Below are 72,089 nucleotides of genomic sequence, written 5' to 3' on the forward strand. Positions count from 1 at the left end.
AAGGGGTAGCAGCTGATTCCAGGGAAGGATTGGAATTTCCAAATCACGGCAGTGTCACAAGGATGGCTAGTGAAATCACTCTTCGCAGCTGTTCCTCAAAAAGGGGTAAACAATCATATGGAGGTGAATGATCGGCCAATGGAAAAGTGGAGGTGGTGGGCAAACACGACCAAGGCTTTAACGGCTGATGTCGCTACATTCACGGTGGTTATTTACCGGAATAGTTCATTTTTTAACGAGCTTAAACGCGGGTGGAAACATTTGCTCGATCTTATGTTTATTTTTTAACGAGCATGAACTATGCGCTAAAACTGCTCGGACCTTGCGTTTATTTTTTAACGAGCATGAACTGTGTGCTAAAACTGCTCGATTATCCAGTCATAAGATAAGAATGTCTCATTAAGATTCTATTTTTTACTGGAGCTTCATCTTACAAAGCTTTGCTCCTCATCCTTTCTTTATGCAAGTTCGGAAACGACTAATCCTACGAGTTTAAAGGGTTAGACCTACAGGTTTAAAGGGAGGACCTAAAAATTTAAAAAAATAAATAGCCGCCCTTGCTTGCACTCCAAAAGGTTTGCATGCCCCCAGGTATAAAACAGAGTTTCAAGGTTACCTCTACTTCTCCTCCGCCAAAACAAATGTTTTACCGAGAGAGGCCTACCTCTTTCAGGCTATCCAAAGAAAGTTCTATTTGCACCCCAAACAAAACACTTCCTCGACGATGTCTACCGAGATAGACACAGGTGAGTGACAGCGATCGCCAAACACATAACTTTGACAAGAGAATCTTATTCTAGAATAACCCCTCTTCCTAGACGGACGGGGTACAGACTAGTCATATTCTCCCGCGGAAACCTAGCCTATACCCAAAGTTTTCCTGCCGAAGCAGACTAGGACGCATGCCCCCTGGGTTCCAGTCATATCCTCCCGGATTACTCGCGCTCATCAGGAGGACGGACCGTGGGTTGAGACATTTCTTGCGTGAATAGACCATTTAGGGATGGTACATGACTATTTGCGATGCGTGATCCGGGGAATGAAAGTTGGTCCACGAGCTTGACCATTCTTCCTCCGTGCGGAAAACACATTACTCTGAAGAGTGATGAGACGATGGCTCTCATGCAATATATATAGTCTCGTCCAAGGAGTAGGTTATAATCCAAGGGTCCTTGAACGACCATCACGTTCATTTGAACGGTCTTCCCTTTCAATGTTATGGGCACATTGGGGAGGATCCCTAAAGGTCGACTGGTTCCTTTATCGAAGCCTGTCAGATTTCTCATTTCAGGCAAAAGCGCTGGCGAACCAAGCGCTTTCCAAGCAATAGAGGAAAGGATACTCACAGATGCCCCTTCATCAATGATAGTGCCAGCCATTACCATTCTGTATATTTGAACAATAATTCTGAATGGTATGCTTGCTGGCAACCGGGGTCTGCCTAGCTGGTTCCAGTCGAAGGACACAACTAGGTTGCTTGGTGGTGGGACCGAGTAGATGGCCGGGTATGGCTCTGACGAAGTTCCTTCCTGCGATAAAGGAATGTGCAAATTGCCCCCATGTTCGTCAGAGTCTGTGTTGATGAAGAGAATTTGGACGGTGTCGTCTTTATTCTCTTCTGTGACGATATCATTCGGAGATGGAACCTCTAAAGGCAAGATCGGGTCAACTGCCGCCTCGACCTTTTGACTTTCGTCAGGTATGGATTCAGACGGTTCATCCTCAATGATAGGTGCCAACCGGATTCTCAACTGGTGAAGGACTTGGCAGGAGTTTTTGATATCCAGGAGGAAGTTGCGCTCGTAAAATCGGGTGATCTTCCAAAACTCTCTTAGCCTCATCTAAGAAGGGACAACGGTGGATGGCATGGTCGCCTTCACACAGTTTGCAGGGAAATCTAGCTTTCCCTCTCTGTCCTGTGGCTTCACTTTCACTAGTTGACGGTGAGCTATCAACATGGCTATCAGAGGTCGACGCCACCGAATTGTGCACGCGGGGAGACCAGTCCCTTAGTATCCGAGGGATGCAAGGACAATCTCTGTGAAAGTGGTCTCCCTTGCATATGACACATGGCGATTTAGGCCTGGTCAGTGCGGTGTGTGGATTTTCGTTAGATGTCGTTTGCTTGCCCCCAGTCGCTTTTGGCTCCTTCTTCTTCTTCTCCTTCTTCTCCTTAGGAGCTTGGCTTTTGGCTTTGCCAGCTCCATCATGGGAAGAGGAAGGAGGAGAGGAAGAGTTAGAGGAAGTGGAAGGCTGGTGGGCAGCTCTTGACTGGTCTAACTGCTGATTTGATTGTTCAGGAATGGTGGTGTTTTGAACAACATTAGTTGAGAAGAGCCAGACAGGCAAGCCAATTGTCAGTCCTGGAAGCGACAATGTGGCCATATGGGGCGCTCCAACATCTCCCCAAGAGGAGAAGGGACTAGGACCTCCACCAAGGGGAATTCCTTGGTTGGAGGGCTCCATTTTCTCAACTGAAGGATCGACGCGGGAATAAGGCTGATTTATTATTCCGTTAAAATAAATTTTAATGACGCTTTTAGACACAACTTGCTTTTTCAGTTTTAAAGAGTCGAGAAAAAGCAAAAGATGACTCTAGTCTCCTTCGATGTTTTAACGAGCCCGAAGTGACAAATGCTCGGATGGACTTTTTCTGTTATAGAGTCTGAAAAAGGCCAAAAGGAACTGCTCTGGAGATCTAGGCAGAGGGTGTGCCAAACCAATCACAAAACTACAGAATACGTTTTACGGTACGGCAGTCGATCTTCCCGAATGCCGTGTTCGGTGCATTGCTATCAGTAGGGCGGTCGACACGGCTTCCTAAGGATAAAGGTTTTGAGCCTATAGGGGTCTCCCAATATATACGCGACGGTACGTGGGAGCACAATCCGTACTGGCACTTTTGGTCCCTCAGGAGGAATCACCCACCATCAGCGAGGCCAACAGATACCAAGTTTTACGACGCCCGAACACGTCTCTAGCCTAGACCACTATGTTGTGCATTATGTTACAAAGCGTTATTAAGTTCATTTAGTTTATTTTATGTTGATCTTTCTTAGAAGTTTGCCTTTTGAGGTTCACCACGTGATGTAGATACAACTTCCTAAATGCAATCTAAAAGATGATAAGCAGCTTTTATCTCTTTTAATCAATGAAAATCCTAGCTACAAAGGGAAAAGAAAGACACCATCTTTTCTCAGAGAGCAATCAGCACACTCTAAATGCACTTTTCCTAAATCAAGCATGCAAACTATCAAGATGCAAATGCACAATGCAAGTGTTTGTTTTCCGCTTTCTTAATATTGATGCCTAAAAAGAAAGCTTTTTGCACAACTTTGAATTTGCTTTTAAATGACTAATATAAACAAGTTTACTTTTTCGAAATCAGAAAGGGTAGAAGAGATTACAACACTTTACAACTTTCGAAATGAACACTTGTTTTGACACTTAAAAGAGACAAACTCAAACCAAAAGCAAAAATGAATGTATAATCAATCTGTAAACAGCCAATGAACTCTCTCCTAAGATCACACTCAACAGATCTGAATCAAGGGCTACAGGTCGACTATTTCACTCTTGCAGAGGGAGACTGTAAATGACGCCACAAACACATAAAAACACTCACAGTCTTTTGTACAAAAGGAGGCGGAATTTAAGCAGAGAAAAGGGGTTATCAGACAGGTACCTATGCTGGTTGCAGGCTGCAAAAACAGAGATCAAAACAAGGAAAAACAGAGCAGAGAACCCCAGCTACACAAGGCAAAACTGGATCAGCGCACCTGTATAGAAGGGAATCTGAATTTCAGCGTAGGTAGCCTTCACGGGAATTGCGTTGAAATGCAGAGTCTCTTCACAGAGCCTGCGCTGAAGAAACGAGAGTTGTTTCGCTGGGTTCTGGGTCACGTTTTGATGATTAATCTACGGTTTCAGGCCAAATCAAAGCAACAAACAAGGTAAAATCAAAGGGATGCTTTGAGCAAGGGCTAAGATCTATCACAAAGGATCATCAAATCATTTGTGAGTCCATCATTCAGATCATAGAAAAATCCAGTGATTAGATCAAAGCAGCAGTTGTCTACTTTGCATCTGAGAATAGCAGATGCAGTTCGATTGCTGCTGTTGAGTCTATGAAATAAACAATGATAGAAGCACAAATAAAATGACTAAGCAGATCTCCCCAGCGGAGTCGCCAATTTGTTGTGGGGAAAAATGCCTATGCAGGACGATCCTATCCACCTAAGGTGTGACAGTGCCTTAGCAACAAAAAGAAACAGCTATTCTAGTACCTTTCCTTTATGAAATGAGAATAGAGAGAGATGGATGGACTAACCGGTGTCTTCCATTTGTCCCTCGATCCAGATCCTCTCCTCTTTGAGAGCTCCCAGCTACTTGCCTTCTCGCTCGCCCAGCTTCAACAGGTTCCTGCAAGATCACAAGAAGGGAACACTACAAAGACATAGATTCATATTCATAACTAGTTCAGGATTAGAAGTAAACTAAATACACCAATGCAATCATACATCAAGAACACATCAGCATATAGGAGAAACCAAGATAGCTTTATTGATGAATAACAAGGTTCAGGAGGAGATACAACCAATAGAGTTCCAATCCAGCATCTCACTCCCAGCAAATGAAATTCCTATCTTCACCTTCCCTCAAAGCATTAAGCACCCAATGATCTCAGTCTCAAACCAGCAGCAATTCTTTGCAATAACCAAATTCCAGCCTCTAGATCTCATGGAGAAGAGATCTATATATAGATGTTTAGAGTGAAGATGAGTCAGCTTGTGATCTGACTAGTGTCCTCTTTCTCTGTCAGTTCTTACTTCCACTTGGGGGCTAAGAGCCTCTTACTCATCACTTAGTCGAACTCATCAAGGCAAGTGTCATGGAGGAATCTTCTGGAAGCTTCCACAGTCTTGACACCTCTCACAAGATACCCTGACATTTGTCATTTCCCCCTCAGTGCACCCTGGTAGTGCTTCTACCTGCGTTGCAATGCAAGTAGTCAGTGTAACCTCTGCATTTCAGCGCAGGCAGCTAGTAGAGCTTCTGAATTGATCCTGAATTGACTTGTTTTTGAGCAGTTTCTGGGGGAGAACTTCTGTGAATTGCTGTGGTTTGCTGGCCTTGTTCCTCTATGAGTAGGAACAACATGTTTAGGGACTTTGGATCCCTTAGATTATGGACATTTCATGCTTATAGCTGCAAGGCACAAAAATGTCTATAACAGTATTGGACAACAGCAAATGGTCCAACAACCATGGCTGGTTCAATCTCAACAACCCCCATTCCAGCAATCATATCAAGGACCTGAGCAACAAGTGTTTGTAAGTAATGGGCAATCGCATTTCCAAAACGGTTATCAACAACCATATTATAATGGTTATGCCCATCAACCTTGTCAAAGTTTCTAGCATCAAATACATTATGCTGGTATGCAAAGACCCACTGCTCAGGCGATTCCATCTTATCCTGGGTATGCTTCGCCTAACCTGAATCAACAGTTGCCCTTTGTAGCAACTCTAGAATTACCAGACCTAAACCGGCTAACGAATGATCCAATTGCTTATGCCCCTTGGTGGCCGGCGATTCTGCATAAACTTCCGTCAGATATTCCTAAATTTAATGGAAATTCGGGTGAAGACCCGTCAAATCATGTGATGACATTTCATTTGTGGTGTTCATCAAACACCCTAAATGATGATTCGATTAGGCTTCGCCTTTTCCAGAGGACGTTAACTGGTCTGGCAGCAAAATGGTATATCGAGTTACCCAGAGCTTCATTTGACAACTTCAGTACCCTAGCCACAACATTTTTAACCCATTTTCAGTTACCGATAAGGTACGAAATGGGAACGGAACTTCTTACCAATTTCAAGCAAACGACGGCCACTCACATATCCGATCATATACATGAGTGGCGACGTCGTCGTAGAATGGTAAAAACATATGTTCCTGATCAGCTTTTAGCTGAATGGTTTATTAAGTCATTATTACCTTCCATCACGGAAGATGTGGCAAAAGGGGGAGTTGTCACAGAAGAGCAAGTTATCGCTCGTGCACAATATTTAGACTTGATTTACACTCAGTCTGGCATGCTCTACGATAAAATACCTGACGCTCCTAGACCGAAATTCTCAGTTCCTCCTCCTCCTAAATCAAACAATGACTCTCATGCCGACGATGGCGTGATTGGCGCGACAGACACGAAATCGACAAAGGCTACATCCAAAAAGGCCCGTAAGATTTCTAGTCAAAATGCAAATGAGGAACTTCTTGCCTCGGAAGTAAATGTCGTGTCGACCGACAAGGGCAAACAACTGAAGCAACCAGGGGGCAAGAAGAAAAAGAAAAGGAGAAAAAAGAAGCAGGATGAGTCATCTCCTGAAAAACCTTCTACAAACCCTTTTGGGCAAAGGAAACCCCCTGCGGGGTGTCATATATGCGATGAGGATCATTGGATGAGAGATTGTCCACATAAAGCTGAAGTTAAGAAACTCTTTAAGAGTTCAAAAACCTCAGCAGTATTGACTGATCCGTTTCCAAACCCGGGAACCAAACTAGTTGCTAATCAAAATGCTTCCCGATCCCAAGTGCTTATTTTGTCTATCTCAAAGCAGCAAAATGATGCTTTGACAAGGAATAAAGATTACAGGAATCCACAGCTGTCGAATAACAAGGCTAATGAACAACCTAGTACTTCGACAACAACTTTGACCGAAGTTGTACCACCCATCATTCCTGAGCCAATGATAAAGCCGCCAAAGGGAGTAGTACACAAATCGACATTTAATCCTCGTGCCAAAGTAGCACAGAATTATAATATAGTAGAGGACCTGGCCCAATCGCCGTCCGCTATGTCGACACTTGAGGTACCGCAAAATTGCCCCTCCCAAAAGCAAGCTTTATCATCAGCAATAGGTAGGATTGACCCAATGGATTCCAATCTTGTGGCCTTTGATCATAAAGGATATGACCCTCAGTTACCAGCTCAACTAGCTTTCCTTGTTCAAGTGGAAGCCCTCAACAAAACTATTCATTGAACAATTATTGATGAGGGAGCATCTACATGTATTATGTCGATGAGTTGCTGGAAAAATTTACGCCCACCACCCTTGTCGAGATCATCAACAACGTTAAAAGCATTTGATGGACGATCATACACTCCATATGGGATTTTAAGTAACTTGCAAGTTGAACTAGGGGGCAAAACAGTAGAAATTGATGTTGAAGTAATCGACGGAAACCTCAATTACAACATCCTACTGGGAAGGCCCTAGATATATGCCATGGCTGCAGTTGTGTCGACCTACTTCAGGAAGATTGCATTTCCCTTTCAAGGAGGAATTACAATCGTCGACCAACAAACATTTCTCCCCAAAAGTTCACAAGTTACGGGAAGCATTCCAATGATCCATGGAAGCAATCATTCGCTTCAAAATATTGGAGTAGGCCTCCTAAAAGACCCTGCCTTAATGGGTACTTTTGCCCTACCGCCTCCGAGAAATTTGGCGGAAGTGGCCACAGTGGAAACCAACAATATGAAATCTTCTATATCTAATGGATTCAGAAGATTCCTAAACATTTTGTCAGCATGGATCATCGCCATTTTAGAAATATTATAGCAATCAAATTTCTTGGCTTGGGGGGCAAACCCAAATCAACGCTCATTGAGTGTTTGGATAGATAGGTCTAAGGAATATGGCACCTCTTCAGATCCTTGGTCACATGTACATTCTACAGACAAAGGAATCATTCAATCAATGATGATAGGAGAGACACCATGGGAAGATTACCACCATTGCTCCCATCTTCTGGATTACCACGAAGATTATTCCAGCAACCTTAATCATCCATCAGTTTTTGATTTTCTATCAAATACTGTAAATACGGTGGATTTCGAGGATGGTTCTTATCTCGTGTCGACCTCGTTAAAAAATGAAACAAGGAGTCATGAGGATAGTTCTTTTACTATGTCAACCTCATTAAAAAATGAAACAAATCCCCTTTCCAAATCTCAAAGGTAAACCTTCATTCCAACCACCGAGTTGAATGCAATGAAGCTTGGGGGCATGCACCTCGATTTGCATTATTATGCTGGGGGCATGCAAACTTATCACGAGCAGTGTTACTGCAGGGTTCAAGCTCGTTAAAAAATAAACCCGCCACGAGCAATGTTACTGCAGGGTTCAAGCTTGTTAAAAAATAAACCCGCATCGAGCAGTTTTAGCATATAGTTCAAGCTCGTTAAAAAATAAACATAAGCCATGAGCAAATGTTTCCACCAACGTTTAAGCTCGTTAAAAAATGAACTATTCCCCAGTAAATAACCATCGTGAATGTAGTACTTCAGCCATTAAAGCCTTGGTCGTGTTTGCACCATCACCTCCACTTTTTCATTGGCCGATCATTCACCTCCACTTGTTTGTTTACCCATTTTGAGGAACAGCTCCGAAGAGTGATTTCACTAGCCATCCTTGTGACACTGCCGTGATTGGAAAATTCCAAACCTTACCTGGAATAAGCTGCTACCCGTTTTATCACTCGTTCCTCAAAAGACGAGTCTCCTTTAAGCTCTTTTCAACTGACTCGTAAAATATGAAAAGATTTCTGAGCCATTGGCCTCTCCAGCTCGTTAAAGGGACAGGAAGTGCTACCCTCCTCTAGATTTTAATCTTTTTGGACCTAAGGGATTATTACACAAAAAGATCGAGCGCTTGTTTTGTTCGGCTCGTTAAAAGTATCGAAAATTCATCCCTTCTGTATTGTTTTATACTTTTTCGGACTTAAGGGATTAGATGACGAAAAAGGAATTTTGGAGTTTCCTTTACGTTCCTTTTCAGACTCTCTAAAATTGAAAAGGACCGAGTTATATTTGTCGTTAAACTCGTTAAAAGATTAATAGCGACAAACTTGTCTATAGACGAGAACGAGTTTCACTATCGCTAGGCTCGTTACAACATAGCGATGGGTTTGCCCGAAGGGAAAATTATAGAACAAGCATATGTTATCCTCCTCAAGCTTGACAAAAATAAAGAGGTACTGGTCAGCAATGACTGGGGAAAAATGGGAAGAAAACTCAAAGAAACTTTGTTGGTAGCAAGTCGCTCTTGAACATGACACTTCCACTACGTGTCCGAGTCGGGTTGGGTTGTTTCATTCACCGGTCACATCACCATGGTCACGCCATACCATCCACATTTGGGGTTAATGCTACCAATCGATCACATCAGTGTCGCCGATATGTTCAAGAGAAGTCATTCAGAGAATTCACCTGTGTCTCACCCACTACCATACATTATACTCCATTCATTCATGATTGCCACCCTGAAACTTATATCACCAGATCGTTTTCACCTCCATTAAAATCATTTGCTCCGTTCCGTGTCATTGATGTGGGATTCATTAAGGCCCTCCTATGACGGATCACTTCTTGTCGACATCAGCTCATTATCCAAGAAGTTGATCTAGGAACACCCCATTCAGTACTTTGAAGCTTGCATACCTCAATGGCAAGTTTCTCACTTTCGGCGACATGTTTACATCAATGGCCTTCGACCGAAAGATTTTGCGTGGTGTTCGACGCCAAGTCCTTTATTCACACCACGTGAATTGTACTGCAGTACCTTGAGGGTCATTATCATTATCGGTGATTCCTCTCGCGCTTGTTAACAATTTACATCATTGACTGGTAATCAAGCGATGTCTTTCCATGTTCGACTTCAGAACATTTCTCACATGGATCGACTTGTACTTCGAGTGAAGATCGGACGAGATTGAAGACCCCGGATCTGGTTTCATCCATCCGGGCCGCGATATATATTCAGGAAAATAAAGACATTAATTGTACATCCTTTCTGCATAGATAATCATCCACTCAAAAGGATGATGGCTCTACCAGAATCATCAGTCTACACTCAGACGAATGTCTGTCCTATGTACATGAAAATGAATTTATAAAGTTGAGCATGGGAATGCCCGCCTCAGCTAGATCATGAAAATAGTATGAAAATAATGTATTGTATTGTATCTTATTACAGGTCTCCTCCCAGCATTGAAAGAACTTCGGATCCTCATAATAAAGCATTTCACCCGACACCAAAAGGTTAACGGCCTCATACTTTAGGGGGCAACTGTTATAGACATTTTTGGGCCCTACAACCCCAAGCATGAAATGTCCATAAACCAAGGGCTCCTAAGTCCCTAAAAGTGTTGTTCTAGCCCCTAAAGGAACAAGGTCAACTGATTACAGCTTCTCCCAGAAGTTCTCCATGAAAAACTACTCAGAATCGGTCAAAACATGATCATTGCAGCTGCTCCACTGGCTAAGTGCGTTGCATTACACCTTGTACACACGGGAAGTGCGTTGCATTTCAAAAATCCCTTCTATGGGGTGCGACGGACGAGAAAATACAAGTGGTGGAGACAGTTTGCGAGGTGGATGATCATGTAATCTTCCAGAAACTTCTCCTTGGACACTTGCCTCTCAGAAACGCCCAAGGATGAGTAAGAGATCAATGAGATCTCCAAGTGGCATCAAGAACTATCAGAGAGAAGACACTAATCAAAAACCCAGAGCCGACTCACACCTCTGCAAATATCTATATATAGATCTCTCATCCCAGAGATCCAGAGGTCGGAGACTGGAATTTTGCATTTTGTAAGGAATTGCTGTTGGTTTTTTGAGACAAACATCAGATTGTTGGGTGATCTATGCTTTGTTTGAGGTGAAGAGGGGCTTCTTTGTTGGGAGGTTGATGCTGGGTCAGGAACCACTAGTTGTAACTCCTCTTGGATCTTTTCTTGTTTATCAATAAAAGCTATTTGAGTTTTCCTGCATGCTTTTGTATCATTGATGCTTGTTACATTTGTATGGTCAATTTACATCTGATCCTAGATTGTTTATGAATATAGATCCATGTCTTTGTATAGTGCTATGCTTCTGTGATCTTACAGGTACTTTGTGAAGCTGGGCGTGTAAGGGAGCAGGTAGCTGAGGACTATCAAAGAAGAGAGGAATCGACTTGAAGGATTAGCGCAAGACAAAGGTTGGTCTTTCTATCCCTCTCTATCTATAATTCATAAAGGAAAAACATAAGTAGCTTTTCTCTGTTTGTTTCTAAGGCAGCTGTCACACCTTAGTGGGATAGAGCAGTTCTATATAGACACTTTTCCCTTTAACACTTAGCAAACATCCCTGATTGTGTGCCACCGATATCCATCTTTAGTTGATCAACAACCGAACTTGGAGTCATGGATCAAAACTTCCACGTGGAAAGATTCAGCTCTCAGAAATCTTGGACCAATCATCGTGGTAGTGCAAGAATCCACCTGCACTGATCATACTAACTCATAATTAATACTAAGTTCCTCAATTACTTCTAGGAAATTATCATAAGTTACAAGAGGTACTTAATAGGCATGAAATCTATGTAAAAATGATTAATAAATCACTTTAATAAATCTTAATGTAAAATACGAAGCATATGCAGGAATGGGTAGCTATCTTGGACTAGTGCAGGAAAGAGAGGTTTAAGTTGAGATAAAATAGAGGTTAATGTTTATAGAAATGGGTTAAAAATAGGGCAATTTGGGACACCAACATACATAGACATCGAAAGTCAACATTTGGCTTATCTAAACAAGAGCAGAGATCATCTCTAAGAAGATGACACATGAGGTAGCTTAACTGAACTCAATTGAAGGCATGCTGCTTCAACTGATCCTCCAAGGCTACTCCATCACCATGCGACACCTATCATTGTGTTGCACCATGTTGTACCATCATACTAGGTCCAACATCACTGAGCTGCACCATGATGCACCATCACTATGTCTCACTGTGCTGCATCTTTCATACTGCTGCATTATGCATCATACCATGCTGAACCCCTTTACATCATCATGTTACACACCTTTACATCATGTTGCTCTATGCACTGTGTTACATTATGCATACTACTATCATATACAATGTTGTCTACTTACAACATTCATCATAAGACACCAAGGTGGCTAGATATGGTGTTATGGCCCATGACCTAGCACATAGCAATGCCAATGTCTTTAAACAACTTATTAGATTACAATGACTGATTAGGGCATTACGTTTGCTGCAACAACCCTAATAGATTCATCAAACAAACCTTATAATCTACGGCCTAGGCAAGGGAGACATCTCTTCAATCGTGCTGTTGTTCTGGGCACAAATCGTCCCCAAAACTATCCACGCTACCCTTGTTCTGAGGTGATTAGGCCTGTGGCCTATCATAGTTCAACTGTCATCTATAGCTCACTCCAAAACTAGTTCTCCTTACCTCGATTGTTGTCCAAACAAACTTGATTAAGATCCTGAAGATACTCAGCCTCCTAGATGAAGCAACAACCCTACACACAACTCCTAAAAGGCTCCACGTAGCCTCTTTTCCCATGCAGTAGTAGCCTCTCTTCAGTGACTCAATAGAAGTGCCCTAGCTACCTTTAATCCGTCATCTCAGTGATCTTGAAATTCCTCCAAGATAGGCCTGCTAGGAGCCTCCTCAACTCGGCCTAACCTCTAGCTCTTTGATCCCTGAGACAACCCTGTACTTGGGCCTATTTTCACCCTCAAACAACCCTCTAACTGATACGCACTCCCACAACAACTCGACCTCTACTCTAGGCTCTCCACATTGTCCTGAAGTGACCTTACCACGCTGTCTTCAATTCCTCTTCTTGTTGCGGCTAGGGCATTCTGCCTTCATTTCCATGACTGTGTTTAGGGCATCATCTCCATGACTGCATTTAGTGCATCATCTCCATGACTACATTTAGGTCATCATCTCCATGAGTGTGTTTATGGCATCATAGAGAATCTAGGGCACCTCTTCATTAGAGCAACATTTTGTCTTAGGATCTCTCCTCCTACCAAAACCCAATGACAAGTGGAGAGGAAGAGATCACAATAAGAGTGTGGGAAAATGAGTAGCAAGCCACCTCTTTTTATACTAAAACGTTGAGCACAAGTGGGGGCAATTTGGTTGCTGGCCAACCTTGACAAATTGTCCCATAACACAAATACATTCATATCTCCATGAATACTTATCAGAATCAGATGATCTTTAGATCAATCCTACACCTCTCGATGAGAGGAATCCAAGAAAAATATCAGTTGCCATAAATAAGATGACCCACATGGATTTTCGCCCTAGTTTCCAATTTTAACACTCCCTGTCAACTAGGGAGAACTCCATTCGTTGATCCATCTGCTAAACTGTACTATCTTTTCCATCAGTTCCCTGCACTACTTTGCTTTGCTAAACCATGAAGAAGAAGAATTGATTGAGAATGTATCATACCATTCTCTACTAACTCAAAGTTAGTTCCATATGAAGAGAGTGTCTCATACCACTCTTACTGATCAGAAATCAGTCCCATATGAAGATAGTGTCTCATACCACTCTTACTGATCCGAAATCAGTTCCAAATAAAGAGTGTATCATACCACTCTTACTAATCTGAAATTAGTTCCAAAAGAGAGTGTCTCAAACCACTCATACTGACTCGAAGTCAGTTTCATTGATCCTAGATCAATATCATCCTAGCATAGGGATTACGATAATAACACGATGCGTCAATCAGTAATACTATGGTCCCTATCCTCTTTTCCCTACTCATTGGCCAGATGAGAGGTACTTCCAATGAGTCCCAGACTGCATGGGTAGGATGTCTCGACAAGAGAAGGATGAACCACTCATCCTGTCTACATGTACCACTCACCCTGTACACAAAAAATCACTAGGGGAAGGCTGAAACACTCACCCTATGACTATGTCTCGACAGGAGAAGGTTGAACAACTCATCCTGCCTACATAGCAGACCACTAGGGGAAGGCTGAACCACTCACCCTATGGTTTCCCATCGCTCCACGTTGTACCCCCAAGCCCCCCAGATCTCCCAGAGCTCAATATCCATATCATACAGGACCCTTAGGAGAGAGTCTCTCCACGGCTCCTAGTTTTTCTTGGAAAGTCAAGAATTTGACCTTTCCCAGGGGCTTCGATAGAATATCGGTGACCTTCACATCAGTCCCAATGCGATGGAGCCTTCTTGATCCTCGATGTACCATATCCCAGATAAAGTGGTGCCTGATGTCTATATGCTTGGAGTGATCATAGAACACAAGATTCCTTAACAATAGAATCCCCCTATGGTTGTCACAGAAGATCACGACGTTATCTAACACGTGTCCAAACAACTCACTAAAGATCTTCCACAACTAGACAGCTTCACAGGAGGCCATACTCACTGCTATTGTGTCCGGCCTCATCAGTGCTTAAAGCAACCGACTTCTGCTTCCTTCTCATCCAGGATATTGAAGCATAACCGAAAGAGAACTAGCACCTAGAAGTGCTCTTGCGATTCTCCACACTGCCTACCCAATCAACATCAGAATAATCACGTAGCTTCACATTTGTGGAAGTGTATCTCAATCCATGAGAGATTGTGCCCTAAAGATATCTCAAATGATTCTTGGCACCAATCCAGTGAGGCTCAATCATATATGAGCTCAACATGCTAACTGCAAAACATATATTCGGACAGGAGTTCACCAAGAACATCAATGTTGTTATGAGTTGAAAAAACTCAGAGGCATTTTCCCAAATCAGGTCTGGCATCACTATCACATAAATTTTGAAAGTTAAGATCCATCGAGGTAGTCACGGGTTTGCAGTTTAACATTCCAAATCCAGAATCAAACTCCCTCTTACTTTTGAAAATGAGAGGGAATTCACCTGTCAGAAAGAGGTCTTCCTCATAAGGTTCCAGTATGAGATTTCTATCATCCACCGCCTTCAAGAAATGGTTTGGATCGGCTTCACTCCTAGTGAATCTCAGCTTCATCAGACAACTATCAATCCTTTCATATCATGCTCGAGGTGTTTGCTCTAAAACATAGAGAGATTTCTTCCACCTGCATACTTGAGATTCCCAATCATGAATCTCAAACCCCTCAAGTTGTTCCACATCTAAGGTCTTGCTATTACATGAGGGGATTGGTCCCCTTGTAACATTTCCTTCGGTACATCTCGAACATGTACCTTCATGCTCTTCTTGAATGCAGGCATCCCTGTCAACATCTGATTCACATCGGGTAGGGACCCATAATAAGCAGACCTTCAGTTCTATAGAACAATGTGTCAACTGACATGGTACCCAATGGACTTCCTTTTCATCGATGAATGCCACCTTGAAACCTTTGACTTCCATTGCCGAAATGGACACCATGTTCTTCTTGCAATCAGGTACATAAATAGATTTGTGTAAATTAATCGTGCTACCCTCATTCAATTGAAGGGTAGCATTCCCTACATCCTTTTTGGGATAGGTGGCTTTGACTCCAAGTATAATCTTCATGACTGTTTCAATCTCTATCAAATTAGAGAGAGCTTCCTTCTATCGGATGAAGCGCCTTGAAGCACTACTATCAATAAGCCATATTCCCAAAGAGTCTAGAGGAGAAGTAGTGGAGAGGGCAAATATAAGATAATACTTCTTTAGCTTATCAAAAACAACATTTGATTCTTCATACCTGGAGTTCCTTGCTTTCTTTGAAGAGTCGGCCATTTCCTTGATGACCTGCATTCCCTTTTCCTTTACTGTGGTACCTGTCATTCCTTCGATCATTGAAGGTTCTCCTAAAATGATTGTTATCATCATCAAGTGATGTGTCCCTTCTATTCAGACACTCCTTCGCATAATGACAAAACTCATTGCAAGCAAGGCATCTACCTTTCCTTCCATCCTTAGATCCATACTTCCCATTGAAGTGATCTTTAGGTAGGCCATCAGATGCTTCTGCAGTGCCACTCGGATAATACTCTCTACTTTGACTTCACCTTTGGTGAGTTTGAAGTGGGATGAGGAACCCATTGAGCCTTTTGTCCTTTCCAACTATCTTCAGTGATTGCTCTTTCACTCTTGCTTGGGATTTTTCTTCACCTCAGCTCCGATACCATGTTAATTTTAGGTATGTTCTATGTTGATAGCAAATTTACTTCAATTTTCCATATTAGCTCAATATCAATTCCAGATTAGCAATCACATTTAGCATGATAGTAAAATGCAGATAGAACATAAACATAAATTGCAAAAGACAAGCCAAGATAAGAGGCCACAAGATGTGGCACCATCCAACGACAAACCCTAATGTGGGGAAACCCTTGATCAATTCTTCTTATATGTTCATCAATAGTTCAACAGAGAGAGAGATAATACATATACATCAGAAGTCAACATTTTGACTTATCTAAATAAGAGCAGAGATCATCTCTAAGAATATGACACATGAGGTAGCTTAACTGAACTCAGTTGAAGGCATCGTGCTTCAACTGATCCTCCAAGGTGACTCCGTCACCATGCGGCACCTATCATTGTGTTACACCATGCTGCACCATCATACCATGTCCAACATCACTGAGCTGCACCATCACTATGTCTCACTGTGCTACATCTTTCATATTGTTGCACTATGCATCATACCATGCAACACCCCTTTACATTATCATGTTGCATACCTTTACATCATGCTGCTCTGTGTAGTCTGCTGCACTATCCATACTACTATCATATACAATGTTGTTTACTTACAACATTCATCATAAGACACCAAGGTCGCTAGCTATGGTGCTATGACCTGGGGCCTAGCACATAGCAATGCCAATGTCTTCAAACAATGTATTAGATTACAATGACTGATTAGGGAATTATGTTTGTTGCAATAGCCCTAACAGATTCACCAAACAACCCTTATAATATGCGGCATAGGCAAGGGAAACTTCTCTTCAACCGTGTTGTTGTTCTGGGCACAAATCTACCCCAAAACTATCCACGTTACCCTTGTTCTGAGGTGATTAAGCTTGTGACATATCACAATGCAGTTGTCATCTACATGTCACCCCAAAACCAGTTCTCCTTACCTCGATTTTTGTCCAAACAAACTTGATTAGGCTCCTGAAGATACTCAGCCTCCTAGCTGAAGTAACAATCCCACACAAAACTCCTAAAAGGCTCCACACAACCTGTTTTCCCATGCAGTAGTAGCCTCTCTTATGCGAGTCAATAGAAGTGCCCTAGCTGCCTTTAATCCAGCATCTTAGTGCTCTTGAAATTCCTTCAAGATAGGCCCACGAGGACCCTCCCCAACTGAGCTTAACCTCCAGCTCTTCGATCTTTGAGACAACCTTGTTCTCAGGCCTGTTTGCACCCTCAAATATCCCTCAAAATAATCTGCACTCCCACATCAACTCGGCCTCTAATCTAGGCTCTCCACACTGTCCTGAAGTGACATTATCACGTTTTCTTCAATTCCTCTTCTTGCTGCGGCTAGGGCGTTCTACCTTCATTTCCATGACCGCGTTTAGGGAATCGTCTTCATGACTGCGTTTAGGGCATCATAGAGAAGCTAGGGCATCTCTTCATTAAAGCAACATTTTCTCTTAGAATCTCTCCTCCCACCAAAACCCAAATATAAGTGGAGGGAAGATATCACAAGAAGAGTGTGTGCAAATGACTAGCAAGCCACCTCTTTTTATGCTAAAATGTTGAGCACAAGTGGGGGCAATTTGGTTGCTGGTTGACATTGACGAATTGTCCCATAACACAAATAAATTCATATCTCCATGAATACTTATCGTAATCAGATGATCTTTAGATCAATCCTACACCCCTCGATGAGAGGAATCCAAGAAAAATATCATCTGCCATAAATAAGATGACCCAAATGGATTTTTTCCCTAGTTGCCAATTTTAACGGAGACCTTGCTGCCCAGTGAGAGATTCTTATACCCAGTTGAAAATTATTACATTACAATATATGTGGCTCTGGAATCAGATGGTTTTAAAATAAGTTAATTTCATTAAGACTCTGGCCAATTCTAAAACAAATACATGGATAGAACCATATAAACAAATCATTAACATGACACTAATCTCCTCGAGATTCGAGAAACATGCTCTTCCTTGTAAAATTTTATATACACTACAACCATAATGGTTGCTAAATGTCATAACCACTAACCATAAAGAAGATTGTTTCTCGAGTCTCCATATGTTACTGCATTTCCATTTCTTTGTTTAACTAGTTAGTTTTTTGCCTAAGTCTTGTGATATGAATGGGGAATCATTAACACAACACTAATCTCCTCGAGATTCAAGAAACATGCTCTCCCTTGTAAAATTTTATATAAATTACAACCATAATGATTGCTAAATGTCATAACCACTAACCATCAATGAGATTGTTTCTCGAGTCACAATATGTTACTGCATTTTCATTGCTTTGATTAACTAGTTAGTTTGTTTCCTAAGTCTTGTGATCGATTTTATTCTTTAGAATTGACATAGTATGTACTTTGTAAAACTAGCCTCTTACATAAGTGTTTAGTTAATTACTGACGAGTTCTCTAACATACAAGAAACATTTATGTTGACTAATGTCCAATATTTAATATATTTTACATTTAAAGTTATCCTATAACTAACATAAGATGCTTCTCCATCTACTATTTTCCTTAATTATGTTTCAACACAATTATGGAGGAGCTCTTTAATTGAAGTTAAAATTTTGGATCTTAGCAATTATAATTACCTTCTACAAGTTCTGTTACTGTGGATAATTTCAAATGTATTTGTAGTTAATGATCATGCATTTCTGTATAACGTTGGAACTAGGCAACAATTCTTTAGTTAGGGTAATGAAATTGAGGTTTTATTCGCATCAAGTTGTTTCATTTATATTCTCTACTTAAGTTGGCTAATAATTAAACCAGAATTTGATCACATGTACATAAACTTTGAAAGTAATGGAAATTGGTGTTTACTATTTAAAAGAAATTTATTATATCTCAGACTTAACATTTACATATATATAATTTTCTTCAAGACTTCTTTTATGTTGTGATGTAATGTTTTCATTGCAATAGTGCTGGAACATTGCCCCTCAAGGAAGATGTTAAGCATAAAGAGTAATATAGTAGAACCATATGTGAAATCTGGAATGCTTACTATTGCAAAATTTTCAAATCATTGGTTACAGACGATTGGAAAGTCTTAGCATAGGCAACATCTCCTTCATGTTTGGCCTTTTCCAGAATCATATCTGACATTACATGGTTCTCCTGGCACTTTGTCATGACTGAATGAGTGCACAAACTTCATATGAGTTAATGAAACACAATGTAATATTAAATGATGTAAGACTTCATATTAGGCCAGCATTTAATGTTAGGAAGTCAATATCACAACATAATCAATGCCTCCATAATTTTGTTCTGTACACAATACAGACCAGATTCTTACATACTAAACAAAGAAAATAACACACCACACATACTCCTGTAAATCCATTTAGAGTTCAGATATAACATTCCTTATTGTCTGAGTTGATCTATCTCTCTATTAGGAAGTCTTTCAAGGACAACTGACAGCCTCCACCTTGATCATGTGAACTGAGTATTAGAGCTCAGCAAGTACTTTTTAGAAAGCCTAAAACATTTACACCATATATAACTTTTAAGTGGGTTGGAATCTATCTGAAGTTGTTGGATGAGCTACCTTAAAGCATTGTTTGCTAGCCATTCCCCAAGGGCTCCCTCGAGCCATTCTAGACTTGGTCATTATAAGGAAAAGATTGACCCATACTCAAATTGTTTAGATAAATATCAGCCACAACATTCTCTTTACCTTTCTCATATATGATCTCATAATCATACTCCATCTTGGTGACCCATTTATGTTGCTTTGGTGAAGACAATTGTTGTTCGAGAAAGTACTGCAGACTATGATGATCAATTTTGATCTAAAAAATCCTCTCTATGAGACATGGTCACCAAGTCTCTATTACATGAATAATAGCCATCATTTTCTTCTCATATCACTATAAGAAAAAATGACATTGATGAGGGGCGAAAAATGTCACCATAAGCTCATTGGTGACGGTCAAAAGAGCATTCGTCACCAAAAACTGAAGGTCACCAAAGGTGGCATCGCCAAAAGTATAGGTGTTGTAGTGAAATAAAAATGCCGTCACCAATAATGATTTATAATGATGGATAGTGACCGTCACCATTTCATATGAGTAATGGTGACAAACCGCAACCTCCGTCACTAAAAACCAAACGTCACCAAAGGTGGCGTCGCCAATAGTATAGGTGTTGTAGTGACATTCAACGTTCATCACCAATAATGATTTATAATGATGGATAGCGACCATCACCATTCCCTATGAGAAATGGTGACGGACCATAGCCTCAGTCACCAAAAAACAAATGTCACCAAAGGTGGCATCACCAAAAGTATAGGTGTTATGGTGACATTCAAGGTCCGTCATGAATATTGATTATAATGACGGATAGTGACCGTGACCATTTCATATGGACAACAATGATTTATTGTGATGGATATTTAATGGCCATCACTATTGGTGCATATATATGGTGACGTTCGTTGATCGTCACCAAAAGCCGCATTGCCAAAAGTATAGGTTTTCTGGTGACATTCAAGGTCCGTCACGAATAATGAATATAATGACGGACAACGACCATCACAATTTCATATCAACAACAACGATTTATGGTTACAGACCTTTGAGGGTCATCACTATTGATGTGTATATATGGAGGCGTTCGTTGACCGTCACCATTTCATATTTTTGGTGAGGGTCGAAAAATGTCACCAAAGCTCATTGGTATGGTCAAAAGAGCCTCTGTCATGAAAAATTGATCGTCGCCATTCCATATGGATGTCAGGGCACAATGGAATCGAACCACCAACCTCCTGCTTGTAAAGCAGGTGCTCTTCCATTGAGCTAGCACCCTTTAAAGAATTATACTTTTAAAAATTAGACCTTGAAACTTCATAAATTGTAAATTCTACAACTTTCAATAAATTAAAGTCTCGACAATATTTTACTAAACAAGAAAAGCAACATCGAAGTTACAGGTCCCTACCTAATGGTTACTGAAGTTATGAAAAGTGGGTTGAGGGAAAAATAGTTATGCATAAGAGAATCAATATGTTCAGTTGAATACTCAATTAGAAGTGAAACTCTGAAGACATTTATAACCTATAAATGACCTGTAACTAGAAAATGCACCAAATATTGCAAAGGAAATGTCATAAGTTGATAGCATATGGAAGAAGAGGAGGGAGGGGCTTGGAACCCTTGTACATCTTGGCATGCCTTAGAACTTGGCACATCTGAGCTTGTTTGACATGTCTTCGTACTATCTGGCACATGTTAGCATTCCCTAGCATTCCCTAACACCCCTTCGCAGTCATGACCTCACAACTAGCATTACATTTTTCCATGACTTGGGAACCTTACATTCACCAGAACACCTTGGCACTCCATAGTTTTCATGCCCTCTGTTATCCTCCACAATGTCCCAGGCTGATGAGCAGATCGACAGAGGTAACCACAGACCAAGCTTTTAGTTTGGTAGCTAGCCATACCAAACCAGAGAGGGCTCTCTCTATGAAATCACAGCCAAGAGATGACTGGAATGTAAAGGATTTTAGGCTAGATAGCTAGGCTCAGGTGAGTTTTTGAAAATTTAGGGACTTGGAACTTTGTCCACTAGTGTCTTGTTTGGCAGGGACTTTGTCAAGGAGGCAGGGACTTGGAACTGTGTCTAGGATAAAGCACTTAACATGCATGACAGAAGCTCCCTAGAATAGAGTACCTCTTACCTAGAAGAATGTACCCTGCTCAAAATATAGAACCCTTCTCTAGTATGCACTTTCCTTAAAGATAAATCTGTGCATAAAATAGTACTAAGAAAAACACCTAAATTAAGAAATGTGAGCATCTATGTCAAACTATAAAGGTATACTACATATGGCTCTATATAAGTTTGAGAAACACTAGACAAGTATGCATGCATACAATAACCATGAGATGCCTAAAATCGATGTGCTTCTTTCATCGTTGCTATACCCTCACAGCAAAACTGGAATTTGTAGCATGCACCCAAGGTTGTATGCATTTGATGAAGCTATAGATTGAAAGGATCTGCTGACATGAAGTACTATTGAAGGAGAAACACCTTCAAAATAGTAGATAAAGTCTATTGTGAATTCAAGTCATTTGCACACAGACCAAGGTTGCTACAGGGTACACTTCTCCGCTGAATGGAAACTGCAATGTATTGTAGTGCTGCTGAAGAAAAACACCTTTAGTGCAACACGGATAAAACTCTAACAGATATTGTCATTGTGGCCTCGGTTGTAGATGATCTCATCAATATAGGTAACAACTTCGATAATTGAAAAACCAAAAGGTGAGCTGCATAGATCATTTGAAATGACAGATTTGGGCATACTTTATTATTGTTTAGGAGTGTTAGTATAGAAAATGCAAGGTAGCATGTTGCGTCTTTATGTCACAGGCCAAGGATGTGAAGAAATACATAAAATATTAAATAGCATGGTATAAGTCGATTGCAGGTTCTTTTGAAACGGGAATGGAATTCTCCTTGTGTGGGTTCTAATCTAGTGGGTATAACTTTAAATAAGAAACTGATAGTTATGGGGTTGGAATTGTCTCACAATTCATGAAAAGTCCCAAATTTGTTCACTAGAAAGAAGCAGAGCGAGTCATCAGGTTTATGGAAGGGAACGCCCTATTCGCAAGAAGTTAACTTGGATATAATCAGGCATATTATTTCTCATCTTCTTGTACGTGTGTGCTTTGAAAAGATAACCACATCCAAAGACTCAATAACATCTTTGGTAAAGTTTATAGATGTGAATCACTTATGAGAAAACCCATCGCTTAATGACAATTGAATGAGGAATATGTCGAATGATTCAATCTTGCACTTAGTCATAAAAAGGAATTTGGAGTATCCAGCATGTTGCCAACAAACCGACTCCAACCATAATGTGAAAGGTAGGTTAACTGTGAAACCTCTTTCCCACTTTGTAGTATTGTTGCCTCTTGAATTCCAACAGGTATCTAGCTTCTTAGATCCACAAAACTCGTGCCACGTAAACTTTGCATGATACAATTGTGATGTGCAAGCTTGACACATGCTCTAGTTTCCCTCTAAAAGAGGGTAATTAAAAATATTATGACAAGCTTAACTGTAATTTGATCACACACTATTGAGGTACTACATGGCATAAACAATATACTATCAATGCACTAATGAAGAACTGAAAATAAACGAATTTCTTATTAATACAATAGCGCCAGTCTTGGGATTCTCGGATAAAGCACCTAACCTGCATGGAAAAAGCTTCCTAGAATAGAGTACCTCCTACCTAGAAGTGTGTCCCTTGCTCAAAATATAGAACCCTTCTCTACTGTGCACTTTTCTTAAAGATAAATCTGTGCATAAAATAGAACTAAGAAAAACACCTAAATTAAGAAAAGTGAGCATCGAAGTCAAACTATAAAAGCATACTAAATATGGCTCTAAAAAGTTTGGGAAACACTAAACAAGCATTCCTGCATACAAAAACCACAAGATGCCTAAAATCGATGCACTTCTTTCATCACTGCTACACCCTCATAGGAAAACTAGAATCTACAGCATGTATCCCAAGGGATTGGATAGGTACTTCCCCACATGTCTAAGTGTTTAAACATGTGGCAATAGTCCAAAAGACTCTTAACCTTGAAAATTACTTTAACTAATAGAATTATTAAAGTAACTGGCTTTTATAAGAAAAAGTGAGTTAACCTAATGAAATGCAGACGCTATTTGCATTAATGAATTAAATGAATCTCAACCATTTATCTCAAGTGATGTTGAGATCTAATCTCATTAATGAATCACCTTGGAGATCAGAGTTTTGGATTCAATCAATAACTCAAACTTATAAAAGGAACACTAGGCTAAAAGAGAAGACACATTAGTGAGCACAAGATAATGAGGTAGTTAGGATCTCAATGATTGGAGAGAAGACATTCATCCAAGATTGTGGAGTGCAAGGGATAGCAAGGGAGAAGGATCCATATTAACCAACAATATCAAATGATGCATTTTGGAGGGTTTTATCAGCTAGAATTTCCCAAAGTTTTGTTGTATTTGTATTTTTCCTCAATGGGCCATTATACTAGTAAGGAAGCCCTTGTATGCTAAAGATTAATTGATAAAACAACAGATTTGAAAGGAAAAGATCTATATGTGCATGTGTATGAGATTGATGTGATTATTTTGCTTCCACTGTTTGTTTTTATTTGTGTTAAAATCTCAGCAATGTTTTTTATTCAATAGATCTGCAGCAATAATTATTTAATCAACAAGGAATCTGTCGAGTCAATGATTAGCCAAAAGTTGGGGTTAGATAAATCAACACACGCACATGGACAACTTCAAAACAAGCACCTTCAAAGAATTTGGCACCAAAGAAATATGTCTATCTATGTCATATGCACACTTTTACGAATATATGCCTTTTACACATATATTTGAAGGCATAAATTCACAATTAAGAGAGAGTTTTCAACATTTCCCTAAAGAAAACCTCACATCAAACCCCCCAGGATTTTGCACACATGGACAGTTTCAAAAGAAGCACCTTCTAAAAATTAGGCAACAAAGAAATATGTGTCTATGTGTCTAATATTTGCACTTTAACAAATATATATATATATATATATATATATATTACATAAATATTTAGCGACATAAAGTTCACAATGTGGAGAAAAATTTCAACTTCTTTTCTAGGGAAAACTAAGTGGGGAAAACCAGGACACTTCCCTACAATTTGCAGATGGTATCGAATGTAAACCTAGACTAACCCACTAGGGATGTTGAGACAGGCACACAAAAGGGGCAGCCAGCCCTGGGAAAGAACCCTGAGAACTCCTACATGAAGCTCAAAGCACTCAAACAATAAAGCTATCCCATGGAAAGAATTTTCAACTTAGACATAAGAATACAAACATAGTTTCCAAAACAAATTAAATAGGAAAGGAATGACTTTGAAATTAAATTGTTGTAGACATAAAAATATAACTAAAAATTATATTAAGGGATGCAACAAGAGAGCAGGGAAGAGATTCTCAACTCCCTTTCACCCTAGGAAGTTCCTATCCAAAACCCAAACAGGGTTTGACATCATGTAGAGGAATGCATGCAGGTTGTCAAGAAAATCAAGGAGCTTTCTAGTGATGGGTTGAGAGAGAAACCTAACTTGGAACCTAAATAGGTACCCAACAATGCAAATATTCACAAAAGAATGCAATTACAAAAAAAATATTGCTTGTTGCACACTCTACATTCCATTAGTTTTATGTGTACAAAATTGTGGTAGGTGGAAATAGGTGAAGGGTTGGATAAATGTCGGTAGAATGTTAGAAAAGAAACCAATGCTCTGTCCCCCATCCTCCACGCATGTTAGCATCTTTGGGGATTTCCCTATCATCCTCGGTACACAATGGATGACAACCAACATAAGTGGTGATATCCTTTACTAAAGTAAGACACCCCTAGTACTTAAGAGTGACGTTCCCAAGTAATAAGAAGTCCTAGGATTACCACAATACCGTGAGTAATTCTAAACTCTCCCTCTTCCAAATGACACCTACAAGAATATAAAATAACTTATAAAAAAAAAAATTAATTCTCTTTTCATTCCTATATCAAATAAGGTGGTGAAGTCCTCCCAAACTTGATTCTCACTTATTTAAGTCACACAAATGTTCATTTGATTCATTTTTCACCATCATCTCACTAGTGGCATCATATCAAGGAGTTTATAGATTAATTTGTGGACAGAAAGCTTCCAAAGGAATGGAACAACTTTCTAACATATTTCAAGTACATTCAATTCCCAATAATCCACCAAATAAATTGTACAGAAAATTTTGATGTTCATCTTGTTATGTCTCTTCTAATTTTGATATTCAAGCACTTTTGTAGTTTTCATATATTTTATATTTGGAGCACTGTGTGTCAGATTGATTGACCGATGTGGATGTGATTGATTGACCTATGTGGATGTTGGGACAAGGTCAAAAAGAGCATACTCTAAAGTGAAAGTGCATGCCACAAACGCAAAACATGTTCCTATACAAAGTAATAATGTGAATGTACTCGTTGGAGAATCAAGCTAACTATGGGTCGTTGAACCATGTGTAAAAAGGAGTTGACAACATATCCTTAGGTTGCAGGGATTCACGAACAAGTTTGTTCTTAGAGGGGTGTAACTCAAATTGCTTCATTGTTGAGTTGAGTGAAGAAATTCCTAACGGAAAATGAGTAATCGGAGTTTTGACTAGATGCTTAAAAGTGTAACTCCCTATTGAAGTGTGAAATCCATGGAGTAGGTTATCATAAGTTGGGAAGGGTGTGAACATTAAATTAAAATAAGAGTCCTAAACTTATGGATATTGATTAAGTTGAGGTCCATCCCTCCATGTCGCAAGGAATTGAGAGACGATGACATAAGTTTGTGAGATCCATACACTACCTTATGATCTCGCTAGTAGGTCATGCTAAGAAGTAGATCACAACAACCTAGTGATAAGATCACAAGTGATACAAGTTCTTTTGGCTACCATTATCCAGCATCAACTATGCGATCTTTTGCTTAAGATGGAAATTATAAGTGAAGAGAGCTTCCTAAGTTCCCTCTTATTGTAAAGGAGAGTTTGAGAAGAATTCTTAGTAGGGGAAACTTTGAGGTGGCCAAATCTGTTGGATTCCAAAAAGCCCAAATTGTTAGGCTATGACTAACTGATATGAACAAGGGTAACCAGTGATGCAAATACCATAGTTACCAAATTCGATATGATATGGGGAAAAACAAAGGGAATGCATAAAAACTAGTATTGAATAATTCGAAACTATACATCTCATCAAACTAAAACGTTATATAACTTTTTCAAAATTCAGCTCTTAATGGGCTAATCCTAATTCCTTGCCTCATTCAAGGCCACCATAAAGGGATCAAAATCATGCCCACTTTCACCCCCCCGGGTAAATTCTGAAAAAGCCTTTTGAGAATCCTCTGTCCCTCCTTGAGGTGACTACAGCCAATGCAACCACTGCAAAATTGAGGAAACATTAATGTTTTCTACATCGTTGTTGGAGTCTCTTGTTAAAGGAAATAGAATCCTAGAACCAAAGTTTTAAGGTTCTGAAGAGAATGAAATAGTTTTATAGTAGATTACAAAAACCGATGAAAAGATTAAATTTTAAAAAATCAAAATTTAGAGATCAAAAATTTTGCACATGCCAGTAGTACATGAGAGGATAATGGTACTAGACCAAAAAAAAATGAAAGTAAAATGAAAAATTAAAAGAGGTAAAACCAAGACAAGGCAATCCCAAATAAAGTAGAGATATCCTACACAAGAAGAAAACCTTGAATAATCTCATCGGTTAGCTCAAGTGGTCATAAGCTAGATGTGAGATCTCTCCCCCAAAGTTGAAAATAACTACTCACGCTAATAAGTCACTAATGGAAAAATTACCATCTATATATTTAATCCTAACCTCTTGCTAACAATGTGAATGTTAAGTAGTACATACTTTTGCTGGAAAATGTAAACCTTTTAAATATTGTTGTTGTTATAGTTTCAACTTGCTGCTAGTCCTTTTTTCTTTAGGTGTAGTTCCATCCTTGCCAGGTCAGTGTTCTCAATGCTGAGAAACAAAATAATCATGTCCACAAAGGTTCTAACTTCTTACTAAAACTCATATTTGAAATAGAACAAAAAAGTGGCACCACAAGGTATTAGAGTGGAAGTGTGTCTGGACTTAAGATGATGTCAGTCAGAAAAGAAATCTTTCCTATCTATATCAAGTTTCCTACCAATATTATGGATTTTCCCACATTACAGTCACACAATTGGTTATTAGTGAATGCCAAGGGGCATCCTTCTTGTATCAACGTTGCTTCGAGACCTCTACTTGATGCATCACATTCCAAGACAAAATTCTCATTAAAGTTAAGCATGGATAATATTAGAGTGGTGCACACGGAATCCTTAACAGTAGCTGTTGGAAATAATACTGAGAGGGGGGGTGAATCAAGAAAAACAGAAAGTCACAAGAAAAACAGATAGTCACACCAAAGAACACCAGATGTAAGGTGGAAACCCAATGTGGGTGAAAACCACCTGTTGCAATATGTCTCTATCTTCTTTCAAATTAGAAACTCATTTTACAATGGATTTTGTACTGGTGCAGTCCTTTACCAGTACGCAGGCTGCAACCTGCAGAGAGCTACAACTCTCTCTCGTTTTCCAGTCTCTCCTGGAAGGGAGCTACAACCCCCTACTTCCACTTTTCATGAATTTTCAAACTGGATCCATAAACATCAAATGATCATCAAGTACATGTAATTTACACAGTCAACTGCAGTAACCAGATCAACAATAACAGAACTAAACCCAGAACACCTTATCAACAGAAAAATTCAGTCAACAGAAGATCTTAAGACAGATACGCAGTTTTTCTTTCACTGGACTGCGTCGCTACGCACTGCACCTTCTGCTCCCCTGCGTATACCCGCAGAGAGCCTTCTGCTTCACCGCGCACCCACGCACTGCTTCTTCAACTGCTCTGCGTACTGTTACTGTAGGTACGCACCCAGAAACACTATCGCGCCGCGTACTGCTACTGTAACCACGCACTCATAGATACTATCGCGCCGCGTGCTTTTACTGTGCGTACGCACCTGAACCTTCGTCGCTCTGCGTACCCACGCGGTTCCCTTTCTTCTGCTCTACGTACCCACGCAGTACTCCTTCTTCTGCGCTGCGTACCCACGCAGCCCTCCTGTTTTTGCTCTGCGTACCCTCGCACCTGAACCGTTAAACACCTGCGTACTTCTGATTAGGGCTGAATTAGTAGTCCACCAGTGTGCCACAAATAGTCAGATGCCCAGATCTGATCATGCGCTCGAGAGATCACCCTTCACAGATTCACTTTCAACTTTCCTTCCATATAGATCAAGCTTTAAAACAGTAACCCAATATTTCAGATCTTAAGATATTCAATTTGCAAAAGATACTTAGCCAAGTGATCTCCTTTGCCTTATATAGGCAACCTCCTCCTAAAATCATGGATCAATACCACGAGCCAAAACCATAATAACACAAATACCGTCGGCTAAATACCAAGGGTTAAACATAAGAAACCCCACGTGTGCGTTTCTCTGCCTTGAAGTGAGTGCACTGGGGGTACGCACCTCCTGAACGGCTGCCCTGCGTGTCTGTCCGTGGTCCCTTCACGGTGTACCTGCGGGTACGCATCTTCTGAACTGTTCTCCTGTGTACTTCTTGATTTTCAACATATTGAGAGCCTTGCTATGGGTGTTGCCATCAAGTACAACATCTGTAACATATAGCCATACCAGAAACATAATGCCAACAGTAGCAAATGCATGTGCTATTTCCTCACTCCAAACAAAGGCATCCTTTTTGAGGAAAGTTAATGGAGCTACAATTTTGCCATAATTTTCCATGAATTTCCTCTAGTAGCCTCTAAGTCCTAAGATTCCCCTCAAGCTCATCAATGTTTTTCGACAAGGCCATAGCTACCATTTTATTAGGATTAACTCATACTCACTTAATTTAAAATGTTGCCCAAATATTCAACCTCAAGAGCCCCAAAAACACATTTGAAACATTGCATGAATAATTGGTTGTCTCTCAAGAGTTGCAAGGACTTATTAACATGCTTTATGTGGGATTTCCATGCTTCATTGTAGATCAAGATATCATCAAAGAATACCAACAAAAACTTGTGTAGGAAGAGTTTGATAATCTTGTTCATGAGGCTCTAGAAGGTGGATAAAGAGTTACAAAGACTGAAAGGCATCGCTAGAAACTCATAATAATATTCATGTGTTCTGAAGGTTCTATTAGGGATGTTTATCTCTTTCATCCTGATCTGTGGTATCATGAATGTAGATCAAGCTTAGTGAAAAACTTTGGTCCATAAGTTCAACTAGGAGATCATCAATAATTGGGATCAGAAGTTTGACTTCTGATTCTCAACTTATTGGAACCCTAAAATTAGGATATATACGTTGTGGGGGGATCGGGGGCAGTGCCCCCGAAGATAAAAATAGATGTAAAATTGCCTTGTAAAATGTTGTAATTTCGTAGTCAATCTAGGCAGATCATTAGGTGGAGATCGGACGGTAGAAGTTATTTTTAATTTAGGGTTTTTTGCCCTAGAAGGAAACCCCTTGCTATATATGAGGGAATTGTATTGCGTCTTTGTAGATCTGTATTCTGAGTGAAGAAGAGAGAGGAGATTGAGAGCGAAGAGGGAATTATAGCAAATCTATTGTAAGTTGTATCTCTTCAGTTTGCTGGATAATATAAAAGGAAGGACTGGCTGTTTCTCCGTGGACGTAGCCCAAACTGGGTGAACCACGTATATCTATGTCTCTCTTGTTTTATGTGTTTTCTGTGTTTATATTTCTACAGTACTTTGTGTGTTCCATTACTCTGTAATATATAATTTTCTAACAACTGGTATCAGAGCCGAAGGTCTATTTGGCTGATAAACTCGCAAGAGAGAAGGGTTCCTGGTTCAAGTGGGAGCAATGGCGGAAGATGGTAGGTTTAGGGTCAAAACATTTAACGGCCAAAACTACCATCTGTGGAAGATGCAGATGGAAGATTATCTGTATCAGAGAAATCTGTACCAACCATTGTGCGGAAAGGTAAAGAAGCCGATGAGTATGACAGACACAGAAAGGGATATTCTCGACAGAAAGGCACTTGGAACAATACGGCTGTGCCTAGAAACATCGGTAGCATTTAATATTTCAAAGGAAACGCCAACAGAGCATTTAATGTCGACATTGACCAAACTATATGAAAAACCCTCGGCCTTAAATAAGCTATTTCTTATGAAGCGTTTATTTAATATCAAAATGTCAGAAGGTGGATCTGTTGCTGATCATTTAAATGAATTTAATACAGTTACCAGTCAGTGAAGTTCTGTAGGGGAAATTTTTTATGATGGAGTTAGGGCTCTCTTATTTTTGTGCTCATTGCCAGAAAGTTGGAATGGTTTAGTTATGGCCATTAGTAACACTGTCTTTGGATCTAGTACTTTAAAGTTTGATGATGTTGTCGGTACAATCCTTAGCAAGGAAATGCGATGGAAAAGCTCCGGTGAGACATCAGGTAATTCTTTGATTGCAAAGACTAGGGGAAGAAAAATGGAAAGAGGAAAGAGCCTTGGATATCGCAGTAAGTCAAGGAAAAGTAGATCCAAGTCCAGATCGGGAATAGTGTGCTAGAAATGTGGGAATAAGGGACACTTGAAGAAATACTGCAAGTCTCGGAAGGGAAGAGAAGGAGACGCGCAGCAAGAAAATAATCATGAAGCAAATGTAACAGGTGATGTGTTGCAAGATGCTTTGATTCTTTCCTTAGAAAATATTATTAATGCCTGGGTGGTAGATTCAAGGGCCTCATTCCATGCCACACATGATAGGAAACATTTTCATGATTATGTTCTAGGAGATTTTGGATAGGTTTGATTGGGTGATGATAAACCCTTTAAAATCATTGGAATGGGTATAGTTATCATAAAACAATAGAATGGAAATCAATGGCTATTGAAGGAGGTAAAGCATGTTCCAGATCTGAAGAAAAATCTTATTTCAACAGGGCAGTTGGGAGGTGAAGGACTGGCTGTTTCTCTGTGGACTTAGAACAAACTGGGTGAACCACATATATCTGTGTCTCTCTTGTTTTATGTGTTTTATATGTTTATATTTCTGCAATATCTTATGTGTTCCATTTCTCCATGATTGTCTTGTTCATTCTTTCTGACACACCATTTTCTTGTGGTGTTCCTGGAACTATCTTCTCTCTGCAAATTCCATTCTTTGAACAGCACCTATCAAAATCTTTGCTGCAATATTCACCTCCATTTTCTGATCTGAGACACTTCAACCTTTTTCCTGTCTCATTTTCAACCAAAGCTTTCCATTTCTTGAAAGTATCAAATGCATCAGATTTATTTCGAATACAATAAATCTAGGTTTTTCTGGTTGTATCATCAATAAAAGTAACATAATAACGAGATCCACCAAGAAATGATACCTGAGCAGGTCCCCATACATTTGTATGCACAACCTCTAATTCTTCACTCTTTTTTTCTTTCCCAACTTTGAGGAATCTGACTCTCTTCTCTTTTCCATAAACACAATTCTCATAGAATTTTAAATCAACATGCTTCAAACCTGGCAACAAATTTCTTGAGTGAAGAATCTGCATCCCCTTCTCACTCATGTGCCTGAGCCTATGATGCCAAAATTCTGTATCTTCTCCTGTAGAGGTTAAAGCATTAACAGGATTATAAATACCATTGCATAAATAAAATGTACCAACCTTTTCTCCTTTTGCTATTACCAAGGATCCTTTAGTGACCCTCTAGGCTTTATCTGTAAAAGTAGCCACACAGGCTTTCTCCATGGGGATTTGGAGGAAGAGATATATATGCATTAGCCACAAGGATATGAGGTAAAAGGGAAGGAGAAACTAGTGTGCAAGTTGAAGAAGAGCTTGTATGGCTTAAAACAGGCTCCAAGGCAGTGGTTTCTAAAATTTGACAGGTTTATGTCTGACAAAGGTTATACTAGATGTCACTTTGATCATTGTGTTTATCTCAAAAGGCAAAATGATGGCAGCTATATTATATTGTTATTGTATGTAGATGACATTGTTGTTGCAAGTTCTAACATGCAGGACATAAATGTGCTCAAAAGAAATTGGCGAACGCATTTGCAATGAAGGATTTGGGTGTTGCAAAACAAATACTTGGTATGAGAATAACTAGAGACATGAAGAATCACAAATTAACATTGTCTCAAAGTGAGTACATAGAAAAGGTGTTGAAATGGTTTAATATGAAGAATGCAAAACCAGTTAGTATACCTTTGGCTAGCCATTTCAAATTTAGTAAGGAGGAGTGTCCCAAGACTCAGGAAGAAATGGCTCATATGTCTAAAGTTCCATATGCATCAGCAGTTGGAAGCTTAATGTATGCAATGGTCTGCACAAGGCCTGATATTGCACAAGCAGTGGGAGTTGTAAGCAGGTACATGAACAATCCAGGAAAAGAACATTGGATGGCGGTGAAGTGGATTCTTAGGTATTTGAGAGGTACCACAAATCAAGCATTATGCTTTGGTGGTTCAAACATTGCTCTATAGGGATATGTTGATGCAGATATGGCAGGCGATAGAACAAGAGGAGCACAATAGGGTATGTGTTTACTGTAGGTGGAACAACTGTCAGTTGGGTCTCAAAATTGCAAAGTGTTGTTGCACTCTCAACAACAAAAGCAGAGTATGTTGCTGCTACAGAGTCTAGTAAAGAAATGATTTGGTTACAAAGGTTTCTGGATGAATAGGGTAAGAAGTAGGAGTTGGGCAGGTTATAAAGTGATAGCCAAAGTTCCATACATCTTGCAAAGAACTCTGCATTTCATTCCAAGACTAAACATATACAGCTCAAGTACCATTTCATACGGTCAGCGTTTGAAGATGGATAGTCGAATCTGGAAAAGATACACACTAGCTAGAATCATGCAGATATGTTAACAAAAGTTGTAACCGGGGAGAAACTGAGAATATTCTCAGTTTCAATTGGTTTTCATGTATGATGAAGAAGATGAGAAACATCCAGGTCCAAAGTGGAGTCATTGTTCAACAAATGAAGCAGTGGTGGAGTTGCTATAATCAGTCTCCAAGTGGGAGATTGTTGAGTGTGGAGCCTGATTATCTTCTGTATTCAAAGATATCATTGCATTGGACCCAATTCGTAATGGGGTGGCAACACCGCTCGCAAAATATTCGTTGCAGGGGGCGTCTGAGGGAGTCGGGGGCAGCGCCCCTGAAGCTAAAAATAGATGTAAAATTTCCTTGTAATGTGTTGTAATTTCGTAGTAAATATAGGTTGTTCATTAGGCAGAGATTTGATGGTAGAAGTTATGTTTAATTTAGGGTTTTTTTCCCTAGTAGGCAACCCCTCGCTATATATGAGGGAATTGTATTGCGCCTATGTAGATCTGTATTCGGAGTGAAGAAGAGAGAGGAGATTGAGAGCGAAGAGGGAATTATAGCGGATATGATGTAGGTTGTATCTCTTCAGTTTGATGGATAATATAAAAGGAAGGACTAGCTGTTTCTCCATGGACGTAGCCCAAACTATGTCTCTCTTGTTTTATGTGTTTTCTTTGTTTATATTTCTACAATATTTTATGTGTTCCATTGCTCTGTAATATATAATTTTCTAACATGAAAAGTTGAAGTTGAACACCTACACACAGTTCTAGAATCATTCCTCCAGTTCTCAGGCCAAACTTCTTTTAGTCTTTGACTCTGAGAAGGGTAAAATGCAATTGGCTTATCTGCAGGCTTAGGTTCCATAGCCTAGGACTGCTGCTCAATATCAAAAGAAGACCTCTTTTGAGTTCAATGTGAAGGATGTGCATCCAATTGATCAAATTGAGATGCACAAACAAATTGGGCAAATGATTGCTTGAACCTTGACAAACAATGCCATGAGTTTGTCAAAAATGCAGGTTACATTGGCCAACACTCAGTCACAGCTTAAGTTGGAGAAAGTCTCCTCATTAGCAAAGGATACCAAGATTCAATCCTTGGAGAATCTAGTGCTGAAGATGGGATATGATCCCTCAAATATAAATGCTACAAAAGAGATTATTAATAAAAAGAATGCTAAAATTGTAGCATCAAAGAAGGAGCTGAAATTGCTAGCTTCGGAGGACCCAATGGCCAAGGAAATTGAGGAGACATAAACTGAGAAGTCTGATATGATGAAGCTCATCATAGAACAAAATCTGCGGATCAAACAAGTGGAGGAGAAGATGGAGAAACTGGTAAAGGAAAAAGAGGAAGTTGTTAACAAGGCTCAAAATCCAATGGATATAGTCCCCCTTTACAATAATTCCCACCACCAAAGTTTCCACTTCAGCTACAACATCAACTACAGGTGCAGCAAAAGGAGCTGAAAAACTTGTTGAAGCTGTTCAGAACCTATCTATCCAGATAGGAGAAATTAATAAACTGAAGGATGAACTCAAGGAGTTAGGACTTATGAAGTCAATAGCAGATACTTGATATGCAGCTGAGTTGAACAAATTCAAAGATCAGATTGAAGTACTACAAAGGGAACTCAAGGAATCTTTCATTGGAAACAAATTGGGTTTAGCAAAGGAAATCCTATGGGAAGAAATTATAGAATCAATCAAGGATATTTGGCCCTTTATCAAGATAGTGTTTGATCAGAAATATCTCTTAGAGAAATCCCAAGAGGCAATTGAAACCATTACCAAACAGCTTGAGGATATCCTAGAAATTGCCTCTGATATAATCAAGTTCCTAAATTCCAAAGATAGATATGAGCTTGAGGAATTAGGCATAAGTGACAAAAAAATAACTATATTGGAGGTAAATAATATCATCACCAAGAAAAACCTCATCCTTCAGCTACAAGAAAAGTGTAGCAATGTCAATACCATAGTTCAGAGGTTTTTCAATAGGATAGAACCCTTGACCAGCAAGGGTTTACCCTCTATGCTTGTGATCAATGGCAAATTGAGGCTTATGTTCAAAAGTTGACAGAGGTGGGAAAACATGCAGCTTCAGTTTCAAACATCAGAGGTTCACCAACACCAACACTAGTAGTAAATACACTAAGGGATACTTTCTTTATTTTGAATGAAATCAGACACATATTTTTAGTCAAACCCACTTTTACTAAATATATAGAGATGGATGAAATATATAGAAGAGTAATTCATATATCTATCCCAGAAAAGAAACGCTGGGAAGAGTTGACAGATTTACTTGACTGAAGGGTGATTTACTTGGGAGGAACAGTCAGCTAGCTTCAACATTTTTTAACTTTTCTAGCGACAGTCATCAACACCTCAGCACCAAAATAGTGCCAGATCAACTAACAATTTTTATTTTGATTTTGTAATAATCTGTTTTTTTTTAAATAGTTTAGGATATTTTCTCAGTTCTACTGTTGTATAAATAACTCTCTTCACGAGTTATCAAGGGTTGCACCCTTGAAGAATCATTTTTAAGCATCAAATGTACTTGACTTTTCTCTATCATTAATATAAAAGAAAAAGATTCTGAATTCTTATTTACACAGTTTTGTGTTTCCTGTAAGTTTTTCCAGTATTATTCATTATGTTTTTCTTTATATTCTTATGTCTTACAGACATACCTAGGTAGGAATAATTGGGTTTCAATATATTCCCATAAGCTTCTGAAGTGATAATCTTTAAAGAGAATGAATTAATGAACTGTTTGTTTAATTAATTCCCTCTAAATCAATAAATCATCAGCATCTCTTGTAAGCTTAAGCATATTCTTTTAAACCTTCAGAACATAGTTTAAAGGTTTTCATACTTATGATTATTTAATTTTCAATCTGAAGATTGTGATAATCATATCATTTCTCTGTTTCTACTCACAACCATACAAGCTTTATCACTATGTGAATTTTAATAGCATCCCTCTGTTTTAATATTAATATTATTCAAAAGGTTAGGCATTACAGTGTTACATTTGTTTCATACATTGGTCCTCCAAATTAAAACAAAACACCCAAAACAATTATCTTAGATGCTCTGGCATGATAGCTTACCATTATCATCTTAGAGATACAACACCTCCAACAATTTTTGAATGATCTTTTTTATTTCATTCTTTGTGCAAAAGGGTATCAATAAGCATTTGGTGGTTCACTTTTAAGAATCAAGGGAATGTCATGATCATGCTCTCCTAGAGAAGGGGATATATCTTTGGTGTCTCAAAGATTTGATGATTTTTTTTCAAGGACCAACTGAAAATCTAGATGGATTTCTGGTGTCAAATTATCCATAACCTGCATGGCATTAAATTGGTCAATAATGCGAATGTGGCCTTCCTTAATAACTTCTTCATACGATCCTTAATCCCCTTGGCTGATCTAGATTTGCAATCTCCTCTTCTACACTTCCTCGAACCCGACACATTAGAGTATCACACTCCTCAGTGAGATGCCTCTCTCAATCTTGTAATGTAGATTGACAAGGGAAAAAGAGGCGAAAGGTGGAAATGTCAAACATGTTTATGAGGGCCAAAGATACATGAGGTGGTCATGCTAAACAAGTGAGGAAAGGAAAAAGAGGTGAGAGGTGGAAACATTGAACACGTTAGTGAAAGAAAAGCAAGAGGAAAGGTGAGAGGAGATGGAAAGGTGCTGATGACAACAAGATTGGGGAAACATTCCATCAGTCATGATTTAATGGATGTGCTAACTAGAATTAGTTACCTCAAGTCAGGGCCTAACTTGAGGGGTGAAACATTTAACGATGGATTTAAACCTTGGTAAGGTGTATTTAACACACCTGCTTTACCAACCAAGACCCCATTGATAACACAAAACAATATTAAAAAATCTTAAAGTATTTTTTACTCCCCTCCATTCTGGAAGATCCACGTGTTGCTGGCCTTTTCCAGCTGACATTTACTTGTTTTGACTTTATCATGGTTTTGGTGCTAATCCCACTGTTTTTGAAGTACAGTTTTAGAATATTGTTGTGTGGGCTAGGGAATCAATGACATTATGTGGAATTGGATGTGGAAAGCAATTATTGACATCACACTGCTCGTCTTTTGTCTCAACATTTCTATCACTAGGCGATGTTGAAATATTTCTTCTTCCTTTTAACTCTTTGAGTCCATTGGTGTCATATGTCACCATAATATGAGGAATAAAAGAAATTATTTCTTTGTTGGGTACTGTTGATGAAAACATTGGACATTCGCTTTGCTGGGCACTAGACTCTGTTGTATGGTGTGCTGAAATTTTTATATATTGCATTGTCAATAGCATTTTGGTAAGTTTTTAAAACTTTATAAGCTTTGAATAGTATAGAACTAAATTATATCTCTAACCTTTGGCTTGAGATATCTTGGAACTCTGAACGATTGATTGGATCCTTTACTCTTGAAGATTGATTGGACCCTTTACAAGGTACCATGCAACCTTGAAACGTGTGAAATATGGGTAATTACTTTCTCCAAAGTCCAAACGAAAAGTTTGACTGGATGAGAAAGCCAACAACCATGGAAAACAGACTTCTAAAGTGCAATGCATAATAAAGAGAGAGGAGATAGGAGATTTTACAGTCGTAGAAGTAATTCCAAGATGCCACAAGAGAGCCATATCTAAAACAAGTAATCGTGTACATTGTAGAGCACCACCACTTTCCATTGCTGCTGAAATACAAGCTATGATCGCAAAATACAAATAGTTTTGATTCTGACAAGCATCACTGATTCTTCAGTTTTTGGCACTTATAGAACTTTAGGTATCTGTTTCCAATGTCTCTGTATGTCACCTAATCAAAGTCTCCTCATTTTCCCTTTCTAAAATTTAAAGTTGACTTGAATTTTTATCTTTTGTTTCCTACTAAAGTCATTTTTCTTTTTCTTAATTTAACCTTCAGCTACTAAAAACACAAAGACACATATCAACTCTTAGCATCAAACTTGGGTTTTCCATTAGTTAGTAATTTCTCCGATACCACTGTTATTTTTTACAAGTATGCTAACATTTAACATAAGCATGAGAGTGGACAGAATAACAAACATTTTTGAATGCCACAGAAAATTTACCTCAGAGGGCTAGCCCAAGGTAGGCTGTTCACAAGCATAAAGACACATACCAGTCTCTCACTTTACCATCTCTCATATACATCACTTATAACATAATAGAACTTCTATGATGGTTTAACCATCTAGCCCTCATATTAGCACTTATTTTTAATAATAATATCACTAATAAGAACATTAATGTTCACATTTATTTGGGTGTTGATGCCTCTTCCTGTCCCTTCACCTTGGGAGTCTGCCTTCTTGGAATTTATCAGATGCTTTACAACACCAACCTGATTGCATTTATTTTAGTAGTTTGCAGATCTTCTAAATTGGCAATATTCAGTTCTTGGAACAAGGCCATTGTAATACCCAAGCTAACAAAATTATTCTTTTCAACATATCTGGGTACATTTTAGTTTTTGTTATATGAATTATCTCATCACGATTCTAATACGAAGTTTCTTGTTTTCTGAAGCAATGTCTCTCCCTCAGTGAATCTTCTGAATCTAGCCAATTTCTTCCACCTCATTCATTTCATGAAGGAAACGGAGATGTAAAATTCCTTGAGATCCTGGAATATTGTGTATAAACAGTCTAATGTATCTAATATTTGAACTGTGGTTTGTATACTAGCATCACAAGTCATATTAGTTTAATAAATAAGACCAATTGGTTTGACTCCTTTCAAATTTTGTTAGCATTTTATGGTTTCTCTTGCAAAGTCTAAATGTAATGGTTTGGTTGGGTTTAATACTTGATTTGATTCTCTGTGAAAATTTTGACTTAGGACTCATCTATTCAGGTTCAAATTATGTTATATTGGTAACTTTGAAACTGAGAAATTTTCCGTTTAAAGCTATTGCCCTCTTTTGTCAAGAAGAGATGTTGATACCCCATGGATTTTCAATCAAACTGTTTCTTATCTCATGGAAGTTTACGTGTAGTATGCTTTAGTATTCATGGTCATTAATATTTATGCATCCTTTCAAAGCTGCATACATTCATGAGAAAGTATTTTTTCTTGTTGGTTCATCTCTCTCTGATTTATTAAATAACCAAGCATGCAATGTAAACGTATCCAAGTGTTTTTGTATGTGTTATGCCCCACTCTTTACCTTGATGAATGGTAGAGACAAGCGAGCTTGATTCCTCACATTAGGTTTGGTTCCTCACATTGGGCTTGGTTCCTCATAGTGATTGAAGGCAGAGGATCATTCCCATACCATTATGGTTAACAAAAATGAAAAAAGAATAACACCACAAGTTGTTAAGACCTTCTTATGTGTTCTCCCTATTGAAAATAATACTGAGAGGGAGGTGAATCAGTACTATCTGATCAATAATTTTTCTTTTATCAAATAGATACGCTATTTCTGTAAAGTGAACTAGTGTGCACACGCAACTATGATTAGAGAAACCAACATGCACCCAGAAAACTTGTGATTTAGAGGATTTATCATGTATTTATCTTTAACCAGTGCATCAGTAACTTATTAAACAGAGCAGTAAAAACATAACAAACCATCACACATGAACACCAAGATTTAAGGTGGAAATCCAATGTTGGTGAAAACCACCTGTTATTGTCATCTCTGTCTTCTTTTAATAATAAGAAAATTTGTTTACAATCCTATACTAGTGCAGACTCATACTAGTACGTGGGCACCCACCTGCAGAAGGCTACAACCTTCTCTCATTTTCAAGCTTCTACTGGAAGGGAGCTGCAACCACCTAGCTCTTGTACTAACCAATGTGATTACTAGTACGTAGGCGTCAGCCTATAGAAGGCTACGAACTTCTCTCTTCCTCCAGGGACCACGTTTCATAAATTATCAGACTAGATGCTCGTGGTACACATCAATACACATGAAGGCCTCATTTCATCAAATTTTCATACTGGACCCTTCAAGAACTTTGAAACTCAAACTGCATCAACCAACAATCAGTTAATCTGAACAATCAGATCACTGTCACCAGAACACTGTGCTGAACCTAGAAACCCACATCATCATTCAGAACCATCTGCAACCTGAAAAATCATGCATTAGAATTTATACGCTACTTTACTGAACCCAACCTGTGTGTATACGCTACTTCCTCTAATCAAACCTTCGTATACCTTCAAGACTATTGAAACATAAAATTTCTTAATCAAGTATGCAGCAACTAGCAGTATGCTGACCATCTTCTGCCTACTTACAGATCTTTACATAGGCAGTAGCAAAGATCACCCTTCTCACTTATTCAGTCAATCAATCAGATACCAAACTCCTTATGCATTCAGTTTTACATTCAGATCTAAGAAGACATCATTGACAGAAAACAGTAAAACAAAAAAATTGATCAGATAGATCAGTCATATCTGAAGAAGAGGCTTTTCTTTTGTATACGTTATTTTGAAGAGTAGAACCTACGTGTACACGCGCTTTTGTAGAGATGAACCATCGTACAGATCTGCAAATATTAACTCATAACCTTGCTGCACTTCCAGACTTCAGACAAACCCAGATCACGACATTTAAAGAATAAAACAGGTGTACATAATCAGATCTAGCCCAACCAATATCAGATCATTCAATAATAAGTCATTTCAGGTCTCATGATCCCAATACAACATTGAATTCAAGGTGCAGAAAGTATTTCAGATCAAATCACAAACATAGCCCCTGCAACATAAAATATACTTCAGATAAAAGTATTCCTTAGAAACCCATACACTTGCACTTGGCCTTATGATCTTCTCCTTCTTATATAGCTTCAGGCCCTTTGTCAATACCTTGGACCAAAACCATTTAGGACTAATAGCTTGGACCAAATACCTAGGGCCAATACCTCAGACCAAATATACCTTGGACCCAAAATACCTTGGACCAAACCTTCATTTTCCAACATGTACGCTCTTTTCCTCCTGTGGGAGTGTGTGTATACATATACACTCTTTGTGTTCTGTGGACCAGCGTGTATATGTTGTTTTGACTAAGTGGACTTGCGTATACTTCTTAAACTGCTTTTCATCAGCCTTTTCCTTTACCTTCTTTATTCTGATTAGTAGACCTTAGTTCCATCTTCCTGTTCTTCTGTACCACTGCCCTGTAACCTCTAAATATACCTTTTGTGCTGTGACTTTCCTTTTACCAAAATTGAATTAACCTAAGAGAGAGTTGCCATCAAGGACAACACTTGTATCATACTTCCAACAATCTTCCCCTTTGGACTTGATGGCAGCCATGAAGGTGTTGATTACTGCAAGTTGTAGAAACTATTAGAGATAACATGCAACACCAAAATACTCTCCCCCTTTGACATCAAGGCCAAAGGGTGGACCAAGCAACTTTACTCCTTTAATATACATTATGCTTTCCATGCTCCCCCTAAGTACATGCCGAGTCTGCAAAGATATCATTCAAAGGAATAACATGAATCTATAACTCAACTGAGTATGACCTCCTTATGAACAATGACTCATACATACATCAATCACCCAACCAAGTAGGGATATACCAAATGTTTATACATGACAGAAATACAACAAATATTACATCATCCATCCCATGCAAAGTGGGGGTACAAATTACATCATTTATCCAATAGGACTCATTCAAATATATAAGAAGTCATATCACACCCTAGACCTTTACATGATTTAAACAAAAAATGATATAAATATCTGAAGCCATAGCTGGACTCAGCAACCATAATGCCAACAATGCAGAATGTGTGTGAAGGCTAATGCTCCCCCTAAACTTGTGCTACCTGGGCATTGTCAACAAGTCATTCATCAAGGCATTTTTGTCAATCAGATAAAAATCAATGAGCAAACCATATCGTCAGACTGTAATCATAAACATCAAACAGAGCACCCATATCAGAGTTTGACCCACTGTTTTTCTATCAAAAAAACATATACGCTCCTTTAGCCACAGAAACCTGCGTATAATAACCTTCCTTTGAAAAACTGGATTTAACAACAGGATGATGCAACAACTACTCCCAACTTTTGTCTGAGATATTCAAATGTTTCTCTAGGCAGTGGTTTAGTGAATATATTAGCAACCTGTTCTTTGGAGGGAACATACTCCAATTTGACCTTTTGTTCAAGCACTTGTTCTCGTATAAAATGGTACTTGATGGGTATGTGCTTGATCTTGGAGTGGATGACTAGATTTTTTGAAATACTGATGCCACTTGTATTATCACATAGAATGGAGATGGGTGGGGTACGTGTGATCGGAATTTCTTTCAATGTTTGCATCATCCAAAGTAGTTTTGTGCAGCAAGATGCAACAACCACATATTTTGCTTCAGTTGTAAATAAGGCAATCAAACTTTGTTTCTTGCTGAACCATGACACGAACCGAGAACCCATGTAGAATGCACCTCCAGTAGTGCTCTTTCGATCATCAACACTTCTTGCCCAATTTTCATCTGTATAGGCATGAAGAGTTAGGTTTGTATCTTTAGGATACCATAGTCCAAAGCCTTGAGTTCCTTGAAGATATTTTAAGATTCTTTTGACTGCTTGGAGATGTGATTCCTTTGGATTTGCTTGGAACCTTCCAACAATTCCTACAGCATGCATGATGTCAGGTCTGGTACCTATTAGATAAAGCAAATTTCCAATCATAGATCTGTAAGTTGGTTGGTTCATTGTTGGTGATTCATTGTTAGAGCTGAGACTACATCCTGTTACCATTGGAGTACATACTGGTTTAGAATATTCCATTTTGTACTTCTTCAAGGTCTGCTTGAGATATTTGGTTTGTGAAAGAAAGATACCATCTTTTGTTTGTTGAACTTGTAGACCAAGAAAACAAGTAAGTTCACCAAGTAAGGACATTTCAAATTCCTGCTGCATTACTGAAGAAAAATTCTGACTCATGGATTCTTTATTGCTACCAAAAATGATATCATCAACATAAACAACAATAATTAGCAATTTATCATTTTCAATCTTTGTGTATAAATTGCTATCTGCAGAACCTTTTGTAAAACCTTGTTGTTGTAGATATTTGTCAAGACGGTAATACCAAGCCCTTGGAGTCTATTTCAGACCGTAGAGGCTTGCATACGAGTTTTGCATCATTTCCAAGAATGAATCCTTCTGGCTGTTCAATATAAAATTCTTCTTCTAAATCTCCATTAAGGAAGGCTGATTTTACATCCATTTGATATGCTTTGAACTTTCGAAAACTAGAAAGAGAAAGAAACATTATTATGGCTTCAGGTGTGGCAACAGGTGAAAAAGTTTCTTCAAAATCTATACCTTCTTGTTGAGCATACCATTTACAAACAAGTGTGGCCTTGTTTCTAATAACTTCTCCACTTTCATTCAGCTTGTTCTTAAATATCCATTTTGTTCCTATAATATTTTTATCATGAGGTCTAGGAACTAATTCCCAAGTATCATTCTTTTCAATTTGGTCAAGTTCTTCATCCATGGCCTTGACCCAAAATTCATATTTGCAGGCTTCATTTACATTTTGAGGCTCGATGGAGGATAGTAATGCTAGATAGCTTGAGATCCGGGTAAGAGTTCTTCTTGTCTGTATACCAAACCCATTTTCTCCTAGAATTTGAGATTCTAGATGATTCTTCTGAACATACCTAGATGGAGTCTTTTCCATGTCTGTTGTATCTTCTTATTCTGGTGCTTCATTGGTTTCTTCTTCTATATAATTTTGATTTGATGCAGGAAAGAATTCCCCAACTTCATCACTGTCATAATTCTCTGTTGATTTCATCTATTCTAGATTTCTCCATTTTGCTTCATCAACTACAACATCAATGCTTTAAACAATTTTTCGAAGTCTTTTATTATAACATTTATACCCTTTACTTCTGGAAAAATAACCAAGAAGAATACCTTCGTTTGCTCTAGGTTCAAACTTATCAAGTTTTTCATCAGTCCTTTTGATAAAACATTTTCTTCCAAAAACTCTAAAGTGTTTTACAGTAGGAGGGTTACCATACCAATGTTCATGTGGAGTTTGATTGCTATTTACCCGAACATTCACTTTGTTGAGAATAGTCATGGCAGCAAATGCAGCTTCACCCCAGAAGGTTTCAGAAGTTACAAATTCATCTAGCATAGCTCGAGCCATTTGTTGAATTTTTCTATTCATCCTTTCTACCACAGCATTTTGCTGAGGAGTTGTTGCAATGGAGAATTGCCATTTTATTCCATGTTGTTCACAAAAGTCGAAGAATTCATCTGATATGAATTCTCCCCCTCGATCAAATATTATTCATTTTCAACTAAAGCTTTGAAGGCTTTAAACTTTTCAAATGCTTCATCTTTATGTTTTAGAAGACCTATCCAACACATCCTGGAAAAATCATCAATAAACAAAATAAATTATTCTTCTCCACGAGGTGACTTTTTCCTTGTTGGTCCACATAAATCACTATGGATGAGTTCAAGAGGCTTACTTGCTGACCCTTCCTTTTCAATGAATTTAACTATGGTTTGCTTACAGAATTGACATGGTTTGCATATGTTATTTCTGGGATGCTGATATCTGGAAGATCACGAACTGCTTTGAGCCTGCATGCTTTTCTTATTTGAGAAAAGCCTAGATGTTCCAATCTTCTATGCCATAGCCAGTTTTCATCTGTTTTGCTTAGATAGCATTGTTGTTGTCCTCTTTCTACAATTACCCAAACATCTACTCCAAGCGATTGTAGATAACCTCTAGTTCTTATTTTCCAGTATACTAAGTTGCTCCCATTGAAGATTGGTGGTCTGATGGATCCCATGCCTTCGTCATTATTCATCTTGAAAGATATTCCTTTAAGCGGTCAAGCTTCTTCTAAAGGATCTGCTCTGATACCAATTGTTAGAAATAATACTGAGAAGGGTGTGAATCAGTATTATCCAATCAATAATTTTTCTTTTCTCAAATAGATATGCTACTTCTATAAAGTGAACTAGCGTGTACACACATCTATGATTAGAGAAACCAACAAACACCCAGAAAACTTGTGATTTAGACAATTTATCATGTGTTGATCTTTAACCAGTGTTAGAAAATTATATATATTACAAAGCAATGGAACACATAAAATATTGCAGAAATATAAACACAGAAAACGCACAAAACAAGAGAGACACAGATATATGTGGCTCACCCAGTTTGGGCTACGTCCACCCCGAACAGCCAGTCCTTCCTTTCTATTATCCAGCAAAATGAAGAGATACAACCTACAACAAAACCGTTGTAATATCCTTTGTTTTCTCTCACAGTCTCACCTCTATGTTTCTCGCTCACCGAATGCACATCTATCTCACAGCCTCAAATACAATGCCCTCATATAAAGAGAGGGGTTTCCTTCTAGGGAAAAAAACCCTAAACTAAACATAAGTTCTACCGTCAGATCATCCGCCTAATGAACGGCCCAGATTGACTAGAAATTACTATACTTTTACAAGGCAATTTTACAGCTGTTTGACCCCCCACGGCAGCGATTATTTTACGGGCGGCGTTGCCGCCCCATTTTGAACTGGGGTCCAATATGACGGTACTATAGAAGATAATCAGGCTCCACACCCAACAATCTCCCACTTGGAGACTGATTGTAGCAACTCCACCGCTGCTCCATTTGCTGGACAATGACTCCTCTTTGGACCTGGTTGTTTCTCATCTTCATCGTCATCCTTGAAGACCAACTGAAACTGAGCATATTCTCAGTTTCTCCCTGGTTACAACTTTTGTTAGCATATCTGCAGGGTTCTGGCTAGTGTGTATCTTTTCCAGCTTCAACTCTCCATCTTCCAACACTGATCATATGAAATGGTACTTGAGCTGTATGTGTTTTGTCCTGGAATGAAATGCTGAGTTCTTTGCAAGATGAATGGCACTTTGAATATCACTGTATAACGTGCCCATATCATGCTCCTTACCCAATTCACCCATAAACCTTTGTAACCAAATCATTTCTTTACTAGCCTCTGTAGCAGCAACATACTCTGCTTCTGTTGTTGAAAGTGCAACAACACTTTGGATTTTTGAAACCCAACTGACAGCTGTTCCTCCGACAGTAAATACATATCCTATAGTGCTCCTCCTATTATCTCTGTCACCTGCCATATCTGCATCAACATATCCTTGTAGGGATATGTTTGAACCACCAAAGCATAATGCCTGATTTGTGGTGCCTCTCAAATATCTGAGAATCCATTTCACTGCCATCCAATGTTCCTTTCCTGGATTGTTCATGTACCTGCTTACAACTCCCACTGCATGTGCAATATCAGGCCTTGTGCAGACCATTGCATACATTAAACTTCCAACTGCTGATGCATATGGAACTTTAGACATATAATCCATGTCTTCTTGGGTCTTTGGGCACATTTCTTTGCTAAGTTTGAAATGGCTAGCAAAAGGTGTACTAACCGGTTTTGCATTTTGCATGTTAAATCTTTTCAACACCTTTTGTATGTACTCATTCTGAGACAATGTTAATTTTCTATTTTTCCTGTCTCTAGTTATTCTCATACCAAGGATTTGTTTTGCAGCACCCAAATCCTTCATTGCAAATGAATTTGCCAATTTTCTTTTGAGCACATTTATTTCCTGCATGTTAAATCCTGCAACAAGCATGTCATCTACATACAATAACAATATAATATAGCTGCCATCATTTTGCTTTTTCATATAAACACAATGATCAGAGTGACATCTAGTATAACCTTGTTCAGACATAAACTTGTCAAGTTTTAGATACCACTGCCTTGGAGCCTGTTTTAAACCATACAAGCTCTTCTTCAACCTGCACACAAGTTTCTCCTTCCCTTTCACCTCATATCCTTGTGGCTGCTGCATATATATCTCTTCCTCCAAATCCCCATGGAGAAAGGCTGTCTTTACATCTAACTGCTCAAGATGCAAATCTTCAGCTGCTACAAGACTTAAAATAGTTCTGATTGAAGTCATTTTAACAACAGGAGAAAATATTTCATCAAAATCAATACCTTTCTTCTGTGCAAACCCCTTCACCACAAGTCTAGCTTTGTACCTTTGCTTTCCTCCATCTTCTTCCTTCAGCCTGTAAACCCATTTATTCTTCAATGTAGTTTTTCCTGCAGGCAACCTGACTAAATCCCAAGTCTGGTTATGCATTAAGGAGTCCATCTCTTCTTCCATGGCTACCTCCCACTTCTTCTTGCTTTCAACCTGCATTGCTTCTTCATAACATTCAGGTTCACCGGAATCAGTCAACAATAAATAATATAATGAAGGAGAGTATCGTTCAGGAGGTCTACTTGTCCTGGTAGATCTTCTAACACCACTTTCAGGTGTTTGGGGTGCCTGTTGTTGTTGTGATGGTTGTTGTTGTTGTGGTTGTTGATTATTATTATTTTCAGGCACCTTTACTTTTTCAGTAATTTCATCAAGAACTGCGTATTCCTTGTTTTCTTTTTCTTGTTTCTTTTCCTGCAACTGATTCTTATACAAGACCTTTTCATTGAATATTACATCTCTGCTCCTAATGATTTTGTGATTTTCATAATCATATAAGCGATAACCAAAATCATTAACACCATATCCAATAAAGGTACATTTCTTTGACTTTGCCTCAAGCTTTGTTCTATTTTCTTTATCAATATGGACAAAGGCCTCACAACCAAAAGGTTTTAAAATAGAGTAGTTTACCTTTTTCCCTGTCCATGCTTCCTCTGGAACACCACCATCCAAGGAACTTGAAGGTCCTCTGTTTATTAAATAAATATCAGTATCTACAGCATCTGCCCAAAACTGTAAAGGCAATCCTGCATGCAATCTCATGCACCTTGCACGCTCCATGGTTGTTCTGTTCATCCTTTCTGACACACCATTTTCTTGTGGTGTTCTTGGAACTGTCTTCTCTCTGCGAATTCCATGCTCTGAACAGTACCTATCAAACTCTTTGCTGCAATATTCACCTCCATTGTCTGATCTAAGACACTTCAATTTCTTTCCTGTCTCAATCTCAACCAAAGCTTTCCATTTCTTGAAAGTATCAAATACATCAGATTTATTCTTAATACAATAAATCCAAGTTTTTCTAGTTGCATCATCAATAAAGGTAACATAATAACGAGAGCCACCGAGAGATGATAACTGAGCAGGTCCCCATACGTCTGTATGCAGAAGCTCTAATTTTTCGTTCTTCTTTTCTTTCCCAACTCTGAGAAATCTGACTCTCTTCTGTTTTCCATAAATGCAGTTCTCACAGAAATCCAAATCAACATTCTTCAAACCTGGCAACAAATTCCTTGAGTGAAGAATCTTCATCCCTTTTTCACTCATGTGTCCGAGCCTATGATGCCATAATGCTGCATCTGCTCCTTTGGAAGTCAAAGCATTAACAGAGTTAGAAATACCATTGCATAAATACAATGTACCAACCTTTTCACCTTTTGCTATTACCAGGGCTCCTTTTGTGACCTTCCAAGCTTTATCTGTGAAAGTTGTCACACAACCTTCACTGCCTAACTGCCCTGTTGAAATCAGATTTTTCTTTAGATCTGGAACATGCCTTACCTCCTTTAGTAGCCATTGGTTTCCATTCTGCTGTTTTACAAGAACCTTACCCATTCCAACAATTTTACAGGGTTTGTCATCACCCAGACGAACTTGTCCAAAATCCCCTTGAACATAGTCATAAAAGTATTTCTTTTCAGGTGTGGCATGGAATGAGGCCCCTGAATCTACCACCCAGGAATCAGTAATATTTTCAAAAGAAAGAATCAAAGCATCTTGTAACACCTCACCTGTCACATTCGCTTCATGATTGTTTTCTTGCTGTGCATCTCCTTCTTTTCCCTTCCGAGATCTACAGTCTTTCTTTAGGTGTCCTTTCTTTCCACATTTCCAGCACACTATCCCCGATCTGGACTTGGATCTACCTTTCCTTGATTTACTGCGATATCCTGAGCTCTTTCCTCTTTCCATTTTTCTTCCTCTAGACTCTGCACTCAAAGCATTTCCCGATGTCTCACGGAGCTTTTCCATCGCATTTCCTCGCTAAGGATAGCACCGACAACATCATCAAACTTTAAAGTACTAGATCCAGAAACGGAGTTACTAATGGCCATTACCAAACCATTCCAACTTTCTGGTAATGAGCACAAGAATAACAGAGCTCTAACTTCATCATCAAAGTTTACCCCTACAGAACTTAACTGACTTGTAACTATATTAAAATCATTTAAATGGTTTGCAACAGATCCACCTTCCGACATATTCATATTAAATAACCGTTTCATAAGAAATACCTTGTTTGAGGCCGAGGGTTTTTCATATAGTTTCGACAACGTCTGCATCAAACCCTCTGTCGTGTTTTCCTTCGAAATGTTGAAGGCGACTGACGCAGCAAGGCACAACCGTATTGTTCCGAGTGCCTTTCTATCGAGAAGGTTCCATTCTTCGTCTTTCATACCCGTCGGCATCTTTGGTTTTCCGCCCAATGGTAGGTATAGATCTTTCTGATACAGATAATCTTCCATCTGCATCTTCCACAGCGAGAAGTTTTGGCCGTTAAATTTCTCAACCCTAAACTTACCATCTTCCGCCATTGCTCCCACTCGAAACAGGAACCCTTCTTTCCTGCGAGTTTATCAGCCAAATAGACCTTCGGCTCTGATACCAGTTGTTAGAAAATTATATATATTACGGAGCAATGGAACACATAAAATATTGCAGAAATATAAACACAAAAAACGCACAAAACAAGAGAGACACAGATATACGTGGTTCACCCAGTTTGGGCTACGTCCACCCCGAACAGCCAGTCCTTCCTTTCTATTATCCAGCAAAATGAAGAGATACAACCTACAGCAAAACCGTTGTAATATCCTCTGTTTTCTCTCATAGTCTCACCTCTATGTTTCTCGCTCACCGAATGCACATCTATCTCACAGCCTCAAATACAATGCCCTCATATAAAGAGAGGGGTTGCCTTCTAGGGCAAAAAACCCTAAACTAAACATAAGTTCTACCGTCAGATCATCCGCCTAATGAACAGCCCAGATTGACTAGAAATTACTATACTTTTACAAGGCAATTTTACAGCTGTTTTTAGCTTCGGGGCGCTGCCCCCGAAACCCCCCGCTAGGGGGGGGCTCCCAAAAGTCGCTGCCGCCCCCCCTGGACCCCCCACGGCAGCGATTATTTTATGGGCGGCGTTGCCGCCCCATTTTGAACTGGGGTCCAATATGCCGGTACTATAGAAGATAATCAGGCTCCACACCCAACAACCAGTGCATCAAAAACTTATTAAACAAAGCAGTAAAAACATAATAAACCATCACACATAAGCAACACACATGAACACCAAGATTTAAGGTCAAAACCCAATGTGGGTGAAAACCGCCTACTGTTGTCATCTCTGTCTTCTTCTAATAATAAGAAAATTTGTTTACAATCTTGTACTGGTGTAGACTCATACCAGTACGCAGGAACCCACCTACAGAAGGCTACAGCCTTCTCTCGTTTTCCAGCTTCTACTGGAAGGGAACTGCAACCCCCTAGCTCTTGTACTAGCCAATGTGATTACTAGTACATAGGCGCCGACCTACAGAAGGCTACGACCTTCTCTCTTCCTTCAGGGACCATGTTTCATAAATTATCAGACTGGATGCTCCTAGTACACAACAATACACATGAAAGTCTCGTTTCATCAAATTTTCATACTGGAACCTTCAGGAACTTTGAAACTCAAACTACATCAACCAACAATCAGTTAATCTGAACAATCAGATCATTGTCACCAGAACACTATGCTGAACCCAAAAACCTGGATCATCATTCAGATGCAGTTGCAACATCAAAAATCATGTATCAGAATGTATACGCTACTTTACTGAAGCCAACCTGTGTGTATACGCTACTACCTGTAATCAAACCCGCATATCCCTTCAAGACTATTGAAACATAAAATTTCTAAATCAAGTATGTACCAACTAGCAGTATACTGACCATCTACTATCTACTTATAGAGCTTTACATAGGCAGTAGCAGAGATCACCCTTCTCACTTATTCAATCAATCAATCAGATACCAAACTCCTTATGCATTCAGTTTTACATTTAGATCTAAGAAGACTTCATTGATAGAAAGCAGTAAGAAAACAAAATTGATCAGATAGATCAGTCAAATCTGAAGAAGAGGCTTTTCTTTTGTATACACTATTTTGAAGAGTAGAACCTGCATGTAAACGCACTTTTGTAGAGACGAACCAATGTACATATCTATAAATATTAACTCATAACTTCGTTGCACTTTCGAACTTCAAACAAACCAAGATCATGACATTTAAAGAATAAAACAGTTGTACATAATCAGATGTAGCCCAACCAATATCAGATAATTCAATAATAAGTCATTTCAGGTCTCATGATCCTGATCCAATATTGAATTCAAGGTGCACAAAGTATTTCAGATCAAATCACAAACATAGCCCCTCCAACATAAAATATACTTCAGATAGAAGTATTCCTTAGAAACCCATACACTTGCACTTGGCCTTATGATCTTCTTCTCCTTATACAACTTTGGGCACTTTGTCAATACCTTGGACCAAAACCACATAGGACCAATAGCTTGGACCAAATGCCTAAATTGACCTGTGAGAGAGTTGCCATCAAGGATAACACTTGTATCATAATGCTAACACTCCCACAATGTTCAACCATTTTCAAACTATTGTCAATAATCTGAACTTGAAAATTAGCATAAATTCTTTGATAGGAAGTGTAAACTTTGCCTAATATGGCTCGTTGTGAAGCACAGGAATTCTAGTCAGATTAATCAATGATTATATAGGTGCATCCATGTTACCTGGTATGCAGATATCAGTAACGATGAGTTGTCTCGAAGAATCCTAATCACATCCAAATAGGGCATAGCTAGCCTGACCTATCCTTGAAAACATGCAACCCATTTGAATCTCACAATAGAGAGCTTGAAAGTGAAAAGGAGTAACAAGATCATGTTTGTTAAGGAAAAACACACAATAGAAGCATGCATACTATTAGAATATCAGCTCCCTTGTCTTCATCAGTACCAGATTCAATAAGAGATTCTTAGTGGTTTCTAGGATTCATCTGATAACTACTTATTGAAGTTGAATTAGATGGAAGTATTCATTCAAAAGTAATCCCGAATTCTTACAGCATACCAAATAAAACTTAGAAAATGGTAAGACATCATATTTTTTCTTGTCTCCAAATCATGGGTTAGAATGAAGAGCTTTTCTGAAAGGTCCATAATGCACTTGCATAGCTGTTTAAAGACACAAGTTCATAACATTCATGGAACTGTGATCTCCATAAGTCTTTATTGAAACATCACATTATACAATTAAGAGTAGGAAGTAAGTGTAAGAACAATAGTGAGATGTTTTAATGAAAGGTTAAGAAGGTACTTTGTTGCATATGACATAATAGACACATCTTGAAAACCTTCTCTATCTAATGCAACTCGAATGGCTTCAAAACGCCCATCCATCATATCACTTGGACTTACAACATCAGCTCCTACCGGAGCCTGTCTCAACATACCATTTGCAAATCACTAGTGTTATGCAATCAAGGAATAAGAGTAAGTAAAATAAAAGTCAACAAGAATATTTGAACACAATGCACATTAAATGAAGTGAAAGAACATGAGGGAAGAAGATTTACCTGGGCAATGACCTGCTTACATAGTTGATGGATTGTTTCATCATTCATTATCACCCCTAAACAAAACATGCAGATATAGAAACACTGAAAGTTACATCCCAAGGGAAAAGTAATAAACATAGAAATGGAAAAAGAAGAAATTAAGAAATTATAAGGCTTACCATCTTCTCTAACAATTCCATCGTGCCCATCAAACAAGTATGGATCCAATGCAACATTAGTGTAAATCACCTAGAAACAAAGAAGCATCAATTCTTTGTGCCCTACATATTATACACCATGTCAAGTTTTGAAGAAGAATTAAAGTGTGATGGTAAACACATTAAGATCCAAAGCTTACCAGATCTGGATACTTGTCCTTGAGAAGTATTATGGCTCTAGGTACAAGCCCATTTTCATTGTAGGTTTCATCCCCTGTGGGTGACTGATTAAACAATGTTTTGGTTCAGTAATTGCTAACCAGAAAAAAGAAAATAAAAGACCATGCATAGCAAAATACTGAACATTCAAACCTTCAAAGCATTAAAAATTTTAGGGAAAAACACCACATTGTTAACACCAACATTACGAGCCTTATATAGCTTCATAATACCAGTGAATTTGACCATAGATTCAGTAGTGTCAAAAAGGTGAAATTTAATGGGAAAAAAAGTTGTGAATAGAATAACTTGAATATTCTAACTGACCAGCTCATCATGCATAAATATTAAAGCATGACCATTTAATAGAAAATATACATTAGAAATTAAATTTCTTAAAATGTAGTCTTGCAGAATCTCTTCAATCAATCCATTCCACCAACCAAGCCTGAAACAACTTGGCATTGCTCCTATTGGGCTATCCTCTTCCCTGTTAATTGAAAAAGAACAACAACTCTAATTTAGAAAAAGGATGTTTTTTGTGCTTGTTAGAGAAATAAGAATCAAGTTAAACAATATACATGGGGATTACCTCAAATATTTATCATATCAAAGATACCATAGCAACAAATTGTTTTATATCAAAAATACAAAAGCAACAAATTGTTCACTAACCTTCATGAATGAAAAGGGGAAGGATAAAATTTGCAGGAGATATAGTTGTTTCCTGGAAGGCATCTCTCAGAGTAGCTAATTTGTGGTTGTGACAAGGATGTTTCAACATTGGCTACCAAGAAAATCAAAACATATATATGTTACTTTAACTTGACACTCTATTCTTGGTGCTTACTGGCGCTTTAAAATATTACATTGCCATTCTGATATACTGGGGATTTACATTTGCAATTCTAATATTCTTGTGCTTCTTTATGTATTTTCCATCCATGCAGTGATTGTTTTGCTCCAACTGATAAATTGCTTCTTCAAATAGTTAGAAAAAGAAAAATATCACTGTAAACTTTCCAGTCAAGTATAATTGTTTATTACCTTGGAAACTATGTAGGTGCTTGATAAGGATGGTGGATTTCTTTCAAAAGGTAAACTGGAAAGTGGTGCAAGATGGACAGTGGAATTGGGTCTTCAAACTATGGGGTGCCCTATCATAGTGGATAATATGAGTCAGCCCTGAGAATTTCTTATAGAGGTCAGTTAATTTCTTATATTAACAAGGTTTTTATATTGCATTCAATAACTCATTTTTGTTATTTTGAGACATGGTTTAACGTTGTCATGTTATCTTCTATTGGTTTTCACCAATATTGTAGATTCTTTGTGAGGAGCAGGGGCTCTTCCTTGAAATAGCTGACATCATTTGAGGCTTGGGGCTTATGCTTTTAAAAGGGAGTCATGGATCTTATAGTGACAAGATCTGGGCTCGCTTTGTTGTTGAGGTAATGCCATGATTGCAAACAAGATAATTAACTCTCAGACCTCTGATTCCATGTAAAGCTTCCTCTTTTATTTGTGTTTGGTTTCTTGAGAAGACCATAGACTTCAAGGATTGGCATTTGGATTTATAATGAGAATAGGGTACGCAATTTATTTTAAGCCTGTATGTGTTTCTAGAGTTGGGGAAAAGTGCCAAACCAAATAAATTGCTATCGTTGATTCTTAATAACTAACACTTAGAGATTGTGAATTTGATTTTGTAGGGTTGTAGACCACAAGATAATCTATTTATCAACCTCTATATTTCACCTTATTTTCTCTATGTTCTGGCATATAAAATTCTGAAGGCACCCTAGTCAGATTTGTCATGTTGTGGAATTTGGCAGTTTCACAATATTTTTGCACAGTAGTGGTTTCTTGGATTTGAAGTGAAACTCTAACGATGTAAAAGGATTAATAATGTTCTAAGAACCGCACATAAATTTGAAAATCACAATTTTGATATTTAGTGAGCCCTGGACATGCATGTTTCTAAATACTAGCACTTAGCAAGAGATAAGGTAAATCAGTGAAATTGTTTTGGTAGAATTAGTACTCTCACTTGAAGGTGTACAATAGAATTATGGAAGTGTAGGAAGATGCACAAGGAGAAATAATGTAGCACTATATTTTATGACTTCTCTGTAGGTACATCTACAGGAGGTTGTGTGAAATCAGGTATGGTTGTAATGTAGATTTTAACCTGAGAAATGCAATTTCGCTACTTGGAATGCAATTTTGACACCTTGGGGTGCATTCTAAGTATGGAATATGATGTTTCATGGCATATAGGATAGCCCATTTTCCTTATCCTCCATTAGGTTTGCAATTTATGTACATGGAATGCAATATTTATGAAAGTGGCCATTTCGGTACTATGAAAATAATATGTAGAAAGCAAAGTTGGTCTTACAAAAAGAATATTTTGGCCCATGGGAGCATAAATCAGGGTAGGAGATGGTGTTGGTGAACAATATGAGTAGGTGCCCCCTTAGGCATGGCATGGAAAAAACTCATCATAGAGGCTAACTTGGAAAATTTCCCATTCCAAAGACCTCCAGGCATGGGATTTGTGATCAACTTTGACTTTGCCAAACTCAAAGATGACATATTGCAAGGTAGGATAGTTAACAGTTTGGGAACTTGTATTTTAACGATTAAGGCCTAGGAGGAGGATTGTCTTCTTTGACATTGTAAAAAATATTAATGTTGAGGGCTGCAAATTGCTTCCTTGATTACCATTTGATGAGAGGAATGATGATGATCTTTGATTTGATCAAAATGATAATATTTATTTATTGGAAAATAAACTTTGACTTTGCCAAATGTTAAAGGTTAGAAATTAGATAATCATTTAATATTTTTTCAAAACAACCTACATTGAGGATATTGTAAAATCTGTAAATAGGGGGAGGAAATGACTGTGTGAGACATATCTTAAGGTGCAAGAATGATCACATCTTGATGACACTTAGATTGTTGAGAAAACTATATACAAATGTATGATATAGAATTTATGAATGCATCTATGAGTGTTGTTGTGTTGATGTGTATGTTGGTGACAATATATCTCTGAGTTGTTCCTTGCTCTATCTTTCTTACAGGGATTCCTTGAGAGATAAACAGATTGGTGAACATAAGTAAATAATTTGAACTGTAACAAAAAATCGGATATGAATGTGCTATTAGTTGGGATTCTAATACCAATAATTTGAGCCAACCCAGAATTCTTCTATTATAACTTAAATTTGAAATCCAAAAATTCCATAACTATATTTGAAATCTGAAAAATAATGCAGAACAAAAATCAGAAATTAAGAAGACACTAACTCTAGAAAAAACTTGAATAATTACAAAATAATAGAAAAGATATGAATACAAGCAACAACAACAAATACTAGTGATTTCAACCAGAACTGGATACTGACATTGAAGAACAAATGTAAATTCTAGCAGGAAGTAGTTTGTAGCTGAGTAACCCAGAAAATAAATATGATACAAAGGAATTATTATGAGAAGGTATGGATGCCAACTCAGGTCAAATCAACAACAGTATGGATGTTTCCTACCCCAATTAGTCTCTTCCAAAATCCATGCAATAACACACTTCACAGACAGCTTCGTCAAGGTATGGATGCCAACTGAGGACCACAACAGTATGGATACTTCCCTTGCCCCAATTGGTCTCTTTCAGACTGCCTTCATAAAAAGCCTCTACTCCAATGTCTAATGGTAATTTTATACTTAGTCTTCCCACCTTTTTTAGAAAATAGGAGCTGCAAACTTTGATTAGTGACACTTATGAGTGAAAGTTGTAACCGAATATGCATGGAGTTACAAAGGATTTTATGATGAGAGGGACATAATTTTTAGCTTTTTGGGTTACTCTGAAAATGTTTACAACGTGTTTGGGCCTTGGGGGTGCTTCATGATATGTGGGGTGCATAGTGTATGGTTGGACCATGGTATTCCATGATGGACTTGGACATTCGAGGTGGTTTACTATTTGCTGCTAAACCTTGTTTGGATGTTTGAAAGACATTCTTCCTTGAAGTGTTGGATAAGTATGGAGCTTGGTGACTTCATGTTGTTGATGAATGAAGGCAATTTATGTGCTTGGAGTAGATTTGGGTATTTCAAAGGAGGTTATTGAGCCCTATATAGCACGAGGTTTCCTGGTTACTTACATGGAGGTTTACACTTGGCATGTGGATTCTTGGGTTGAGGGAGTGGATATGTAGGTGTGGGAGTCCTTAAGGTGACACATGACCTTAGATATGCATTGTCCTTAAGGAGGCACATGACCATGGAGATGCATTAGAGATTTGGACCTTTGGAGGATTGTTGGACCTTGGGGAGTAGTGCTCATGCCATGGAGGCCTTTCTTGTTAATCATTGTCACATTTGAGCCTCACATATGTCACTTAGAGTAGAGTGCTTCACATGGGTGGACCTACTTGTGTCTTGCAAGTATGCTTGTAGTGGACTAGGTCCACTTGTTATTATAAAGCCCCTTTACCTCTCATATAACTAGAGGAAGGAGTGAGTTGTTATTATAGTCTATCATGCACTTGTGCATATTCCTTTTCATACTTGGGTTAGAGATGTAAGAGTAGTGATACTTTCTCTCTCTCTCTCTTGTTCAATCTTCTTTATTCTTTATGTGTTTTTGTCTTGAGGTGCTAGTCTTTCTTGGAGAATTCAACCGAAAACTTCATATATATAAAAAAGAAATGAAAGACGTGGGATGCATGGTGTATGGTTGGACCATGCTCTTACATAATGGACTTGGACATTGGAGGTGGTTTACTATTTTCGACTAGACCTTGTTTGGATGTTTGCAATACATTCTTCCTCGAAGTGTTGGTTAAGTATGGAGCTTGGTGACTTTATGTTGTTGATGCATGAAGGGAGTTTATGTGCTTGGAGTATATTTGGGTATTTCAGAGGAAGTTATTGTGCTTGGTTGCTTTCATGGAGGTTTACACTTGACACGTGGACTCTTCGGTTGAGGGAGTGGATATGTAGGTGTGGGAGTCGTTAAGGCGACACATGACCCTGGATATGCATTGTCCTTAAGGAGACACAGAAACATGGAGATGCATTGGAGTTTTGGACCTCTAGAACATTGTCGGACCTTGGGGAGTAGTGCTCATGCCATGGAGGCCTTACATGTTAATCATTTTCACCTTTGAGCCTCACACATGTCACTTAGAGTAGAGTGCTTCACATGGGTGGACCTACTTGTGTCTTGCAAGTTTGCTTGTAGTGGACGAGGTCCACTTGTTATTGTAAAGCCCCTTTACCTCTCATATAAATAGAGGAAGGAGTGAGTTGTTATTATAATCGATCATGCACTTGTGCATATTCCTTTTCATACTTGGGTTAGAGATGTAAGAGTAGTGGTACTTTATCTATCTCTCTCTCCCTCGTTCAATATTCTTTGTACTTTATGTCTTTTTGTCTTAAGGTGCTAGTGTTTCTTGGAGCATTCACATGAAAAATTCATATATATAAAGAAGAAATGAAACCCATGAACACAATCACAACCTATCATATAATTCTTCATGCTTTCAAAAAGCCTAGATAGGGAAAACCAAGAGAAACCCTAGTGTTTCCGGGAAAACTAGTGTCTATTCAGAGCTTCTAGTCCCACTAAGACGGGTATCTATCTTAGAAACAAACAATTCAAAGTAACCTGTGTTTTCCTTTATGAGAGATAGATGAGAGAGAAGTAGAGAGCACCAACCTTAGTCTTTCGCTTGGCTCCTTGCTTGTTTCCTCCCTCCTTTGATAGAGCTTCGCCACTCCTTCCTCGCTTGTCCCGCTTCAAAGAACACCTGTAGAGTCAAAGCAGTAAAATACTATCAAAGAATAGAGATCTATAACGATAAACAATGTAGAATCAGATGTACATTAACCATACAAATGCATACTCAAATACAAGATTCAGAAATATACAAGTATATGGAGGAAAACTCAAATAGCTTTATTGATAGAAGTAGTAGAAGAGAGGATTACAACCCAACTGTCTAATCCAGCGCCATCCTCCTAGCATGAAATCCCTCTTCACCTCCTGAAAATCTAGATCACACAACAATACAATGCTTCACAGAGAAACCAACAACACTTCCTTACAAAATACAAAATTCGAGCCTCTTGGATCTCTAGGAAGGGATCCATATATAAATATTTGCAGGGGGGTGAGTTAGCTTCTGGGATTTTGATTAGTGTCATTTCACTGATAGTTCCTGGTTCCACTTGGAGATTTCATGATCTCTTACTCATCCCTGGGCGAATTCAGAGAGGCAAGTGTCATATGAGTAGTTTCTAGAAGATTCTCTGAGTTTCCACCTAGCAAACTGCCTCTGCCATTTGTCTGCTCTCGCTCATCACACCCTACAAAAGGGATTTTTAGTATGCATTGCACCCTATGTGTGTAGCAGGTCAGATGCATCATACCCTCAGCATGGAGCAGTCTGTATGGTCCAGTTTTGACTAGTTCTAAGCAGTTTTTCAGGGAGAACTTCTGGGAAATGATGTAATCAGTTGACCTTGATGCTTTAGGGTATGAAACAACACTTTTAGGGGTTTAGAAGCCCCTAGTTTATGGACATATGTGATTGGGTTTGTAGTGCCCAAATATGTCTATAAAAGTTGCCCCCTAAAGCATGAGGTCGTAAATCTTCTGATGTCGGGTGAAATGCTTTATCATGAGGATCTGAGGTTTTTCGAATTGGAAGGTGACCTGTAATAAGATACAATACAATACATTATCTTCATAATATTTTCATGATCTAGATGAGGCGAGCATTCCCATGCTTAGCTTTATAAATTCATTTTCATGTACATAGGACAGACAATCGTCTGTGTGGCAGACTGATGATTCTGGTAGAGCCATCATCCCTTAGCTTGGATGATTATCTGTGCAGCTATGGTGTACATTTGATGTCTTTATTTTCCTGAATATATCGCAGCCCGAATGAATGAAACTAGATCCGGGGTCTTCAAACTCATTCAATCTTCACTCGATGTACAAGTCAATCCATGTGAAAAGATGTCCTGAAGTCAAACATGGAAAGACATTACTTGATTACCAGCCAATGATGTAAGCTGTTAAAAGGCGCGAGGGGAATCACCGATAATGATAATGACCCTCAAGGTACTGTAGTACAATTCACGTGGTGTGAATACATTATTCGATGTCGAACACCACACAAAATCTTTCGGTCGAAGGCCATTGATGTAAACCTGTCGCCGAAAGTGAGAAACTTGCCATTGAGGTATGCAAGCTTCAAAGTACTTAAAGGGTTGTTCCTAAGTCATCTTCTTGGATAATGAGCTGATGTCGACAAGAAGTGACCCGTCGTAGGAGGGCCTTAATGAATCCCACATCTACGACACGAAACAGAGCAAATGATTTTGTGGAGGTGAAAACGATCTGATGATACAAGGTTCAGGGTGGCGGTCATGAAAAATGGAGAGTGAAGGTATTGCAGTGGATGAGGCGTTAGCTGGGTTAGTGAATTCTCTGAGCGACTTCTCTTGAATATATCGATGACACTGTGATGGATCGATAGTGTTAACCCCATGGATGGTATGGAGGACCAATGGTGATGGTGAATGTAATAACCCAACCCGACTCAATCATGGTGATGGAGTGAAAGTGCCATGTTCAAGAGCGACCTACTACCAATGAAGTTCTTCAAGTTTTCTTCCCTTTTTCCCCAGTCATTGCTGACCAGTACCTCTTTATTTTTGTCAAGCTTGAGGAGGATAACATATGCTTGTTCTATAATTTTCCCTTCGGGAAAACCTATTGCTATGTTTTAGCGAACCTGGCGATAGTGAAACTCGCTCTTGTCTGGATGGACAAGTTTGTCGCTATTGTTTTAATGAGTTTAACGACAAAGATAACTCGGTCCTTTTCATGTTTAGAGATTTTGAAAAGAGATGTAAAGGAAACTCTAGTAGTATTTTTTCATGGTATAATCCCTTAAGTCCGAAAAGGTATAAAATAATACGAAAGGGATGACTTTTCCGATCACTTTAGTGAGCTGAAAAAGACAAGTGCTCGATCTTTTTGTGTGATAATCCCTCAGGTCCAAAAAGATTAAAATACAGGAGGGATGGCACTTCCAATCACTTTAGCAAGCTAGAGAGGCCAATTGCTTGACAATATTTTCATATTTAGCGAGTCCGAAAAGAGTTTAAAGTAGACTCATTTTTTGAGGAACGAGTGGCGTTTAGGGTAGCAAACGGGTTATGGCTAATCTTGGAACTTCTCAAAACATGGTGGTGTGAAGAGGTTGGCTGACAGAACCACTCATCGCAGCTGTTCCTCAAAATGGTAAACAATCAAGTGGAACCGTATGATCGGCCAAACGAATGGAGGTGATGGAAAGAACACAACCAAGGTTCGAAAGGCAGATAGAATGGCAATCGCAAAGGTTATTTACCGAGGGTGGATTCATTTTTTTTAATGAGCTTGAATCTGTAGGAATTATGCTCTGGGCCAGGTTTATTTTTTAACGAGCTTGAACTTTTTGTAAACATTGCTCGTGATAATAGTCAGAGATTTTCAATTCACCATTAACACTATGTTCTTTTGACGGTCATACTACTTGTTCAATCACTCCATCAAATTGATTAGAAATGTAAATACATGCTTGAAAAATGAGTTAAAAACCAACATCTTACTTGAATTATGTGAACAGTAACATAAAAGTAGTTTTACCTCTCATTTTTACCATTTCATTCAAATTTTCGATTGTCGGAGCTCTGGAGGTGCTTTCCCCCTCGATTTTTCATCAACCGATTCCGGGAGATTTGGTGGACTATTTTCAGCACCATCTGGACCATGTAGGAGCTAACCCTGAGCTCTTCAATTGCATTCTTTCCTTTTCTGATTTTGAGCATCTTTTCCTGTTTTTCTGGGCCTCGTGGGTTTGAACAATTCGTTCTCTCCCCATCGCACCTAGTATACATCGAAAGGTGTGATGCATACTGAGCTGGCCATTGGCCAGTCAGTATGCATCCCACCCTGTACACAGCTAGGGTGTGATGGGCACAAGGAGGAAAGTTTATGCACTGTTTTTTCATGGAAATTTTGCCTATTTTTGCCCAAATCAGGATCCTAATTCTTCCCTTGTTTGTTTTTCAGAGATTCATCAGATCAAGATGGTCGTTACATGGCATGAACGCGAGCATGAAGAAGAGGATATGATTGCCTTACATGATCCGGGTACGGTTACTGCATTGCGAAACTGTGGCTTGCTCAAATTCTTCCGCATATCCAGCATGAGGCAACAAATCAACTTGTTGCAATATCTTCTCAATGCATGGGATCCTACCAACCAAGTGTTCCAGATTAGAGGTAAATCCATCCCTTTGACAGTTGAGGATATCTATTTCTTGACCGGGTTGTCGAGGCATGGTGCCCCTCTCTCACTATCAAGATCCGCCCATGGGGGTGAATCCATGAGGGATTACATTCGTTGATTCTGTCGAGATGGATCTCAGCCGAGCAGGGACGGCAAGATCAGTATTCGATATGTCACTAACCAGTCCTTGAGGAGTATCTTATTCACCTTTGCTAGATTGGCTGGTAGCGCGGCTCTTCACTTGGCTAACAGGTCCTATATGCAGTATCCCTTGGAATTCCTTGAACCAAAGGTATTCAATTGGTGAGATGCAGTACTTCCAGTTATAAAAGAATAGCTTACCAAGGTGAAGAATGGAAGACCCAAGAACTTTGGTTATGGTTCTATTCTGGTCGCTTTCGCCTTGGAGAGGATCCCACTGATGCAGCCACAGTACATTTCACTCGAATTGCCAGCACCGACGGAACCATGGATGCAAAGATGGGTTGATCTTATGTCCAGACACGCTGGTCAGTCACAGATTTCATTCTCGGATGCCTTCTTTGAGTGGTTCAACCGTCAGCAAATGGTCTACGCCAAGTATCCGTATGTCGGGATGGATTTCCGGGCTGACCCAGATTTGGTGCTGCCGGCTGGTGAGTAGTGGGGTGCTATAGGTAAAAATATCTGACCATATCTTTATTCATTGCTTTTATAATGTTCTTGTGTTTTTTAAATGTTATCAAAACTAATCAAACCCATATATTTGTGCAGATATTGGACCAATGCAACCAGCAGTGCGCCCGAGGGTAGCAGCTTCCGTTCCAGCACGAGAGGCTATAGGGAGGGCTATACTTCACGATCTGGATGTAGCAGAGACCCTTGCAGTATTGCAGGATCAGGTCGAGGGTCTCACCCTTGGTATCCAGGATATGAGGACCGATGAGTTACCTCTGAGATTACAGCGCCATACTACTGGCGTGCCGAGTTGATGGACTAGGCTCTTATGTATGATCGCACAAGCAGTGACTTGTTATCACCAGCACCATTAGTCTAGGGTGATTTTCCTGCATTTTTGAGTTTTTGGGTCGTATGACCGATTTTTTTCCTGGACACAGAACATTTTGTAACAAACTATAAATAGTTATATGTATTTTTTATTTTTGGAGTTATATTTTGGTTAAGTTATATGATCCTGATGCAAATGTTGATTGAAATGCTTTTCCTTTTATAAATGCTGCAAATGTCTATCTAACACATAATTTTCTAATGAATCAGTTAATGTGTTTAAGTTTCTAGAAATGTGTTGATATAGAATCAAACTGCCTTTCCAAAATCCCGACCCTTAGGAACATACGATAGATAGCTGGATTTTGAACGAAATAGATGCCAGTAAGCTGTAGGATGACGAGCTGCGAGTCTAGCCTGACAATAAGCCGGCGTATGCCATGTGCGATGGCATCAGAGAGAATCTCTATGAATGCGCTGTACTCAGCGATGTTGTTCGTTGACCGACCGATACATACCCTTCTAAAACTCACTAACTCACCGCTTGGATCAAAAATGGCCCAGGCTGCAGAAGATAGGTTCTGCATACTACGACTAGCTCTGTCGGCGTATCCAACAAATGATTCCAATAGGTTCAACATCTGAAATAAATGAAAAAGTGGATTACCTAACCAAAACGATCACTCTTGACGAAAACAAAAACGTAACAAAAGCATATGAAGAGATTACTACACTTAGTCAAGCATAGAACACATATTTCATTAAAATTGGAATTTTTTTATTACAAGGACATCACTAGCCTTTGAGTTTTTTGGTTATTTTGAAATTCTAGATCCACCATTTAATTCCAAATTTAATGAAATATGTGTTATAGTAACGCTTAAGATACAACCCGTTTCAGGGTTGTGACAGTGGAATCCCATCGTAATCTACTAGCTCGTAGGCTCCTTTTGCTAATACTCGCTTAACAATGTAGGGACCCATTCACAATGATTGGAACTTACCTGCTCCCAATTTATCGGATTCCTGATCGTAAAGTAAGACCAGGTCACCTTCTGAGAAGACACGAGATTTGACATTCTTGTCAAATTGTGCCTTGACTCTTTTCTTATGAGCTTCATTAGCCAAGGCGACATCACGACGGGTTTCATCCAATTGGATTAGTTCCAAGAAACAAGCCTCTTCTTCTGAAGATCCGGGGAGAAGGTCGACTGCGAGCTTGAGAGACGAGATTTCACACTGAATCGGTAAGACTATTTCCATACCATACACCAACTGAAAGGGTTTAAATCAGGTTGCATTTCTCACCAATGTCCTATATGCCCACAAGGCCGAGTATAGGATTAGGTGCCAACTCCATTTGTGGACTCCAATCATCCTTTGCAGCATGCGCTTTAGGACTTTGTTGATGGCCTCAACTTGTCCGTTAGCTTTTGGATAATACGGAGTAGAATTGTCGTGGGACAATCCTATTTTGGCAGCCAATTCAACCATCATGTGATTGCGGAAATGTGATCCATGATCTGTGACTATAGCTTGTGGAACACCAAATCTAGAGACTACATGATTGAAAAATAAAAGAGCAGCCGTTTTACGACTGTTGTTTAATGTAGGCATCGCCTCAGCCGATTTTGTAAAATAGTCAACTACAACTATGATATACCCATGCCCCCCAGCCGAGGTGGGCTTACATGTCATGAAATATATGACCCATTTGGCGAATGGCCCAACAGCAACTACTGGATGCAGAGGTGTGGGTGGTAGTCTAGTTTTGCGGTCGAAGATTTGACAATCATGGCAACTTCTGACTGCGATGATGAAATCTTTGAACATTGCAGGCCAGAAGTAACATGCTCGTAAGATCTTTTCGCCACAGCGTAACAAGATTGATGCCCCCCACATGTGCCTGAATGGCAATCATTCAAGACTTTTTCAGCCTCCTCATGCATGAGGCACCTTGTGTTGGCATTATGGCTCAAGTGCTGTCCTTGATGGCAACTCATACAGATGACAGATCATAGTGCAACAGGCCAGTAGCAAAGATTGATGATCAGCCTCTCAGAATGGAAGAAAACAAGGGGTTCGCAGGTACACTGTTCAAAAGGTGCGGACCTGCAGGCATGCCATTCACAAAGTGCGGTCATGTCCGCAGGTTATCCGAACAGAAGGTGCGGACCCCCAGTACACGCACTTTCATGCAAAGAAAAGCGCACGCACGTGGGAAATCTGGTGGTCCATGGTATTTAGCCCGACATGTTTGATCCTATGGTTTTGGTCCGTGGTTTTGCATCTAAAGTATTGATCCAAGGTATTGGATTCCTAGTATTGAATACCTATGGTTTTGGACCATGGTTTGAGCAAAGGACTAGCCTATAAAAAGGAAAGGAGATCATTTGGCTAGACACAGGTGGAAATTGAATATCTTAAGAAAAGCTAGATCTGATATTCTTGTGATCGGTTGGTGAGTGATAACTGAATCTAAATCAAGGAGAAACATGAGGATTACAAGTCGGATCTACTGATGGGTTGAGATCTCCTCGGCGCATGATCAGATCTGAAGATCTGATAGTCTGGGGTATCCCTGAAGTCTGGAAATTTTCTATACCCGCAGGACAGCAAGTGCAGACAAGGAACAAGTGTGGAGGTTCACAGGCCCAGAAGTGCCGAAGGTGCGGAGGTGCGCAGGCAAGCCGTAGACTCAGTTGCGGAGGTACGTAGGCCAGAGATAGGCGCAGTGCAGAGGTGCGCAGGTGAGCCGCAGGAGAAGGTGCGGATACCCACAGATAAGGAAACTCAGAAGTTGCGGATACCCGCAGATCAGCAGAGCGTGCAGGTGCGAATACCCGTAGATACACAGAAAGAAGAGGCGCGGATACCCGTAGCTTTCTATTGGTTAAGTTGCGTACCTGTTATTAAATATGTTTTTGTAGTGTTCTGGGTTTGAAGTGATGTCTGGTTACTGGTATTGAGTTCTGATAACAGCATGATTATGTTTAGCTTCAGTATTGATGGTTGAATGGATAAAGTTCTTAATGACTTATCTTTATGTGATCTGATGGACTAGATCTGGTTACTATCTCACATATTATCCTTGTATATGTATTGATCTGGTGATTGGGCGATTCAGAAGATTGATTGATTATGGGCTTCAATGATATTAATGGGTCTCAGTATGAAAATTAGATGAAACATGGCCTTTCAGATTATGTGTTGTGCTTCAGGTGTATCCAGTCTGAAAATGTATGAAACGTGGTACCCGGAGGAGAGAAGATTGTAGGCTGGTGCCTACGTACTAGTATCTTAGCTAGTACAAGAGCTAAAGGGGTGGTAGCTCCCTTCCAGGAGAGACTGGTGAACGAGAGAGGGTTGTAGCTCTCTGCAGGTAGAAGCCTGCGTATTGGTATAAGACTGCACCAGTACAGAAATATTGTAAAAGAATTTTCTTATTAAGAAGAAGATTGAGATGACTTGCAGCAGGTGGTTTTCTCCCACATTGGGTTTCCACCTTATATCATGGTGTTCATGTGTGTGGCTTATGTGTGATGATCTATTCTATTTTACTGCACCTGTTTACTGTTAATATGGTTGATAATGTTCTAATGCACTCATTAAAGATCAATTAACTGAATCATAAGTTTACTAAATATACGTGGGTATTATTAACTAAAGCAGCATATATGAATCAAAGTATGGAAATGAAAAAGTTTTATTGACTTGATAATACTGATTCACCCCCCCCCCCTCTCAGTATTATTTCCAACAATTGGTATCAGAGCGGGTCCTTTGGTAGAAGCTTGATCGCTTGAAGGAGATCTGTGGAACAATGGGAAAGAAGCTTAAGAAGAAAGGACCTAAGCAGAAGAAGACATCTTAGAAGAACTATGACAGTGGGAGAATCGATTGGGGATTATGTGGAAGAAGCACTTCAGATTCAGAATCAGATTCAGAATCATTTCAGAATGAAGATGAACTATCAGGTATGAATTTGTTATCCTCTGATGTTCCAGCTATCTATCCATTTGAAGGTGATGTACGTGATAATGAAACAACTGAATGTGCTCTTATGGGTGAGCAAGAAAGATATCAAATAGAGGCAGAATTTAAAAAGCTGACGGACAAAATTAGAGATCAAGAAGATCTATTGAACATAAAGCATGGTGCCTTCAAAGAAGTAGCTACCAGACTAAAAACTCAACGTGAGGAAGGTAACAAGGTAAGGAAGCTATTCAAGGAAAAATATCAAAAGTTGCAGGATGAAGTGACATCATTAAGAAATGAAGTCAATGAGAGAGACACAATCATCAAGAAACTCAGAGATAGATCCAGTTATTATGAAAGGCTTGAAGCTACGATCCGCTCGCTAAAGGAAGATCTTGAAGAATCAAATAAGTAGAATAAAGAACTACTCCAAGCTCATGAAAAGCAAGAACATGAAGTTCTTGGTCTAAGATATCAGTTGGAAGAAGGAAGAAAGTCTGAAGAAATTTTGAAGAAGCAATTTCTGGAAAAAGAAGAACAACTTCAGATTGAGGTAAATATCTTAAAAGGTAAATTAGAAGAAAAGGATAAACTGCTACGATTTCAAGATAGTACTAAAGCCTTGGATGATATCCTTAGTAGTCAAAGGTCTCCTGCTATCAAGACTGGTCTTGGTTTCCATGAATCTGTTGAAGGTGAATCTAGTTCACAAGGTGAGGAAAGGAACTCTAAAGAGAAATCCAAAATGATCAACAAGGAGATGAGAGGTCAACCTCATCAACAATCAAGGAAAGAGATTCTTCAAAGAAAATATTTTACTCCTAACTATGGTAGTAATAGTCGGCCATTTACTCAGATGAATAATATTGAATGTTATGAATGTCATAATCTTGGACATGTTGCAACTAGATGCAGAAGAAGAATGGTTCAAGATCATCACACAGAAAGATCATCACATTCTAGGTACTTCAATGGATATTGTTTTTCTTGCAATATGTTTGGTCACAAAGCTACTGATTGCTATAGGAGGAGTATGAAACATGTAAGATGTTATGCATGTAACAAGCTTGGACATATAGCAAAGGAATGCAGGAACAAAGTACGGACATCACACCAAAAGGAGAAAACATCATCACACTTGAAGATATGGAAGAAGAAGGAAGAACAGTCAGAAAGATGTGGCACAGCACAAGGTACTCAGACACAGCACAGCACAGACATAACAGACTTAGAGGGAGCTGAAAGTATAAAACTTCAGTGTCCTGAATCTCATACGCAAGTTTCTTAAAGGGAAGTCGCGTATATACGCGAGTTGGATACTGCACAGTCGCGTATATGATTGTCTGAAGAAATGCAGTAGGGACGGGTTCAGGAAAAGGATTGGTTATGTTTCAGTCATTATTTGCTCTGTTTGATAATGTTTACAGTCTGCTGAGGATGTGTGGAAATGTCTTGATACTTGTAAGATGTTTAGAAGTGTTTTTGATCCTAACTTGATGATGATGATGTCTTGATGCTTATATCTAACAGTAAATAGATGGCACAGGTTGAGGGGGAGCATATGCCTTTAATAATGCATTGTTGGCATTATGGTTAATAGTCCTTGGTGATGATGCTTATATGGCTAAATGATATATCTTGCTATGATGTGGTTATGAGTTGTCCATGATAAAATCTCATATGAGTCTTGGGGTTACATAGTTGATGTTCAGATCATAATTGTGGATTGATAGTTGGTGCATATATGATGCTTACATGGTGATCTTCATAAGGATAAGGAGAAGTACAAAGCTTGAATACACATCTTCATTACTTGATGATGAGTCACTCATATGCTGCTGTCGTCTTATGCATAAAACACAGTTATGATGCAGGATTTCTATAGTTCTTGGTGCACATATATGGATGAGGATTGTTGGCTGTTGATGATATCAAGAAGTCTTGACTAATGATCTTGAGCTTAAGATACATAGTAATGAATACATGGATGATTATTCAAAGTTGCATTTTTGGAGACATGATGATGATGAGTACTTACCTATATGATGATAGGTTGTTGATTAATGCAGATATTCCAAATTGACGATACTTGGTTCATGCAGATCTGGATGGCTATGGTGTTTCTCACATATGATAGAATGTGAATGATTCTATGTATACAGAATTATGTTCAAAAGGATGAGTTGATGCAGACATACCTTGATGTCTTATGCACTAATACAAGTTGCTGGTCTAGTTGCTGTTGACAGATAATATGGAGCAGATCATACAGTGTCATTGCTGATGCCTATCATGATCTTATTAGGTGTTTGGTCTCTGTTATAAATGTCATGTATATCATTTGATGTAAAGGTCATATCAAGATTCATGAGGTAATAGTGTGTCTCTATCTATTGAAGTCATTTGATGAGATCTCTTCGGGTCATATGATGAAATTTGTACCCCCTCTATGCATAGGAAGGATGATGAAATATTTTAGTCATTATCAAGGTCATGTAACAGCCTATGTTGGTTTCCCCACTATGCCTGGGATGAATAATGTTATTCTCTTATGTTATCATGTGTAAACTTTTGGTGTATCACAATTATGATGGGAGATAGATGTATGTATGAGTCTTTGGTGATAGGAAGGTCATTTATGATGTATAGAGTCATGTTCTTCTTGTAGAACATCTTTTTGCAGACGTTGCTTACAGTCAGGGGGAGCATGAACAGCATAATTTAGCAGAGCAGAGATTTCAACATGTTCTCAGAAGGAGCATGGACAGTTTGGTGCACCATGACATATACAAAGGGGGAGCTCATTCAGAGATTTCAGCAGATACTCAGGGGGAGTATGGACAGTGGAATGTTTATCATGGAAAGAGAATATCTTGGTCCGCCCTTTGCCCTTGATGTCAAAGGGGGAGAGTGATTTGGTGTTCTTGCCATCAAGTCCAAAGGGGGAGATTGTTGGCATTATGATGCATGTGTTGTACTTGATGGCAACCCACTCATAGAAGAACATCCTACTTATATACAATCAGATGAATCTGCAGAAGAAGATATCAAGATGTGACACAATACATGGGATGCAGAACAGCTCAAAAGAATCAAATGACAAGTCCTTAGTATGACAAGTTAGCTTTGCCATCAAGTCCAAAGGGGGAGATTGTTGCCATTATGGCTCAAGTGTTGTCCTTGATGGCAATTCATACAGATGACAGATCATAGTGCAATAGGCTAGTAGCAAAGATTGATGATCAGCCTCTCAGAATGGAAGAAAACAAGGGGTTCGCAGGTACACCGTTCAAAAGGTGCGGACCCGCAGGCACGCCATTCACAAAGTGCGGTCATGTCCGCAGGTTATCCGAACAGAAGGTGCAGACCCCCAGTACACGCACGTGGGAAATCCTATGGTGGTCCATGGTATTTGGCCCGACATGTTTGATCCTATGGTTTTGGTCCGTGGTTTTGCATCTAAAGTATTGATCCAAGGTATTGGGTTCCTAGTATTGAATACCTATGGTTTTGGACCATGGTTTGAGCAAAGGACTAGCCTATAAAAAGGAAAGGAGATCATTTGGCTAGACACAGGTGGAAATTGAATATCTTAAGAAAAGCTAGATCTGAAATTCTTGTGATTGGTTGGTGAGTGATAGCTGAATCTAAATCAAGGAGAAACATGAGGATTACAAGTCAGATCTACTGATGGGTTGAGATCTCCTCGGCGCATGATCAGATCTGAAGATCTGGTAGTCTTGGGTATCCCTGAAGTCTGGAAATTGTCTATACCCGCATGAACGCAAGTGCAGACAAGGAACAAGTGCGGAGGTTCACAGGCCCAGAAGCGCCGAAGGTGCGGAGGTGCGCAGGCAAGCCGTAGACTCAGTTGCGGAGGTACGCAGGCCAGAGATAGGCGCAGTGCGGAGGTGCACAGGTGAGCCGCAGGAGAAGGTGCAGATACCCGCAGATAAGGAAACTCAGAAGTTGCGGATACCCGCAGATCAGCAGAGCGTGCAGGTGCGGATACCTGCAGATCCATAGAAAGAAGAGGCGCGGATACCTGTAGCTTTCTAT

The 72,089-nt window shown here is 39.1% G+C and overlaps 1 pseudogene; it reads right to left on the minus strand.

The window, feature by feature from the left end:
* Positions 1 to 25,557: 25,557 nt before the first annotated feature.
* Positions 25,558 to 54,478, minus strand: LOC149231796 (delta-aminolevulinic acid dehydratase, chloroplastic-like; annotated as a pseudogene).
* Between the last annotated feature and the right edge of the window lie 17,611 nt (positions 54,479 to 72,089).

Source organism: Pinus tabuliformis, chromosome J (genome assembly GCF_031772625.1).
Source record: "Pinus tabuliformis cultivar Carrire ecotype Pingquan chromosome J, CPIR1, whole genome shotgun sequence".
Taxonomy (NCBI): domain Eukaryota; kingdom Viridiplantae; phylum Streptophyta; class Pinopsida; order Pinales; family Pinaceae; genus Pinus; species Pinus tabuliformis.